Source organism: Azolla caroliniana, unplaced genomic scaffold, assembly GCF_043228905.1.
Source record: "Azolla caroliniana isolate FFs.n. ecotype wild unplaced genomic scaffold, voAzoCaro1.0.p SCAF_12, whole genome shotgun sequence".
NCBI lineage: Eukaryota > Viridiplantae > Streptophyta > Polypodiopsida > Salviniales > Salviniaceae > Azolla > Azolla caroliniana.
Genome location: NW_028230447.1, coordinates 9,843,664 through 9,915,462, shown reverse-complemented (window position 1 = coordinate 9,915,462; position 71,799 = coordinate 9,843,664). Strand labels below are relative to the sequence as shown.

At 48.6% G+C, this 71,799-nt stretch overlaps 13 non-coding genes across 13 annotated transcripts; all 13 read left to right on the top strand.

Annotated features, from left to right (window-relative positions):
* Positions 1-37,926: 37,926 nt before the first annotated feature.
* TRNAH-GUG (transfer RNA histidin (anticodon GUG)) lies at positions 37,927-37,998 on the top strand. The gene has a single exon. It is a non-coding gene; the product is annotated as a tRNA-His (tRNA).
* Positions 37,999-38,653: 655 nt separating this feature from the next.
* TRNAH-GUG (transfer RNA histidin (anticodon GUG)) lies at positions 38,654-38,725 on the top strand. The gene has a single exon. It is a non-coding gene; the product is annotated as a tRNA-His (tRNA).
* A 655-nt stretch (positions 38,726-39,380) lies between these two features.
* TRNAH-GUG (transfer RNA histidin (anticodon GUG)) lies at positions 39,381-39,452 on the top strand. The gene has a single exon. It is a non-coding gene; the product is annotated as a tRNA-His (tRNA).
* Positions 39,453-40,107: 655 nt separating this feature from the next.
* On the top strand, positions 40,108-40,179 carry TRNAH-GUG (transfer RNA histidin (anticodon GUG)). The gene has a single exon. It is a non-coding gene; the product is annotated as a tRNA-His (tRNA).
* Positions 40,180-40,834: 655 nt separating this feature from the next.
* On the top strand, positions 40,835-40,906 carry TRNAH-GUG (transfer RNA histidin (anticodon GUG)). The gene has a single exon. It is a non-coding gene; the product is annotated as a tRNA-His (tRNA).
* Positions 40,907-41,562: 656 nt separating this feature from the next.
* On the top strand, positions 41,563-41,634 carry TRNAH-GUG (transfer RNA histidin (anticodon GUG)). The gene has a single exon. It is a non-coding gene; the product is annotated as a tRNA-His (tRNA).
* Positions 41,635-42,290: 656 nt separating this feature from the next.
* TRNAH-GUG (transfer RNA histidin (anticodon GUG)) lies at positions 42,291-42,362 on the top strand. Its single transcript has one exon. It is a non-coding gene; the product is annotated as a tRNA-His (tRNA).
* Positions 42,363-43,017: 655 nt separating this feature from the next.
* Positions 43,018-43,089, top strand: TRNAH-GUG (transfer RNA histidin (anticodon GUG)). The gene has a single exon. It is a non-coding gene; the product is annotated as a tRNA-His (tRNA).
* A 1,370-nt stretch (positions 43,090-44,459) lies between these two features.
* TRNAH-GUG (transfer RNA histidin (anticodon GUG)) lies at positions 44,460-44,531 on the top strand. The gene has a single exon. It is a non-coding gene; the product is annotated as a tRNA-His (tRNA).
* A 656-nt stretch (positions 44,532-45,187) lies between these two features.
* Positions 45,188-45,259, top strand: TRNAH-GUG (transfer RNA histidin (anticodon GUG)). Its single transcript has one exon. It is a non-coding gene; the product is annotated as a tRNA-His (tRNA).
* A 2,381-nt stretch (positions 45,260-47,640) lies between these two features.
* TRNAH-GUG (transfer RNA histidin (anticodon GUG)) lies at positions 47,641-47,712 on the top strand. Its single transcript has one exon. It is a non-coding gene; the product is annotated as a tRNA-His (tRNA).
* Positions 47,713-48,368: 656 nt separating this feature from the next.
* On the top strand, positions 48,369-48,440 carry TRNAH-GUG (transfer RNA histidin (anticodon GUG)). The gene has a single exon. It is a non-coding gene; the product is annotated as a tRNA-His (tRNA).
* Positions 48,441-67,117: 18,677 nt separating this feature from the next.
* TRNAH-GUG (transfer RNA histidin (anticodon GUG)) lies at positions 67,118-67,189 on the top strand. The gene has a single exon. It is a non-coding gene; the product is annotated as a tRNA-His (tRNA).
* The last annotated feature ends 4,610 nt before the right edge of the window (positions 67,190-71,799 follow it).

Here is a 71,799-nt window from a genome sequence, read left to right as displayed (position 1 = left end):
GCCGCAGCTACCGCAAGCAAAACACGGACGGTCGTCATCTTCGCGATCGGCGCAAACGTCTCATCGTAATTGATGCCGTGTTTCTGCGCCTAGCCTTTCGCTACTAACCGGGCCTTGTATCGGTTGACCGAGCCGTCGGTGTTGTACTTGACCTTGTACACTCATCTACATCCGATCGGCTTCACACCCTTCGGTGCGTCAACCAGGTCCCAAGTCTCGTTTTCCGACAATGGGTGCATCTCTTCCTCCATCGCGGCGCGCCAATTCGCTTCCTTAGCCGGTTCTGCGTAGTTCTCTAGCTCACGCACTTCCGCTACACGAGTCATGTACGCATAATGATGCGCCATGTACTCGTTGTATCCGAACCACACAACTGGGTTCTTCTAGCGGGTAGATTGGCGTAATCGGTCAGTAGCCGATGTCGAGGTCTTCTCGGCCGACGCGTACTTCGCTCTTGAAGACCCATCACCGCTTTCCTCGGTGTCGGACTCGCGTCGGTCTGACTCGTTCCTATCCGTGCCGGAATCTTCCCTTTCTCTTTGCGCGTAAGCCGTCTCCCTGGCTTCCTGCGCGGGGAATGCACGACTGAGTCTCCATTACTCGCCGGCTCTTCATTGGACTGGTCGAACCGACTCAGTCGTCCATTTGGTCCACTTAACCAAAACGAAATCGGACTCTCTTCGTGGGTCCCGATTTCAGGCTCATCCGGAGGCATCTCGGCCTCGCTGACGTCATCGTCAAAACTCGGATTGGAGGTGAGGTCCGGAGTCGGAGGCAAGTACCAAGACGGGGACTCGCCAAACACAACGTCGCGGGTCACGCACGTTTGTTTGGTGCGAGGTTTATAACACTTATAACCTTTCTGCTCGTCCAAGTAACCGACCAAGACACATTTCTCGGCCTTTGCGTCCAGCTTCGTCCGTTTCTCCTTCGGCACATGCACATACGCAATGCTACCAAAAACTCGTAAGTGTCGCAAGTTCGGCTTCGTTCCGAAGTATAGCTCGTGCGCTGACACTTCGTCTCCGATCCAGTTCTGAATGTATACTGCGGTTCGTACCGCCTCGGCCCAATAGAACTTGGGCAAGCTCTTTTCTTCCAACATTGCTCGTGCCGCTTCCACAACCGACCGATTTTTCCTCTCGGCCACGCCGTTTTGCTTCGGTGTGTATCTACAACTGAATTCACGCCGAATTCCCATCTGTTGTAGATAACCATTGAATTGACCGGAAAAGTATTCTTTTCCGCCATCCGACCGTAGGCACTTGATCTTTCTTCCTATTTCCGTTTCCACGAACCCTTTGAGGTCCCGGAAACAGCCGAAAACTTCACTCTTCCTCTCAATGAGGTAGATCCACGTGTGCCGCGTGTAGTTGTCGATGAAGGAGAGGAAATATCGGCTCCCGCCAAGACTAACATTTTGTGTCGGCCCCCACACATCGAAGTGTATCACGTCGAGCTTGTTCCAGCTCCGGTTACACTCATTGGGGAAGGAAAGCCGGTGTTGCTTCCCAACCTGGCAGGCTTCACAAATTTGTGCCTTCCGGCCAATAAATTTGGGCAATCCGAACACCACTTGTTTCGATTGCAGGTCTTGAAGCCGCTGGTAGTTGACGTCGCCTATCCGGTTGTGCCATAAGTCGATGTCCAACTCGACTTTTTGTCCCTTCGCGAACATTGCGGTGCCACCGTGAGTAGAGTCGAGGATGAACATCCTCCCATCTCTGCGCCCTTGCGCAATAATACGGCCTTCTTCCTCAATGAAGCACATGAGGTGTGTAAACCGAACCTGCATCCCCTGGTTGACAATCTGCCCGACCGACAACAGATTCTTCGTGATGGTCGGGACGTGTAACACGTTGTCGCGTTGTTACGCACGTGCGTGGAGAACGAGGCGGGACCACCGGGGCCTCGGACCAAGAAATAACCGAATGAAGGGAGGGGAAGGACTCTTACGATGTAATTCACACGCGCACAGACCCACAAAATCACAGGAATTGCAATTAGCTACAGAACGCCAGATGGAGATAGAACGAATGTTTATGCATATATATATATGAATGAAGGTGTTACAACTGGCATGCCGGCGAGTGATGGGCATCGATGCCTACGCACACAGACACACAGACAAAACGCGAGATGGAGACTCTACCGGTAACACTCGGGCGTCCCGCGAAGCAGAGTCAGCCTCCCAAACCTGCACAGAACAATTAAAGGGGCAACGGAGGAGAGGAGAGGAGAAGGGCTTGGTCCCAGTCCAGCAGCACTTCGTCCTCTGCTAAAACGCGATATCTTTTCCATACCTCTCCCTCTCTTTTATAGCCTAAGGAGAGAGGCCATTACCATCCGTCACATCATGTTTATTCCCTGTCCTTTCGGACAGGGGTACGCCTCGAATCCCTCCCTACTGAATGTGTGCTACTTAGGATTTCGCCTCAGGCGACTTGTACCTACCTACGGACTATACAACAAAACTTATGCCCACGTGTAAGGGCCGGTTTATGCACGTTATACTCGGTTTCTGTCTAGGGACGGTTTTCTCCACGACATCCGCCCCCACCTAACTGCGCATCCACCGGTATGCGCCAAAATGAGAGTCCTGCCGGAGAAGACCGGCCCACGCTTATCCTTCGTCTTCCGGATCGGCATCCTTCCCGAGCCGGTCGTTGTCACCATCCAGGTCGCCCGGGTCCGGTTCAGCCTCGTGCCGCTTTTTGAAGGCTTTGATCCTTTTCCCTGCTACCAGTACCGCCATCCTTGTCCCGTCGAGCTCTGCGAGATGGTAGGTCCCATTGTTGTTGGCACTTGTCACCGCATAAGTCCCGAACCACCTTCTTGCAAACTTCCGCGTTGCCCGGTGCTGGTTGTTGAGGCTGTTGTCATACACTACAACCTAGTCGCCTTCCTCGATCTTTCCCGGCCTCAGTCAGTGAGTCCGGTCGAACCGTCCTTTGTCCTTTACCCTCACCACCCGTAGCTTCTCCGCGGCTCGGTCCACGTCCTCTGGTCTTCGTTCCAGCTGCCGAATCCGTGCCGCTAATAGCTCCTCCCGGCTCATCTCGTTGTTCCAATCCACCGTGGCCCACGAGGAGATTGTCTGCTCCGTTGGCATGATCGGCTTCTACCCTAGCTCTGCGGGCATGAACCCGGTTACCGAACTGTGCGTGGTTCAATCCGCCCACAACGCGTAGGGTAGGAGCCGCAGCCAGTTCCCGACTTGGCCTCCACATGCCCGTACTAACGCTTTGACGATCGGCCCATGTCCATGCTCCACCTTCCCGTTGGCCTCCGGATTGTACGCTGTGGTGAACGAGAGTTTAATTCGTAGCTGTCCAAATAGCTCTTCCGCCTCTTGCGCGTCCAATTCCCCGCGGTCGGCCACGATCTTCCCTACGCACCAGTACCGACATACCACTTCTTCGATCAGAAATCGCCACACGGCCGCGGTCGTTTTGCTCTGCAACACTCGGCCTTCCACCTGGTTCGTCAAGTCCTCCCGAGCCAGCACCAGATACCGCATCTGCCCTACCCCCATCGGCATCGTCACCAGATCCACCATCCATTTGAAGTGGATGGTCGAAGGGTAGGTCGGGTGGAGCTCGTCCCAATGTCGGACTATGGAATGCACTTGACAGCTTTCGCAAGTCGTCACGAACTGATGCACGTCCTGGTATAGTCTCGGCCACCAGTACTTCCCCTTTAGCTTCTCGAATGTGGCCCACATCCCGCGGTGTCCGGCTCAGGGACTCTCGTGGTACGCCGTCAGCAAGTCTTCCTGTTCCTCTTCCTTCGCCACCACTCAGAGTGGGATGCCGTCTCTCTTCTTTGGGTGCTTCCATATGCTCCCGTCGCGTACAAAGAATCGGTACGCTTTCTTCCGAATCCGGTTGGCCTCTTCCTTCGTCCATGTTGCGTCTAATGTCATTGTCTTCAGGAACTTGCCGATCTGGAGCCACTCCCCGTCGTACTTGCTCTCGTCGAATTTGTTAAACTCTGGAGTGCTCCCCTTTCTTGTTGTTATGTTGGCTGACCCGAAGAAATCTTCGCCGACTTCCTCGTTATCCGAAACCATGTCGTCCTCGTCACTGAAACGCGCCCTCGAAAGCATATCGGCCATGGTATTGTGAAATGCTCTCAAGAATAGCCTCCGTTTCATTATGTCTCACGTTACATTTTATAGACTCTCTCTTAGCGTGGAGGGTGTTCTCCCGCTCCAATTAGCTCTACTAATTATGGGGCTTGGTGGGGGCCTAGTTTGGGTGTGGTGCATGAGGCTTGGTAGGGGCCTAATTTGGGTGTGGTCTATGTGTGGTGCATGGGGCTTGGTAGGGGCCTAATCTAGGTGTGGTCCATGTGACCACCACAATTCCCCCTTGTAAAAAAAAGTTACTGTGCAGTCGAAGCGCGACGAGGCGTGGACGACGGTTCCAGACGGGGGGATGACACGGGCGTGGGCGTAGGCATGAGTGTGGGCGGGGGCGGTGGTAGTTGATGGAAGGGCTTCATGCGAGACTGGTGAGCAAAGGTAGAGCGGTTGTTGGAGGCGTGGCGGAGCAGGTATGTAGTGTCGTGTATCTGCTTTTGAACTTCGAAGGGACCGATCCATCGGTGCATGAGCGATTCGCTGAGACCGCGACGACGGATGGGGAAGTAGATGAGGACTTTGTCACCGACGTGGTATTGATGGTCGACATGGCCTATATCGTGTTGTCTTTTTTGGCGTAGTTGTGCCTGGTGCAGGTTGCTCGTGATGGCTTTGCGGAGGAGGGGCTGGAGTTGTTGTAGGTGGGACCACCAAGACACTGCGTCAGCGTGGAGTCGTGTGGTTGGTTGCGGGACTGCCACTTCTGGGGGTAAGCGCGGGTCCCTTCCGTAAAGGGCCCGAAATGGGCTAATGCGGGTAGAGGCTTGCACAGTTGTGTTGTAGGCATGCGTAACGAAGGGCAAGATTCGGTCCCAGGTTGAGTGCAGCGGATCGATGTAGGCTGAGATTTGTTGTTTTAAGGTTCGATTGAGGCGCTCCGTCAACCCATTCGTTTGCGGATGGTAGGGTGACGTGAATAACTGTTGGATTCCTAGTTGTGTTGAAACGAGGCGTAGGAGCTCACCGTTGAACTGGGGTCCTCGATCGGACAAGATTTGGAGTGGGCAACCGTGGGGGAAGATGATTTTCTCCAATAGTTTGGAGGCGATGGTCATAGCCTTTGCATCTGGGATAGCGGCCGTCTCAGCCCAACGCGTCAAGTACTCGGTGATGACGAGGATGAATTTGTTCCCTCCTTGTGACTCGGGAAAGGGGCCCATAATGTCCCATCCGACGATTTCAAATGGAGCTTGAACTTGTATCGGATGTAAGAGGTCTTGAGCCACTTGAGGTGATTTGATGGCCTGACATAAGTTGCATGCTTTGATGTAGGAGGCGACCTCGTGGCGTAGCCCAGGCCAATAGAATTTGCGACGAATTTTGTCGAGCACCTTATGAAAACCCAAGTGGCCGGACAACGGGTGATCGTGGAAGAAACGAAGGTAAGACTGGCGTAGTTGCTCAGGCACGTAGACTCGGGGTTCTTTGCCTACTTGACAAAAAAGTAGGACATTATCCTGGATCATGAATTGCTTGGTGAGGGATGATGTCGGTTCAGCTCGTAGGCGGTGGCAGATATCTTGGATTTGTTGTCGTGTTGTTGCATGTTGGCCATTTGGGACGAGGATATGGGGAAATCGATTGTGTTGGAGGTGATCTGGTTCGCCTGAAAGGATATGCGGGATAATCCATCGGCGACGATGTTTTGTGGACCATGGCGATAGCGCAGAGTGAATGTGTAATCCTGTAGCGCCAAAACCCAACGAAGTAAGCGGCCGGGTGGATGAGCCTTCTTTATGAGGGAGAGCAATGGCTGATGGTCGGTTTCGACTGATGTATTTGATCCGTGAAGGTATGGGTGGAAACGATGGAATGCCCAGACGATGGCAAGGAACTCTTTTTCAGTTGTCGAGTAATTTTGTTCGGCTTTGGTAAGTGACCGACTGATGTAGGCAATCGGGCGGAGTTGGTCGTTGTCGTCGGATTGGAGCAGGACCGCACCAAGGCCGACATTGGAGGCATCCGTCTGCAGATGGAAAGGCTTCATGAAATCAGGGTGGGCCAGGAGGTCAGAGGCTTGGAGTGTTCTCTTGAGCTGCAGGAAGCTGGATTCGCAGGCTTCGGTCCACAGGAAGGGTGCGTCTTTTTGTAGGAGCGCGCGTAGTGGGGCTGACAGGTCGGCTAGCCGTGGGATGAAACGAAGAGAGAACGTGAGGAGGCTGAGGAAGCGTTGAAGCTGCTTGACTGTGGTGGGGCGTGGGAATTTTTGGACTGCTTCTGTCTTCTTCGGGTCCATTTGTATTCCGTCGGAGGAGATGATGTACCCAAGGAAGCGGAGGCACGTACTACCCCATCGGCACTTCTTCCATTGCAGTTGCAATCGATAGCGTTGAACACAAGTTAGGACCTCCCGAAGGACTTGAAGGTGTTCTGCCCAAGTGCTTGTATGTACCAGAATATCGTCTAGATAGACGATGACGACACGGCGGGTGATGAGATCATCGAAGATGGCATTAGCCATTCGCTGGAATGTGCTCCCTGCATCAGATAGGCCAAAGGGCATCTGTGTGAATTGAAAAATGCCTTTCCTAGTGCGGAATGCAGTTTTGTGGGCATCGTGAGGATTCATCGGGATCTGCCAATATCCCGAGGCTAGATCGAGGGAGGTGAAGTACTTTGATTTGCCAAGCTGGTCGAGGAGGTCATCGATACGAGGGAGAGGGTATCGGTCATGGGTGGTGACATGGTTCAGTTGTCGGAAGTCGACACAAAAGCGGTAAGAACAATCCCCTTTCTTTACCATGTGTGGCTCCGAGATCCACTCGCTCTTGGAAGGTGTGATAATCCCTTGTTGGAGCATAGTTTTGACGGCGTTGTCGATGCGCTCGTGGTCGAGAGGCGAGCGACGTCGGGGAGCTGCGTTGATGGGGTGGGCGTTGCCTGTAGGAATCGTGTGGTGAATCGGAAAACGGACCGAGGGAGGTTTTACAGGTGGTGTAGACAACGAGGGAAAGGTGGCGAGGAGCCGTCTGATGTCGTTGATGCGCTCCGCCGGTGATATCAGGTACTGTGTGTTGCTGATGTGGGTGGTATCCCGCGGAGTAGTGAAGAGCGCGATCGGAATGTGATTTGGGAGGATGAGCTGTTGTGCGGAGAAATCGAGACAGGCTCGACTATGGAGGAACCAATCACATCCCAAGGTGATTGGGAACAACTGGCGTGGGAGGACGTAGAAACGATGGTGGATCTGGGCGGAACTAATGGTGAGCATGCACCTGACTTGCGTATGTGAGTGGTACACCCGTTGTTGGTCGCTGAAGAGGATTTTAATGGGCGGTGCGTGGCTCGTGGGAAGTTGTAATTGGGTGACTAAATCTGCGCTGATGGAAGAGATGTTGCTGCCGGAGTCGAGGAGAACTTCTTGGGTCGTGTGCTGGAGGCGGGCGATTGTGGTACAAACGGGCGAAGTTGATGAAGTGGAGGCGTGGACGTGCGGGGGCGGCTCGATCGTGGGAGAAACGGGAGAAGTTGAGGACATGGAGACGTGGACGTGCGGGGGTAGCTCTCCCTGCGGCACCCCGCGCATTAGTTTTCCGGGAGCTAAGAGAGGGAGGCAGCGTCAGCCAATTGGACGTTCTGCTTCTGTTGGTGATTCTGCCACTTTCGGCAGTGACGCCGAATGTGGCCATAGTTGTTGCAGTAGAAACATTTGGGGCGTCCCTGGCTGTCTCGTTCGGGCAATGCACGCTTGGCACGTAATTGCGCGTTCTGGATGTCGATGTCCATGGGAGTGACGGCTGGTATAGTGTTTGTATGATCATGACTGAGATTACCTGGTGTGTGCATGTCGTGCGCGTCTGCAGCTTCGATGCGTTGGGCAGTGAGGATGGCTTCGTGTAGTGTCGTCGGGCCTTGATCGCGTACACGGCGGCGGAAGTCATGTCGTATACGCGGCCAGAAAAAAAACAACTTCATGTCCTCCGACATGTTGGCGTCAGCCCGGCGTAGGATCTGCACAAAACGAACCGCGAACTGGGTGATGGGTTCGCGTGGTTGTTGGGTAATTGACTCAAGTTGTTGTAGGGACGTCTGGCGGGAGTCTTGATGAGCAAAATTCCGAATCATGGCTGCCCGTAACAGATCCCAGTCATTGCGTGTCTCTTCGGGTTGTTGTACAAGCCATGTTGCCGCGATATTCTCGAGGAGTGTCTTCATCTCCATTGCCTTCCGAGGGTGTGGCCACTGGTGGTAACTGGCCACCATTTCGAAATGATCCAGCCAAGAGAGGATGTCTTCCGATGGTAGGCCGGAGAACGGTTTTGGGCGAACTCGAGAGTCCGGGAGATTTTGTTGTGGCTCGGATCGTGCTGAAAGAAAGGACAACATGGCTTGGTTAGTATGGTTAACTTGTAAAATGATGTTGGACAGAGCTTGAACCAGTTGGTCGATTGGCGATGTGGGCTGGTGTCCTTGATTGTGTTGTAGGAATTCCGGATTCATCGAGTTTGCGTTGCCGTCGTTGTTGTTGTGTTGCATCGTGGCGGGCGTTGTTGGGGTCGTGAGTTGGGGTGGCTTGGCCCGTCTTCTCCACCAAGATGTGAAATGCTCTCAAGAATAGCCTCTGTTTCATTATGTCTCACGTTACATTTTATAGACTCTCTCTTAGCGTGGAGGGTGTTCTCCCGCTCCAATTAGCTCTACTAATTATGGGGCTTGGTGGGGGCCTAGTTTGGGTGTGGTGCATGAGGCTTGGTAGGGGCCTAATTTGGGTGTGGTCTATGTGTGGTGCATGGGGCTTGGTAGGGGCCTAATCTAGGTGTGGTCCATGTGACCACCACAGTATCATCTTTCCCGGAGATGTGTCGTATCTCCAGGTTTAGGGACTTGATGTACACGATCCACTTGAGCATCGCCAGGTTCGGAGTCGCGCATCCGGAGACCATACCTAGAATCGGTAGGCAGTCCGTCTCGATGATCACTTCTGTCCCGATCAGATAGTCCTTGTCGGCCTTGACTGCCGAAAGGATACCCCAAAGCTCGCACTTAACTTGGGCGTATCCTCGCTGTCACTCGCTCAGTACCTTCGCCTTGAACCGGATCCGGAACCATACACCGTCCTTGTCCTCCTGACTGATTACCCACCCGATCCCGGTTGGGCTCGTGTCGACCGTCACGCAGATGGGGACTTCTTTGTCGTAAACCGCTTTTCGGAGAGCCAGTGCCGTAGCAAGCACCTCCTTCATCCTCCAGACCGACTCCGTGTGCTCCGTTCTCCACTCGAACCTACACCCTTTCTTCAATAGCCTGTAGAGCGGCTCCGCGACATGCGCGTAGTGCGGAATCCAGATGTGGTAGAACGATGTGGTAGAACGCGCACGCCCCCAAGAATCTGTGGACCTCGGTAACCGACCCGTAGACATCCTCTTCATCGCGGAGATGGCTTCTACCTTCTCTGGGGACGGTTTCCGGCCATAGGGCCCGCACAAGTGTCCGACTACCGGCTGTCCGAAGGCTGATTTTTCTCTGGAGAAGGGGAGTCGCGCGCTCTCGAGTCTTTGTAGCACCTTCTCGCAGTCATGGATGTGATCCGTCACGAACCTCCGGCAACCGTCGGGCCCGATAGGCTCATCCTTGTCCTCCACCGGACATCCTTTGATCGGTATGTTGTCCAGAAACGGCACGGTGATGTCCGGGATGCTGTCATGATATGGCAAGACTCGAACCCATGACCTTATGCTACATGGGTCGAGCTCTTGACCATTAGACTATACATTGTAATACGTAGAATATTATTTTCATTTATGTTTTATTATAGAAAATTGATGTATATTCCAGATTTCTCTGGAACATTCTAGAAACTTTAGGAGTATTCCTTAGAACACTATAAAAGGAGGCACGAGGCATTATTTCGAACCAAATCGGTTCAACACCAGTCTTAAGCCTCCTAGCTACTACTGTACATTCTCTTCACATAATATATATCTTTTCTTATCATCTCTCTCTCTCTCTCTCTCTCCCTCTCACTCACTCTTTCCTTCTCTCGAGAGTTCTTCACCTCTCTTAGTACTAATACTTCTTTTAGTACTAATTCCTTCTCTGTCTTAGTACTATTCCTGACAGTTTGAACCGATTTCGGTCGATCTTCCTTTCCTCCTTTTCCTTTTATCTTCTTATTAATCCTTTTATCCTCCCTAGTAAAATGGAAACTGTTAGCGCTCAGGAATACCAATCTGTTTTCTCGGAGCTCCAGTGCTTAAAAGAGAAATTTGTAGCACTAGAACAAGAAAATCATCGCTTGTTGGGGGATCTTCAACAAATAGCGCTAGAAAAACAACAACAACACGGGGAGTTGACACTACGTGTACAACAAGTCGAAGCGACTATCATATCATTACAACAACAAGGATCAAGCGCTCAAGGGATTCACAAAGAACCCAAGATCGGTCTTCCTTCAAAATTTGATGGGACCCGATCACAGTTTAGAGGGTTTTTGAATCAGGTACGTTTAGTGATACAAATGCATCCTTCTCGATATCCCACCGATGCATCACGAGTGGGACTAGTAGGCACTCTCCTTAGTGGCTCAGCGTTAGCATGGTTTGCTCCATTGTTGGAAAAGGATTCTCCATTATTAAACAGTTTTGAAGAATTTATAAGTGAGTTTAAGGCTTGTTTTGGAGATACTGACAGCATAAGGACTGCAATCAACAAAATCCGGCGATTACGCCAAGGTGATCGTCCAGCTTCCGCATACGCTGCAGATTTCCGCCTACTCGCTGCCGATATCCCTTGGGATGATCACGCATTGATGGAGTAATTCCGTTATGGCTTACGCAACGATGTCAAGGATTTACTCTTGACCTTCCCCGAAGAGCCAAAGTCATTAACAGAAGCAATTAGTCGTGCGGTGAGATGCGACAACCGCCTCTTCGAACGACGTTCGGAACGACAATTCTAGATTCCGAGGGAAAGATCAGAGCCTACCTATGCCTCAGTGGTAGTGAAACCTTTTCCGAGGGAGTCATATAATGCGCCCCCAGCAATTACTCCAACTTCGATGGAAATTGACGCCACACGTCGTCGTGGACCGCTATCGGAAGAAGAAAAGCAATGACGCCGAGCAAACCGACTATGTCTTTATTGCGGTGGACCAGGGCATATCGCGGTAAACTGTCCCCATAGGCCAAGAAGGCAGGTAAACCAAATAGTTGCTAGTTCTGATTGTACTAAACCCGAGTCTATTTCAGTAGGGATATCTGATAGTCCTAATAGTACTAATAGCCCAAATCTAGCGAACAAATTTGATGTCCTTAGTCAGTTAGAAGAAGAGTTAAATGACTAAGTCCAGCCAAAATAGGAGCCGTTTGGTTGGACAGCCCTAGATCTGTGCAGCCCATTAGTGGCTCCATTCCCTCTAAGCAAGTTAGCAATGTGTTCGTAGCCCAAGTAACAGTTAGTACTAAAAGTACTCCTCCAGTACATGTCTTAGCACTTCTAGATTCCGGAGCTAATTCTTGCTTCATGGATAGGAAATTTGCCCAAGCTCATCAGATATCTCTCAGAAAACTCCCCTTGTAGTAGTCGTCAATGGTCGTCCCATTGCCTCAGGAAATATCATATAAGAGTCAGAGCCCGTTAATGTTGTCCTAGATAATCTAGCATGTGTCATATCATTTAATATAATTAGCATCCCAGAACACCCCATTGTCTTAGGATTACCATGGTTCGAATTACATAACCCAGACATAGATTGGCGGACAAGAGAAATCCGGCATCGAAAAGCCCGAGGGTCTACTCATGAGATTGCAACGATTTCACTACATCAGTTGCGTAAGGAAGGATGCAAGGAAGAAATGTTCCTCTTTGCAATATCAGTAAACCCCTCTAGCACCACTAAAGAGGATTCCACCGTTCAACTTCCAGAGAAGTATCATCACTATGCCGATGTGTTTGATAAAGTACAAGCCAGTATGCTTCCTCACCATCGACCATATTATTGCCCCATCGATTTACAACCAGGGAAAGAGCCACCTTGGGGACCGATCTACAATTTGTCACCAACCGAACTGGAAGTCCTTCGAGCCTATATAGAGGAGAATTTGGAGAATGGTTTCATACGACATTCGAAATCTCCAGCCGGCGCACCCATTTTCTTCGTCAAGAAAAAGGATGGCTCACTTCGGCTCGTTGTAGATTACCGTGGCTTGAATAAGGTTACAATCCGAAATAGGTATGCACTCCCCCTTATCTCAAGTCTTTTAGAACGGATCAATGGTGCTAGGTTCTTCACGAAGATCGACTTACGGGGAGCCTATAACCTCGTACGGATCCTACCAGGAGATGAATGGAAGACCGCGTTTCGCACTAGATATGGGCACTTCGAGTATACGGTCATGCCGTTCGGCCTCACTAATGCGCTAGCAGTCTTCCATCACATGGCAAATGATATTTTCCGAGATCTCCTAGATGTGTGTCTAATCATCTATTTGGATGATCTACTGGTTTACTCGAAGACCCAAGAAGAGCATGATTCTCATGTACTGTTAGTACTAAAATGACTTCGAGAACATGGTCTCTATGCAAAGCTGGAAAAATGTAGTTTCGGGTGCAACTAGGTGGAATTTCTCGACTATGTCATTTCCTTAGAAGGCATCTCCATGGACCCAGCTAAGGTCAAAACGGTGGTAGAATGGCAGACTCCGCGTTTGGTGCGGGATGTGCAATGCTTTCTAGGCTTTGCCAATTTTTACCGGAAGTTTATAAAGGATTACTCAAAGCTCGTTTTGCCTCTTACACAACTTACTAGGAAGGGACAATCGTTCGTTTGGTCTGAAGAAGCGGACATGGCTTTTGAGAATCTTAAACAGGCATTTACATCGGCTCCGATTCTAGCTCACGTTGATCCAGAAAAACCATTCATCATCGAAGCGGGCACATCGGATTTTGCATTGGGAAGCATTCTATCACAACGAGGTAATGATGAAAAGCTACATCCTGTGGCTTTTCACTCACGCAAGTTTGACACCGCCGAAATCAACTACGAAATTCATGATAAAGAGCTATTGGCTATAGTGGACTCTTTTATGCAATGGAGGCATTTTCTAGAGGGATCTTCTCATCAAGTCACTGTATTCAGTGACCACAAAAACCTCGCCTATTTTCAAGACGCTCGTGTGTTAAATCGATGTCAAGCTCGGTGGGCCCATTTTCTCACGCGTTTCGACTTCAAGATTACATATCGACCTGGGAAACTTCAAGGGAAAGCAGATGCATTATCACGGCGTTCGTTCCTAGCACCACGTCCCGGCGAGCCAGCTTTTGATAACCAAAAGCAAGTAATCTTGGGACCGGCAGGACTGCAAGCAACACAGGTCTTTGGCATGCCCATGGATTCCCACGTTATCGATATCATACGTGTGGATCTGAAGGCAGATGCTTTCGCCCAAGCTATACTAGCACAAATTGATCCCTCTCGAGCGTCGTGTTCACAGTCGCAACCACCAGGTACGGACTATCGGCAATTCAAATACCATGATCGATTACTCTTCTTTAAAGAACTTTTGTATGTTCCTAATGGTTCTTCCCGCCTTCAAGTAGTACAAAACTGTCATGACACATATACAGCTGGGCATTTTGGTAGTACTAAAACATTAGATTTAGTACAATGATCATTCTGGTGGCCCTGTATGCGACAATTTGTCGAAGATTTTGTTCGGACTTGTGACACATGCTGCAGAGCGAAAATGCCAAGGCATCATCCATATGGTTTATTAGAACCATTACCAATTCCAAGCAAGCCGTGGCAATCCATTGCTCTAGACTTCATCACAGATCTTCCAGTCTCTAAGGGGTTCAATGCAATTCTAACAGTGGTAGATCGATATACGAACATGGCTCATTTTTTGCCTTGTACTAAGGAAATCTCCAGTGAAGACACCGCCGAAATTGTCATGCGTGAAGTATGTCGGCATCATGGACTTCCCGATAGTATTGTCAGCTATCGTGGACCCCAGTTCATATCAGAATTCTGGAAGCACCTTTTTAAATTGCTCAAAGTCACTTGTAACCTCTCCTCCGGCTACCACCCACAAACCGACGGCCAAGCCGAACGAACAAATCAAACGCTAGAGCAGTACCTGCGGTGCTTTCTCAGCTATCATCAGGAAGACTGGGCAGATATTCTCCACTTCGCCGAGTTACGGGATGTCACCCCCGGTGGTGTGTACTTGAAACCCCAGAGGTGTCCACAAATCCTTGCGCGGAGGATCGTTTGGAGCGGTTACGCAAGATACAAGTGGATTTTATCTACTCATCTCCAACAAGCTCAGCAAACACACAAGGTTTATGCGGATCTTCATCGACTCCCATCCAGTTTTAACATTGGAGATCGGGTATGGCTACTCCAACGACACATCAAGACTACTCGCCCATGCGAGAAGTTGGATTATCAACGATTAGGTCCTTTCCGTATCATAGGAAAGATTAATGATGTCGCTTTTCATCTCGATCTACCTCCACAACTTCGGATACATCCGGTGTTTCATAGTTCTCTCCTTGAACTCTATCAAGAGAGCACCATCCCAGGACGTATTACACAGCCTCCACCCCCGATCGAGCTTGAAGATGGACCTGAGTACGAGGTTGCCGCCATCCTTGATTCCAAGATTGTTCGCAACAAGCTTTACTATCTAGTCGATTGGCTAGGATATAGTCCCAGTGAGTGTACTTGGGAACCGATAGAGAATGTCACCAATGCTCATGCACTTCTTGAAGACTTCCATCATCAATATCCAGACAAACCGGGTCCTCAATCCAAAACGACTCGTTACACTCGTCGTTTTAAAGGGGGGATAGTGTCATGATATGGCAAGACTTGAACCCATGACCTTATGCTACATGGGTCGAGCTCTTGACCATTAGACTATACATTATAATACGTAGAATATTATTTTCATTTATGTTTTATTATAGAAAATTGATGTATATTCCAGATTTCTCTGGAACATTCTAGAAACTTTAGGAGTATTCCTTAGAACACTATAAAAGGAGGCACGAGGCATTATTTCGAACCAAATCGGTTCAACACCAGTCTTAAGCCTCCTAGCTACTACTATACATTCTCTTCACATAATATATATCTTTTCTTATCATCTTTCTCTCTCTCTCTCTCTCTCTCTCTCCCTCTCACTCACTCTTTCCTTCTCTCGAGAGTTCTTCACCTCTCTTAGTACTAATACTTCTTTTAGTACTAATTCCTTCTCTGTCTTAGTATTGTTCCTGACATATGCAGTCCCTCAACACCTTGTTCATCACATTCACCATGTGCGCCACCGAGTTCGTTCCTCCTTGCGGCAGGGTACACATCCGAACTAGGCCGAGAGGAGTCCGCATCGTCGTGACATCCCTGCTCTCTACGGATCGTTGGAACTGATCGTACCCTAAGAACAAATCCCCGACCGAGTAGATTGAACTCCGTGCAAAGGCCTCCGCGAACTCATCGATGGTCGGTCTGATACCTTGTTGACCGGCTGCAGGTCCTGTATGAAGCGCAGTGTGTCGTTCTTCTTCGGCACGGTAAACCACCGATTTGAATATGGGGCACTCGACGGTTCGAGGATGCCCATCTCCACCTTCTGTTTCAGCAGCTCCATCATTTTCCGATGTGAGCTATGGGTACCAGAATCGGCTTGAGATTCCACGACACATGCGGTACCGTGAAGATCAACATTGGTTCCACAACCTTCGGGTCTATGCACCCGATCTCCTCCAGTGAGAATGCAAAAGCCTTCCCGTGCCTCCCGAGCATTCTCCGAAACCGCTCCTCTTCCGTCGGCAGCAGGAAACCACCCCCACCGATCTTGAGTTCCCAGAAGGTTATGTCGGTGAACGTGTGTCCTATGCTGGCTGGATCTTGTAGACTTGTGTCCGACACGACCCCCTTTAGCTGTAACTCGCTGCCCTTCGGCAAGGGTGCCGCGATTGGCCTCACCTTCTGGTCCACAATCTTGTACTTCGTATCCACTCGGGCCGTCCGATCCGACTCGACTCCACTACCGAAGTCGGCGATGACTTCGTACATATTTTCCAAACATACCGGAATTGTCCGGTCTGCATTATGGCCTTCTCCAAACACCTCCCATAACTTCCCCAAGGTGTCGTCGAAAGAGACCACCTCCATGGCTCCGCTGATTTCCTCTTCAGGCCCGAGGACTCCTCTGCCCGTTGTCGCGTTGTTACGCGCGTGCGTGGAGAACAAGGCGGGACCACTGGGGTCTTGGACCGAGGAATAGGTGGGGAAAAAGAGAGAGAGAGAGAGAGAGAGAGAGAGAGAGAGAGACTCACTCACGTATAGACAAAGAAGCGCACGGGGATGCGGCACAACAACACAGGAGACGCGAGTTGAGAACACTAGAGTGTGTATGTAAATATAGGCATGTATTTGTATGTATGCAGACGAATCGAACGGTTACAGCCAACTAGGTCGGCGAGGTGGATGCCGACGCCTGATCACCCACGCACACGGGAGAGCAAGATGGAGATTCTGCCGGAAGCACACGGGCGTTCCACGGAGCAGAATCAGCCTCTTGAGAGCCTACGCAAAAGAAAGCTATGGAGAACGACAGAGAAGAAGAGCTCGGTCCCAGTCCGACAACACTTCGTTCCTTCTCGCGCCCCCCCTTTCTCTCCCCCGTCTCCCTCTCTTTTATAGCTCAAGGAGGGAGGCCGTTTCACCCGTTTACATCACATTAATTCTCTGTCCTTTCGGACAGAGATACTCCTCGATTTCCCTTACAGAATATTGCTACCTAGGATTTAACCTTTGTGCCTACCTATCTACTATACGACAAGGGACGTGCCCATGTGTAAGGGCCGGTTCACACACACTATACACGGTTTGCGCCTGGGGACGGTTTTCTTTACGACATCCGCCCCCACCTAACCGCGCATCCACCGGTATGCGCCATAATTGGGTTCCTACGGGAGAAAACCGATCCATGCTTTTATTCCTCGTTTACCGGTTCATCCTCCGCCTCGGGCTGCTCGTCGTTGCTGTCCATGCCCCCTAGCTCCGGCTCCCCGTCGTGCCGTTTCTTGAACGCTTTGATCCTCTTCCCCGCTACCAGTATCGCCATTCTCATACCGTCGAGCTCCGCGAGATGATACGTCCCATTGCCGTGGGCGCCTGTTACTACGTAAGGCCCGAACCACCTCCTCGCAAACTTCCGCGTGGCCCTGTGCTAATTGTCGAGGCTGCTGTCGTAGACTCGCAGGATACGCCCTCGTCCGTTGTCCATGCCGCGTCCGGTGTCATTGTTTTCAGGAACCCGCCGATCTGCAGCCACTCCCCGTCATACTTGCTCTCGTCGAAATCGTTAAGAGTTGGAGAGCATTCCCTACCGGTTGTTACGTGAGCCGCCTCGAAGAAGTCCATGCCGACTTCCTCGTCCTCTGTAACCATGGCGCCGTCGTTTTCGAACCTCGCCCTTGAAAGCATGTCGGCCATGGCGTTGTCTTTCCCGGAAATGTGTCGTATTTCCGGATTCAGGGACTTGATGTACGCTATCCACCTGAGCATTGCCAGGTCCGGCGTCACGCATCCGGAAACCATGCCAAGGATCGGTAGGCAGTCCGTCTCGATAATTACCTCTGTCCCGATCAGGTAGTCTTTATCGGCCTTTACCACCGAAACGATACCCCAGAGCTCGTGTTTAACCTGGGCGTATCCTCGTTGTCGCTTGCTGAGGACCTTCGCGCCGAACCGGATCAGGGAACGCACTCCGTCCTCGTCCTCTTGGTTGATGACCCATCCGATCCCGGTCGGACTCGTGTCTACCGTTACGTAAATTGGAGTGCTCTTTCCGTAGACAGCCTTTCGGAGCGCCGGAGCCGCGGCAAGTGCTTCCTTCATCTTCCGGACAAACTCCGTATGCTCGTCTCTCCACTCGAATTTTCGCCCCTTTTTCAGCAACCCGTATAACGGCTCCACGACGTGAGCGTAATGCGGGATCCATATGTGGTAGAACGCGCACGCTCCCAAGAACCTCCAAACCTCCGTGACCGAGCTACAGTCGTTCTTCATCGCGGAGATGGCTTCTACCTTAGCCGGAGACGGCCATGATCTCTGATTGCCCAAAGGCCGATTTTCCCCCGGAGAAGGTGAGCCTCGCGCCCTCCAACCTCTGCAGCAACTTCTCGCAGTCATCGATGTGCGTTGCCACGAATTTCCTGCATCCGTCCGGTCCAACCGTCTCGTCCCTTTCCTCCACTGGGCATCCCTTGATCGGGACGTCATCCAAAAACGGCATGGTGATGTCCGGGATACAATCCCTCAACACTTTGTTCATTGCGTTCACCATGTGAGCCACCGAGTTCGTCCCTGCTTGCGGCAGGGTACACATTCGTACTATGCCGAGAGGAGTTCGCTTTGTCGTGATGTCTCTGCTCTCTACGGCAAGCTGGAACTGATCGTACCCCGAGTAGAGATCACAGATCGAGTAAATCGACCTTCCGGCGAAGGCCTCCGCGAACTCGTCTATTGTCGGTCCGATTCCTGCGTTTCGAATGGTCACCTTGTTGACCGGCTGCAAGTCTTGAATAAAGCGCAGCGTGCCGTCCTTCTTTGGCATGGTAAACCACCGATTTGAGTATGGGGCACTCGACGGTTCGAGGATTCCCATCTCGACCTTTTGCTTTCGCAGCTCCATCAGCTTCGGGATGTGAGCTCTGTGTACTGGAATCGGTTTGAGACTCCACGGCACATGCGGTACCGTGAATGCGAAAGCCTTCCCGTGCCTTCCGAGCATTCCCCAAAAACGGTCCTCTTCTGCTAGCAGTAGGAAGCCGCCCCCACCGATTTTGAGCTCGCGCAGCGTTATGTCGGTGAACGTGTGTCCTATGCGGGCCGGATTTCGTAAACTCAGGTCCGACGCAACCCCCTTTATTCGCAACTCGCTGCCCTCCGGCAAGGGAGCCGCGACTGGCCTCACCTTCCGGTCCACAGTCTTGTACCTCGTGTCCACCCGGGCCGTCCGATCCGACTCGAGCCCTCTACTGAAGTCCGCGATGACTTCGTACATCTTTTCCGAACATATCGGAATCGTCTTGTCCTCTTTAAGGACTCCTCCGACTACCTCCCGCAGCTCCCCCAAGGTATCGATGAAAGAGACCGCCTCCACGGCTCCGTTGATTTCCTCTCTGAGGTCGAGGATGCCACATGCCCGACGTCGCTCCTCCGCCCTTTTCTTCCGGCAACAACGTCGACTATCGTACACCCTCCGTTGTCGAAGAACCAAAATTCCCTACTTATAGCACAGGTCTTCTTCGCTATCATACACTTGTGGGGTTTTCCCGGAGTGTCCGGACTATCGCGGCCCCACGCCTTGATAGCCCTCTTCAAAAATCCTCCCGGCTTTCGCCCCCGAGGGTCTCGCGGTTCCTCTCATGGTTCGGTCTCACCGTCAGGAACCGGACCGAGTGACGCCCATCCTGGCTCTTGACCCTTGCATAGGCCGAGCCGTTGTCCAGCACCTTGGTCTCCATCCGTGCTGCCGTGATGTACGGTTCTCCTAGTATAACCGGATGTGAGGATGTCTCCTACACGAAGAAGTGCTGGTCAATCTCGACATCGCCGATCTTTACTCGTACGTTCGGGCAGGCTCCATGCAGTTCTTCGGTGGCATGCGTCGCCGCCCGTATTTTCCACCCGTGCTTGGTGTTGATCGGCCATTTTCCCTTCTTATAGAAGTCCATAGACATCAAATTGATTTCTGAACCATGGTCCACCAACGCCACCACCGGTTCATGAACATCTCCGATCTTCACAGGGGTCTCTGTGGTCGCTCTGGCTTAGTGCGGCCTCGAATAGTGGCTCTCCGCCAACTCGTCTTCTAGTGCCATGTCCTCTATGTGCGTCGTCCGCACCTCCACCGGCTTCTCCAGTTCTGTCTCCGTCGACAGCATCTTCCTCTTCAACAAGTCTACGATGGAGTCGTGGAACTCCTTCTTGGCGATCCCGAGCACCGTCTTTTCTTCCACCGGGTCACTCCACCCGATTACCTCCCGGACCCGTTTTTCCGCGCGGTCCACCTCTTCTTTCCTCAGTCGTGCGCCGGCGAGGCCTTCCAGCATCGTCGGCCAGAACCCGGCTCTAAACCCTCGCCACCTCCGACCCGAATACCAACTGACGCCGAGAAGTGAACGGTCTCCGCGTGACGAGCCGCCGCCTCCTCCATCAGCCTTTTCATACCCCCTCGCCCGACGTTCAGGTTCAGGGCCCTTCGGGTCTCGTTGGCGTGCACCCGACCGTTCCACTGGTACACCACATTGCTTCTCATCGCCTCGGCGAAGTCCCCGCAGTCCTTCCGGATGTGCCCAACCGCATCACACCACATGCACCTGTTTTCAGCCAGAGGTCGTCGGTCACGGGCCTGTTCACCACCATCCCTCTGTGCCTGGGCGATCTGGAGATCCTTTACCATCCGCGTTAGCTCCTCCAGAGTTGCTCCCCCGGACGAGCCATTGACCATGCCGGTTGAAGCCGACCCGGTCTCGAGCCAATCTCGGGTCTCTTCCCTTCGCGTTGGTGGTGTTGGCTCGAGCTTCCTTGCTGCGACAGAGCCCGCCCTTGTCGATCCTTTGTCAACCCATTCCCGCCGTTTGTCGAAATGGCCACAGACCCTTTTCACCACAGCCCAGTGGCCGTCAGCCCGTCATCAGTCTCCAATAGGAGGCCTACCTGCTCCCGATCCCGCTCGTCAACCGACTTAACAAACAATAGGACACGGCTTGTGTCCAGAACGGTCCGGTCAAGCACCGAGTGGCGCGCGAAGCATTCCTCTAACTCCGGAAGGAGCACTGACGCGTTCCTTCCTTTGTCGGGGGTCTCCACCCACTCCATGAAGTCTGTATCTTCAAGCCCGTATCTTTCGAGGAGCCGACCTTCAAACTCCTCCCAGGTCCGGCTCTTGGCCCGTACCTCGAGCACCTCCGTATGGATGCCCGGCATCGCCACTCGAGGGAATCCGGCTAGACGCCTCTCTTCCGGAGTGTCCCTCATTACCATCTCAGCCCGGTAGGACGCCAAGTAGCTCATGGCATCCTTCCCACTAAACCGGCCGATCGTACCGACAACCGCCTCGATAGCCCTATCAAGGGCGCCGGTGTCTTCGCGCGCACTCACTATACGGTCCACAGCCAAAGCCATGGCTTCTACGAGGTCTGACCCCCTCATCTTCTACTCCTCTGCCGCCTGTTCATGTCGGGTTCACCAAATATGTCGCGTTGTTACGCGCGTGCGTGGAGAACAAGGCGGGACCACTGGGGTCTTGGACCGAGGAAGAGGTGGGGAAAAAGAGAGAGAGAGAGAGACTCACTCACGTATAGACAAAGAAGCGCACGGGGACGCGGCACAACAACACAGGAGACGCGAGTTGAGAACACTAGAGTGTGTATGTAAATATAGGCATGTATTTGTATGTATGCAGATGAATCGAACGGTTACAGCCGACCAGGTCGGTGAGGTGGATGTCGACGCCTGATCACCCACGCACATAGGAGAGCAAGATGGAGATTCTGCCGGAAGCACACGGGCGTTCGACGAAGCAGAATCAGCCTCCTGAGAGCTTGCGCAAAAGAAAGCTATGGAGAACGACAGAGAAGAAGAGCTCGGTCCCAGTCTGACAGCACTTCGTTCCTTCTCGCGCCCCCCCTTTTTCTCACCCGTCTCCCTCTCTTTTATAGGTCTAGGAGGGAGGCCGTTTCACCCGTTTACATCACATTAAATCTCTGTCCTTTTGGACAGAGATACTCCTCGATTTCCCTTACAGAATATTGCTACCTAGGATTTAACCTTTGTGCCTACCTATCAACTATACGACAAGGGACGTGCCCACGTGTAAGGGCCGGTTCACACACGCTATACACGGTTTGGGCTTGGGGAGGGTTTTCTTCACAACACCATTTCTTTTCTCAGCCAACTACGCCGGCTACCGTACAACCACCGCTATCAGAAAACCAAAACTTCCTACCTATGGTACAAGTCCTTTCGTCTATAGTACATCTGTGGGGTTTCACTCGTACATTCGAGCAGGCTCCGTGTAGCTCTTCTGTGGCGTGGGTTGCTGCCCGTATCTTCCACCCGTGCTTGGTGTTGATTGGCCACTTTCCCTTCTTGTAGAAGTCCATGGACATCAAGTTTATCTCCGAACCATGGTCTACCAACGCTACCACCGGCTCCTGAACGTCCCCGATTCGAACAGGGGTTTCTGTAGTTGCCCTAGCCCAATGTAGCCTCGAGTAGTGGCTTTCCGCCAACTCATCCTCCAGGGCCATGTCTTCTAGGTGCATCATTCGCACCTCCACCGGCTTCTCCGGCTCCGGCTCCGTTGAAAACCTTTTCCGCTTCACCAAGTCTACGATGGAGTCGTGGAACTCCTTCTTGGCGATACCAAGCACTTCCCTTAGCGATAGCTCCACTTTGTTGTCGAGGATTCATTCCTCCAAGACCTTTCGATCTCCGTGCTCAACCGATAACCGTCCTTCCTGCCCTTGTCCGGTGCGCCAGATGCACCCACATCACTCTACTTCGGCCCGAACCGGGTCTCATACTATTGCGAGGGTTGGGCCCCCCTAGTCTTTCCCGCTTGCTTGACTTCCACCAGAACCTTGTAGTTCTGGTACGCGGCTTCCACGAAGCCCCTCTTCTCTTCGACAAGGTCACTCCACCCGGTTACCTCCCGGACCCGTCTTTCCACACGGTCGGCTTCCTCTTTGCTCAGCCGTAGGCCGGCGAGGCCTTCCAGCACCAGCGGCCAGAATCCGGCTTCCTTCATCTTCCGGACCTCATCGCTTCCAACCCGGATTCCAGCCGACGCCGAGTAGTGGACGGTCTCCGCGTGGCGAGCCGCCGCTTCTTCCATTAGCCGTTTCATACCCCCTTGTCCGACATTCAGATCCAAGGCCCTCCAGGTCTCGCTAGTGTGCACCCGACCGTTCCATAGGTACACCACGTTAACTCTTATCGCTTCGGCGAAGTCCCCGCAATCCTTTCGGCCGTGGCTGACCGCGTCGCACCACAAGCACCGGTTCCCAGCCGGAGGCCTTCGGTCATGGACTTGTTCACCGCCGTCCCTCCGTGCTTGCGCGATCTGGAGGTCCCTCACCATCTGAGTCAGCTCCTCCAAAGCCACTCCTCCGGACGAGCCTTTGACCATGCCGGTCGAAGTCGAGCCGATCTCGAGCCTGTCTCGGGTCTCTTCCCTTCGCGCCGGTGGAGGTACCCCGACCTTCCTGGTCGCATTAGAACCTGCCCCCGTCGAGCCTTTATCGACCCACTCACGTCGTTTGTCAAAGCGGCTGCAGACTCTCTTTACCACGGCCCAGTCGGTTGTTAGGTAGTCATCGGTCTCCAGCAGGAAGCCCACTTGCTCCCGGTCCCGTGCGTCCACCGATTTAACAAACAATAGGACACGACTCGTGTCCAGCATGGTCCGGTCCAGCGCCGAAAGTCGTGCGAAGCGTTCTTCAAACTCCCGAAGGAGCACCGACGCGTTTCTCCCTTTTTCGGGGGTCTCCACCCATTCCATGAAGTCCCGCTTCGACAGCCGGAGCGCGTCATCAAGCCCGTATTTTTCAAGGAGCCGACCTTCAAACTCTTCCTAGGTCCAACTCTCAGCTTGTACCTCAAGCACCTCCGCATGGATGCCCAGCATCGCCACCCGAGGGAATCCGGCCAGTTGCCTATCCTCTAGGATGTCCCTCAACACCATTTCGGCTCGATAGGCCTCCAGATAGCTCATGGCGTCCTTCCCACCGAACGGGCCTATTGTGCCCACGACCGCTTCAATAGCCCTATCGAGGGCGCATGTGCCTTCGCAGGCGCACTCACTATCCGATCCACAGCCAAAGCCATGGCTTCTGCAAGTTCCGACCCTCTCATCTTTCTATTCCTCTGCCGCCTGTTCACATCGGGTTCACCAAATATGTCGCGTTGTTACGCGCGTGCGCGGAGAACGAGGCGAGACCACCGGGCCCCGGACCAAGAAATAACCGAATGAAGGGAGGGGAAGGACTCTTACGATGTAATTCACACGCGCATAGACCCACAGAATCACAGGAATTGTAATTAGCTACAAAACGCCAGATGGAGATAGAACGAATGTTTATGCATATATATATATGAATGAAGGTGTTACAACCGGCAAGTCGGCGAGTGATGGGCACTGACGCCTACGCACACACACGCACACAGACAGAACACGAGATGGAGACTCTGCCGGTAGCACTCGGGCGTCCTGCGGAGCAGAGTCAGCCTCCCAAACCTACACAGAACAATTAAAGGGGCGACGGAGGAAAGGAGAGGAGAAGGGTTTGGTCCCAGTCCAGCAGCACTTCGTCCTCTGCTAAAACGCGATATCTTTTCCATACCTCTCCCTCTCTTTTATAACCTAAGGAGAGAGGTTGTTACCATCCGTCACATCATGTTTATTCCCTGTCCCATACGCCTCGATTCCCTCCCTACTGAATGCATGCTCCTTAGGATTTCGCCTCAGGCGACTTGTACCTACCTACGGACTATACAACAAAACTTGTGCCCACGTATAAGGGCCGGTTTATGAACGTTATACTCGGTTTCCGCCTAGGGACGGTTTTCTCCACGACAACGTTCATAAGTTTCCCTTTCTGCCCGACATGGCTCAAGGGAACTTCACCGACATTCACGATCGGATGTGAAGTGTCGTCTCCGGTTGTGACTACTCCTGGTTGCATCGGTTTCTGAAGGTATGAGAACCACTCCTCATGGCACGTCATGTGGTTTGATGCGCTGGAGTTGACGTACCACACCTCCTCTGACTTTGGGGTGATCTTCTTCACTGAGTTTGCTTCGTGTCTCGTCACGAAGACTAACCCTTTTTCGTCTTTTCCAGATCCTTCGGCGTAGTGCGATCACTGCCGGTTTCCTTTGTCGGTATGTCTGGAACCAGATCCAGAACCGGTCCTCTCCGACTCGGTGCATTTTTTCCAGCACTCGCTCTCCCTGTGGCATTTCTTGCCATAGTACCAGCATTCTGCAGCGTATTTCCCTTGCCGGTTCTCGTCGCCTCGACTCCCCCTGTTTCCAGAGGGTCTGGAGTTGCTGTCGGCATCACTTCGGTGCCTTCTTCCTTCATCCAGTCGGCCGCCTCCATTGCGTACCGACTCGCCTCGTCCGCCACGATCACGGGGCCTCTTTCCCTCCGTGTACAACATCTTGCTGTCGGCATGAGTGCTTGTCGACGCACCCGCGTGGTTCTCCTCTATAAGGAGTATCGACTGTAAGTCGAAAAACGACGGCGTATTCCCCCGGGTACACACAGTAGTTTAGAACGCTCCGAACTTTGACACCAGACCCCCGAGACAGACCTAGACCATCTCGCTTTCCTCAATGTTCACATCGATGGAAGCTAAGGAGTCGCATATGTCCTTGATCTTCGAGCTATAGTCAGCCACCAACAAATCGCATTGTCATACGTTGCTCAACTCCTGTCGAAGCTTAAGCTTCCTGGCTGTGGTGCTCGCGGCAAAGATCTTCTTCAAATTTTCCCACGCACCCTTCGGCGTTTTTGCATCCTAAACGTAGCTTAACAGTTGTTTGCCCACACAAGACGCGAAACAGTACAACAGTCTGCTTGTCGATTGTTCCCATGCCGGGAAGTCTTTGTGTGTCGAATCGGGTGCTGTGTCATTTGCTCCATCGACATAGCTCCAATAACAGTGTCCGACCAGGTATTGGTGTATCTTGTAGGACCAAGATGCGTAGTCAATTCTGTCGAGCTTCTCCGTTCGAAGCGAGCTAGCCATTCCTCAGTCCATCGGTTTTCTTGTTCTTCTTCGTTGGTTTTTCCTTCAAGCAAAGTCGGGTACAGAGGTTCTCAACCCTCATGCTCTGATACCACGAAAAGAATGTCGTGCGGAAGCAATATAGGAAACCTCACAACAGAAAACGCAGGTTTAATGGAAAGGTTAGGTTTGCACAGTACGCACGGGAGAGACAGAGAGAGAGAGTAAAAACAAGAACTTAATTCAAAAATAATACTCGTTCTGTACATAGGATGTGCTCAGTGAGCACTTTTATACAAGCCCTGACAACCGGGCTGACACAAGTACTGACAGTACATGAGTGCTCATAAGTAAGCATCGACACTTACTCCCAAAATTCTTCCTTTACGAGGAATATCTCTCTAAAGGCCTTTCGGTTTACGCACCGATATGGCCTCTAGTTACGCACCGGTTTGCATACCGGTTTACGTATCCGTTTTACGCACCAGTCCGGCCTAACCGATCGATCCCAACCAATCTGGTCCTCGGCTTGCTCAACCGATTTGGCCGATGTTGAGCTTGTCTCTCAACACTCTCATATGCCTCCTTTATGAAGGCTTCTATGTCGAGTACCGACCTATCTCCCCACTTCGAGCTCTCTTCCTTTAGTGGTGGCGCATTGTTGCATGTAGTTCCTTTTCGATCTTCCCTCATGGGTCGTGACAACGTCGACAAGATTCCCATCTTCCTCTTGTCATGTCGCTGGCATACTCTTTCACCTTCGGCCCAATTCTCAATGAGGCCATTTGCTCCATCATCGTCTTCAAGTTGGATTCCAAGTGCCTTCCTTTCCTTTCGATCAACTGGCTTTACGAACATAAGGACTTTACTCGCCCCCACCAATCCTTGATCCCTCTCCATGTGCATGGAGCCACACTTTTTTACTTTTTCTCCCATTAGACGTGTCACATCACGACAACGCAACCAGTGCGTGATCTTCGCATTCCAAGCTAGGGGGGCTTGTTTCAGACCGTAAAACGACTTCTTAAGCCGGCACACCGCCGACTTGTTCATGTCCGACTGAAATCCGGGAGGTTGGATCATATAGACCCGTTCTTCAAGGTCACCTTGAAGAAACACATTCTTCACGTCCATCTGGTGAAGATGCCACCCCCTTGCCGCAACATCGCCAGTACCACACGAATCGTAGTCATCTTCGCTACCGGAGCGAAGGTCTTGTCGTAGTCGATTCTGTGGGTCTATGTGTATCCCTTCGCCACTAACCGGGCCTTGTACTAGTTAACTGAACCGTTAGCATTGTACTTTACCTTCTACACCCATTTGCAACCGATCGTTTTACAGTGTCGGGGAGGATCAACGAGATCCCATGTGTCGTTGGCATCGAGTGCCCGCATTTCTTCCTCTGTAGTGGCATGCCAATTTGCATCCTTTGTCGTTTTTGCGTAGCTCTCCAGCTCACACACTTCCGCCACTTTGGTTATGTATGCATAGGGATGCGCCATTGTTGAGAATCAAGCTCAACTTGGTCTAGTGTGTGAACTCACCTTGAGAGTGAATAGACACTCCAACAGTCAAGAGTCGCCATTAAGTCACCTCTTTGTATTCTAGCATTTAGTATGAGTCATAGAATCATATTCTATGACACATAACTTATGAGCTTTCACATTCCCCATGCTCCATGAGCCTTGTAGTTAATGAAGAGAGAGGGTGACTACATAAAGCACCCTCCTCCCACCTTGTAGAGTGTTGAGTCTTTCTCCTTTGTTAATATACTTAACCTTGCGTATTCTCTGTGTTTTACTCCTTGTCTCTCTCACTCTCTCTCTCTCACACATATACACACATAACTCATATCTCTTCCGCGTCACAAGAATCCATCTCTTGATTCTTCACATGGTATCAGAGCGCTTTGGTAGCTCGATCTAGCCCATTCGCCTCATCGTGATCGTGTGCTGTGCTCTACGCCGACGACCAAGAACCGGCTCATAGCTATTGTAGCATCGCTATATAGCTCGCATTTGAAGAGAGAAGAAGAAGAAGAAGAATCGACATAATGAATACTCAAATGGGGAGCGCTCTCCCTACCGAGTAGTTGGATCGAAACAACTTCGCATCTTGGAAGTACAAGATGCACCAATACCTTGTCGGACAAGGCTATTGGAGCTACACTAGAGGAGCGCATGAAGACCGACCCGCCGAAGCGGCTCCCGGATATGCGACATGGGAGCAAGCCGCAGGCCGCATGATGTACTGCTTGGCGACATGTGTTCACGACCACATGCTCGGTTACATTCGAGAAGCCAAGACGCCGAAGGAAACGTGGGAAAATCTACGAAAGATTTTCGCCACCAACACGACCGCGAGGAAGCTTCAACTCTGCCAAGAGTTGAACAACATTCAACAAAAGGACATGTCCATCACGACATACACCTTGAAGATCAAGGAGCTTTGCGATTCGCTCCGCTCAATAAGCGTAAGTATAGATGATGATGAGATGGTGCAAATATGCCTCGGCGGCCTCGCACCACGGTTTGGCGCGATGCGAACCGCCGTTCTAGCACAGGAGAAATCTCCCTCCTTCTTCGAGCTCCAATCAATGCTATTGGTCGAAGAAAACCATGTGCGTACAAGGAGCAATGAGTCGGAAGGCCACATGCTTTACACGCACTCTAATGGAGGAAGAGGACGCGGACGAGCGAGAGGCCGATTCGGCCAAGGACAAGGCAGACGAGGTCTGACCTACGACAAGAACTCCCAATTTCGGCCGCAAAACGGAGGCCAACGAGGAACCTTCGCAAGAAGGGGGGGCTTCCACTCCGGCCCGAGCCATCAAAACGCAACCGAATGCGGATATTGCGGAAAGCTCAGCCACCACGAAGAAGAGTGCCGAAAGAAGATGCGTGAATCGGCTTCCACAAGCTGAAAACTCACGAATTACGCACACAACTCCAACTACGAAGATCGTGGCGGAATGTATGCACATAACTCCAACCGTGGCGAAATGTACGGGCACAAATCCGACTACGAAGATCGTGGCGGCAAGGAGTACTTCTCGGATGCCTTCACGGCGTAACTCCGAAAGGAAGGAATTTGGTGAGAATTCACTTGCCGACACACTCCGCAACAAAACAGGGTAGCCGAGCGCAAAAATCGGCACATCCTCGAAGTAGCGCGAGCCATGATGAACGAGAAGCATATGCCCAAGTCATATTGGACTGAAGCTGCAAATATGGCCGTCTACCTAATGAACCGATGCACAACATCCGACGTGCACGAGATCACTCCGCACAAAAAATACTTTGGAAAGAAGCCGGACTTATCGCACACCCGGATATTCGGCGCGATAGCATACGTGCACATCCCCGACGAGAAGCGTCAAAAGCTTGACCCGAAGTCAGAGAAATGTATCCTCGTAGGATACTCAGTGGAGAAAAAGGGGTACAACTGCTACAACCCCTCAACTCGAAAATCTCGAGTAAGTCGAGACGTCGTATTTGACGAGTCCGCATCCTGGTACGCACCAGAGACGACTCTGACTCCGACTCCGCTCGACCCGGAATCCGTCAAACCAACGATAGAGGATGAAGATCGCCTTACACACATGTTCGAAGAAAGTCCGATCACGACCCGACTGAGCGGACCACAAGAGCCTTTGAGCGATCAAAGCACATCACGGCCTAGCCCGAAGATGGGCAAAGGCAAGGCAAAAATGGTGGAATACGAAGACGATCACTTCGATGACGATGAGTCGACTCACTCACTTGACAGTGAGTTCGGCGGCTTCGATGTTCCAATCGGAACTAAGAAAGCCCTCATCTCTGCAAATGAAAAGCTCCGTCGCTCCACCCGTGGAAAGAATATGGTCAGCCAATTCGGCTACAACGACTACATGGCATATCACTATGCCTTTATGATGAAGGTGGCGACAGTACGCGAGCCGGAAACATTCTCTGAAGCAGCCAAGGATCCGCGATGGATCGAAGCCATGAACGAGGAGATATAGGCATTACACAAGAACGAGACGTGGGATCTCATTCCCACCTCACCACACAAAAAGGCGATCGGATGCAGATGGATTTGCAAAGTGAAGTACAACGCCGACGGTTCCGTCACCCGCTACAAAGCGCGACTCATAGCGAAAGGCTATGCCCAAACGCACAGAGTTGACTACGAGGAGACCTTTGCCCCGGTGGCAAAGATGACGACGGTACGAACCGTAATTGCGCTTGCCGTGGCGAAAGGGTGGCACCTCCATCAAATGGACGTTAAGAACACCTTTCTACAAGGCGAATTAGAAGAGGAGGTGTACATGATACAACCACCCAGCTTCAACTCGAGCACCCATCCAAAAGCGGTTTGCCGACTCAAGAAGCCACTCTACGGCCTCAAGCAAGCACCGCGTGCGTGGCATTCGAAGATAACGCAATATCTTCATCAAATTGGCTTCCGTATATCAAAATCGGGCAACTCCCTCTACATACGAAGCGATTCCGCAAGTCCGATCGTCATCATTTTATATGTGGATGACCTAGTCATTGAAGGTGAGCATCTCGTTGAAATCAATAAAGTCAAATCCCTCCTTTCCGACAAGTTCGAGATGACGGGCATGAAGGAGCTCCACTACTTCCTCGGCATCGAGGTAATTCGGACTCCGACCGGAATCCTGATCTCTCTACGGTACTACATCCTCAACTTGTTTTACAAGTTCGGGATGGCTGAGTGCAAATCCGCGGCAACCCCGCTCGATCGCAATCTCAAACTAGATGCGAACTCCGACAGCAAAGCGTGTGAGCCGACTCAGTATCGGCAACTCATCGGGAGTCTCATCTACCTCACGATCACACGACCCGATCTTAGTTATCCGGTCGGTCTCCTTAGCCAGTTCATGCAAACACCACGTGATACTCACTTGGATTGCACTAAGCGAGTTCTACGCTACATGAGCGGCACAATGGGTACACAGACGCCGATTGGGCCGGCTACAAAGCTGATAGAAGATCAACCTCCGGATTTGTTTTCTCCCTCGGAAGCGGAGCAATATCCTGGAGTAGCAAGAAGCAGCCTATCGTCGCTCTTTCGAGTACGGAGGCGGAATACAGGGGCACAACCGTAGCTACGTGTGAAGCCGTATGGCTCAAGAGGATTTTGAAGAATCTGGGCCTACCCATCAAGGATCCGACTTCCCTTTACTGCGACAGCATGAGCAGTATCTATTTGGCTCGGAACCCGGTGTTCCACGCGCGGACAAAGCACATCGAAGTGCACTATCACTTCATCCGAGAGCGCGTTCTGGCTGGTGATGTCGACCTACAACACATTAGCACCAATCTTCAAACGGCCAACATCTTCACTAAAGCCTTAGGAGCCGACAAGCTATGGCAATTCATGACCGATCTCAGGTTGACGATCCCTGACCTGCCAAGCTTGAGGGGGAGTACTGAAGACATTACGCAATAACCCGTGGATTCCGCAAACCGCGCACATTATGCAATAACATGTGGATTACGCAACCATGCAATGAAGCCGCGAAGAAAGACGCAAGCCGAAGCACAGACTTCGCAACTACGCACAACGCAAGCTGGAGCATGGATTCCGCAACTCGGCATAAAGCGAGTCGACACGAGTCGACGCAGACTCCGGAACGCGAGTCAAAGAGGATTTCGGATACTGTCTGAAACGGACCCGACTTGAGCTTGAGGGTGCGTGTTGAGAATCAAGCTCAGCTTGGTCTAGTGTGTGAACTCACCTTGAGAGTGAATAGACACTCCAACGGTCAAGAGTCACCATTAAGTCACCTCTTTGTATTCTAGCATTTAGTATGAGTCATAAAATCATATTCTATGACACATAACTTATGAGCTTTCATATTCCCCATGCTCCATGAGCCTTGTAGTTAATGAGGAGAGAGGGTGACTACATAAAGCACCCTCCTCCCACCTTGTATTATGTGGTGTCTTTCTTCTTTGTTAATATACTTAACCTTGTGTATTCTCTGTGTTTTACTCCTTGTCTCTCTCACTCTCTCTCTCTCACACATATACACACATAACTCATATCTCTTCCGCTTCACAAGAATCCATCTCTTGATTCTTTATAGCCATGTACTCATTCTACCCATACCGCGTAATGGGGTTCTCCTCTAGCATTGCCCTTGTCGCGTCGACAATGGACCGGTTCTTCCTTTTGGCCACACCGTTTTGCTCCGGTGTGTATCTACAGTTGAATTCTCTCCAAATTCCATTCTGTTGTAGATACTTGTTGAATTGGTTAGAAAAGTATTCTTTTCTACCATCTAACTACAGGCACTTGGTCTTCCTCTCCGTTTCCCGTTCAACTAAACTTTGACGGTTTCAGAAAAATTTGAAGACTTCCTCCTTCCTCTTAATGAGGTAGATCCATGTGTGCTGGCTGTAGTCGTCGATGAAGGAGACGAAGTATCGACTCCCTCCAAGACTAACGTTTTGTGTCGGTTCTGATAAATCCGAATGTATTAGATCAAGCTTGTTATGGCTCCGGTTTCGTTCGGTGGGGAATGGAAGCCGGTGTTGCTTCCCGAGTTGGCAGGCTTCACAAATTTTGGCCTTCCGGCCGCTAAATTTTGGCAAACCGAAAACAACTTGTTTCGATTGAAAGTCTTGAAGCCTTTGATAATTGACGTGGCCAATCTACTTGTGCCACAAGTCGATGTCCGATTCAACCTTCTGCCCTTTCACAAACATAGCGGTGCCAACGTCATTGGTGTTGAGGATTAACATCCTCCCGTCTCTACGCCCTTGCGCGATTATCCGGCCTTCTTCCTCGATGAAGCACCCACGGTGCGTAAACCGCACCTGCATCTCCTGGTCGACTATTTGTTCAACCGACACCAGGTTCTTTGCGATTGTCGGAACGTGTAGTACGTTCATCAACTTCCCTTTTTGTCCGACATGGCTTAAAGGGACTTCTCCGACATGCACAATAGGGTGAGGGGTGTCATCTCCGGTTTCAACAATCCCCAGTTGTTCAGGTTTTTCCAAGAAGGAGAACCACTGTTCATGGCTCGTCATGTGGTTGGACGCTCCAGAATCAACGTACCATACTTCCTCCGATTTGGAAGTAGTCTTCTTCATCGAGTTAGCCTTGTGCTTCATCACGAAGGTTGGCCCTTTACCATTCTTCCCGGTTCTGGATCGTTCCGATCCTTCTGCATACTACGAGCGTTGCTGGTGTTCCCGACCGGTCTTGCCGGATCCGGATTTGTCTGAATCGGCGCGCTTCTTCCAACACTCGCTTTCCCTTTGGCCTTTTTTGCCACAATACCAGCATTCGGTGTTAGCTTTTCCTTGTCGGCTTCCGACGCTGTTTTGACTCCCCCTACTTGTGGAGGGTCTGGAACTACTTTCGACACCATATGTGCCTTCAGTTCGGCTCTTGCCGGCCGCCTCCATTGCATGTTGACCCACCTCATCCACCACATCCATAGGGCCGATCTATCTCCGTGTACAACATCCGATTGTCCGATTGAGTGGTCCTTGACCCACTCGTGTGGTTTTCTTCGACCATCAACATCGATTGCAAGTCGAAGAAAGACGGTGGTTTCTCCTGGGTGCAGATCGGGGCAGATCGCTATCCGGATTGGCCTGTACCTTTGCTCTAGACCACCGAGGTAGATTTGTACCATCTCTCCTTCGTCCACCGTCATGTTGATGGACTCGAGTGCATCGCAAATCTCCTTTATCTTGGTGGTGTAATCCGTAACCGACATGTCTCTTTGTTGGATGTTGTTCAGCTCTTGCCGGAGCTGCAACTTACAGGTTGTGGTACTCACTGCGAAAATCTTCCTCAGATTTCCCCAGGCCTCCTTCGGCGTCTTTGCATCCTTGATGTAGCCCAGCATCTGATCGTGCAGTACAATACTCGGCTCGCTCCTTGCTCCATTACCGGGAAGAGCTTGTGTGACGGCTCCGGTGCTACTTCATGTCTTCCTTCCAGGAAGCTCCAATATCCATGCCCCAACAGGTACTGGTGACTTTTATATGACAAGGACACATAGTTGCTCCAATCGAGCTTCTCTGTTAGAAGTCAACTCGCAATTCCTCTGTCCATGTATTCTCTCTATCTGTTATCAGAGGGTTCTAGAGTTTGTCTACGGAAGCAAGTGTCGGTTGTAGAGGTTCTCAACCCTCGAGCTCTGATACCATGTAAATGTAAACGTGTGGAAGCGTTACATAGAACTGGATCAGCCGGATAGCAACAGAGAATAAGAGGTTTAATGGAGAAGCTTAATACATAGAGAGACTATACACAGGATAGACAGAGAGAGCAGAACGTAAACGTTTTTCAAAATAACTCTACAACTCTATACATACAACGTGCTAAACAACACTATTTATACAAGTCCATAAAGGACTGACAGAAGTACTTACGGGTACTTCAATATTCCTACGTGCGACTAACACTAACTACAAGACAATGATTACCTAGTAGTCTAGGCTATTACTAGGCTTCCGGTTCCCGCTCGAATATAGCTCTCCGATCTGTCTCCCCGATCTGGCTGGTTGTTTCCGGTACCATCCGGATACCGATTTGGCTCATTCTTCTGGATGCCAATCCGGCTCAGGCTTCTACAGCCAATCAGGATCTGGTTGAGCTTTCTCGCTCAACATTTCCTTTCAAATGTTCATCCCCGCCAAGATTGTTTTCAATTGAAAAGCATTTGATCGTTTACTTTAGTGGTTAGAAGTTCAGGTGATGCTCATGGAGACCTAGGCTCAACAAACAATGAGCTTGGCATTATACATTGTCGTCGGAGAGCCTTGACCCATATTAATGTAAACAACCATAATAATTGATTTGAGCAAAAAAATTGACTCAATGGTTAAAATTCGAGGTCGTCGCAGTTGAGACTTGTCCATGAATCGCATTCAGGACCCTGAAATTCAGTGTACATTCACGTGCAAAAACTGTTAAATTTTGAATTCGGCAGGGTATGAAATTGGCATATCAGTGGTTTTCCTTTTCCACATTACACAATGTTGTCACAAGTGCAATCATGTCTCCTATTTCATATAGAATGTGCACATGAATTTGTTCATGGCTTTATGGAGACTTGCCATATATACCATATAGATTGGATGCCTTAGTGATTAGAATTCCATATTTATGGATGCCTTTATGGAGACTTGCCTAATATGTTATATAGAATGTAGCTATGAATTTATGCATGCAACATTTGAAGGCAGTACTTAGTGGTTACAAGTCCATGTTGCGGTTGTGAAGACTTAGTTCCAATTTGGCAATACAAACTCGGTGGTTCTAGTTTAGTGGTTAGAATTCCACGTTGTAGCCGTGGAGACCTGGGCTCGAATCCCACCACCCACTCCTAAAGTGAGTCTATATCAACTTCTAAAGATGATTCAAATCCCAATGGATTTGAGATAGAAAGTTAGTTGCAAATACCAAGAACCATAACTATTTAATTTGAGCAAAAAACTATGATCAACCAACCCCAACAAAGGTTCCTATCAAATGTTCATCCTAACCAATATTATTTTTAATTGAAGAGCATTTGATGGTTATACTTTAGTGGTTAGAAGTCTACGTTATGGTCATGGAGACCTAAGCTCAACAAACAATCAACTTGGCATTTAAATACATTACTGTCGGAGGGCCTTAACCCATATTACGTATGAAGTTGGCATATCATTAGTTTTCATTTTCCATATTGCAAAATAATTTCACGAGTGTAATATTGGGTCATATTACATATAGAATGTGCACATGTATTTGTCCATGGCTTTATCTAGACTTGCCTCATATGTCATATAGATTGTGTACATGAACTTATTCACGCCACATAGGAAGTCAAGTCTTAGTGATTAGAATTCCATATTTATGGGTGCCTTTATGGAGACTTCCCTAATATGTTATATAGAGTGTAGAGGTAGTACGCTCTGCTAACTCCGATGTCCGACTCCAAACCAATTCCAGAGTATGAGGCCAATGAGCCTGAAACGATCCGAGCAGACGAAGAAGAAGAGTCTGCAACTCTCGATGAGAGTTTGAATTCATTCCTACTAATTGGGACGAATGAGTGATTGGGTAGGATTGACCAGTGAGATGAAGAGCCGGCGAGTAATGGAGAGTTGGCTGTATTTTCCCGATGTAAGGAATTGAGGTGACGGTTCATGCGCAAAGAAAAAGGGAAGAAGAAAATGACAAATTGTAGAGACGAGTCAAATCAGAAGGAAAGAAGACGAACCTTCGGTTACGAAGTCTGAGTCAGCAAAGAGAGCCTTAAAATCAGGAAACGAGTAGTTACGTTGATCAACCCGCCAGAAGAACCCCGTCAAATGGTATGGGTATAATGACTACATGGAGCATCATTATGCGTACATGAGCAAGGTGGCGGAGTGCGTTAGCCGGAGAGCTATGCAGAGGCGGAAAAAGCCGCGAATTTGTATGTCGCAATGGAGGAAGAGATGCGGGCACTTGATTCCAACGACACATGGGACATGGGTGATCCTCCCCGACATTGCTAACCGATTGGTTTCAAATGGGTGTAAAAGGTGTACCAAGAACAATAATAATTTAATTTAAGCAAAAGCCTACGACCAACCACCCCCAAGAAAGGTTCCTTTCAAATATTCGCCTCAATCACAATTGTTTTCGATTGAAAAGCATTTGATGGTTGTGCTTTAGTTGTTAGATGTCCACGTTATGGTCATGGAGACCTAAGCGCGGAAAACAATGATCTTGGCATTATACATTGTTATTAGAGGGCCTTGACCCATATTACGTATCGAATGTGTACATGCAAAATTCAAACAACGATAATAGTTAATTTGACCAAAAAACTCGACTCAATGGTTAAAATTCGAGGTCGTCACAGTCGAGACTTGCGCATGAATCTCCATCTAAACCCCGAAATTCAGTAGACATTCACGTGCGAAAACTATTAGTTTTTGAATTCGGCAAGGTATGAAGTTGGAATGTCATTAGTTTTCATTTTCCACATTGCACAATAATTTCAAGAGTGCAATCTTGGCTCGTATTTCATATAGAATGTGCACATGTATTTGTCCATTGCTTAATCGAGACTTGAGTCATATGTCATATAGATTGTGTACATGAATTTATTCCCACCACATACGAAGTCAAGTCCTAGCGATTAGAAGTCCATATTTATGGATGCCTTTATTGAGACATCTTTAATATGTTATACAGAGTGTAGGTATGAATTTATGCATGCAACATGGGAAGGCAATATTTAGTGGTTACAACTCCATGTTGTAGTTGTGAAGACTTTGTTCCAATTTGGCAACACAAACTTTGTGGTTGTAGTTTAGTGGTTAGAATTCCACGTAGTGGCCGTGGAGACCTAACCTCAAATGCCAGCAACCACACCAAAAGTTAGTCTATATCAACTTGTTAAATGCTTCGAATCCAAATGGATTTGAGATAGGAAGTTGGTTGCCAAAACCAAGAACCATATAAATTTAATTTAAGCAAAAAACTACGAGCCACCATCCCAAACAAAGGTTCCTTTGAAATATTCGTCCCAGCCAACATTGTTTTCAATTCAAAAGCATTTTATGGTTGTCCTTTACTGGTTAGAATTTCATGTTATGGTCATGGAGGCCTAAGCTCAACAAATAGTCTGCTTGGCATTATACATAATTGTCTGAGCGCATTAACCCATATTACATATGAAGTTAGCATATCATTAGTATTCATTTTCCACATTGCACAATAATTTCACGAGTGCAATCTTGGCTCGTATTTCATATAGAATGTGCACATGTATTTGTCCATGGCTTAATCGAGCCTTGAGTCATATGTTATATAGATTGTGTACATGAATTTATTCACTCCACATACGAAGTGAATTCTTAGTGATTACAAGTCCGTATTTATGGATGCCTTTATGGAGACCTCCCTAATATGTTATATAGATTGTAGCTATGAATTTATGCATGCAACATGGGAAGGCAATATTTAGTGGTTACAACTCCATGTTGTAGTTGTGAAGACTTTGTTCCAACTCCGTGGTTGTAGTTTAGTGGTTAGAATTCCACGTTGTGGCCGTGGAGACCTGGGCTCGAATCCCAGCAACAACACTAAAAGTGAGTCTATATCGACTTGTTAAATGCTTTGAATCCCAATGTATTTAGGATAGGAAGTTGGTTGCCAAAACCAAGAACCATACAAATTGAATTTAAGCAAAAAACTACAAGCCACCATCCCAAACAAAGGTTCCTTTCAAATATTCGTCCCAGCCAACATTGTTTTCAATTCAAAAGCATTTGATGGTTATACTTTAGTGGTTCGAAGTTCATGTTATGGTCATGGAGACCTAAGCTCAACAAACAGTCAACTTTGCATTATACATTATTGTCGGAGGGCCGTAAACCGTATTACCTATGATGTTGCATATCATTAGTTTTCATTTTCCACATTGCAAAATAATTTCACGAGTGCAATATTGGCTTCTATTTCATATAGAATGCGCACATGTATTTGTCCATGGCTTAATCCACACTTGAGTCATATGTCATATAGATTGTATACATGAATTTATTCACACCACATACGAAATCAAGTCTTAGTGATTAGAAGTCTGTATTTATGGATGCCTTTATGGAGACTTCCCTAATATATTATATAGAGTGTAACTATAAATTTATGCATGCAACATGGGAAGGCAATATTTAGTGGTTACAACTCCATGTTGTAGTTGTGAAGACTTTATTCCATTTTGGCAACACAAACTCCGTGGTTGTAGTTTAGTGGTTAGAATTCCACGTTGTGGCCGTGGAGACCTGGGCTCGAATCCCAGCAACAACACTAAAAGTGAGTCTATATCGACTTGTTAAATGCTTTGAATCCCAATGTATTTAGGATAGGAAGTTGGTTGCCAAAACCAAGAACCATACAAATTGAATTTAAGCAAAAAACTACAAGCCACCATCCCAAACAAAGGTTCCTTTCAAATATTCGTCCCAGCCAACATTGTTTTCAATTCAAAAGCATTTGATGGTTATACTTTAGTGGTTCGAAGTTCATGTTATGGTCATGGAGACCTAAGCTCAACAAACAGTCAACTTTGCATTATACATTATTGTCGGAGGGCCGTAAACCGTATTACCTATGATGTTGCATATCATTAGTTTTCATTTTCCACATTGCAAAATAATTTCACGAGTGCAATATTGGCTTCTATTTCATATAGAATGCGCACATGTATTTGTCCATGGCTTAATCCACACTTGAGTCATATGTCATATAGATTGTATACATGAATTTATTCACACCACATACGAAATCAAGTCTTAGTGATTAGAAGTCTGTATTTATGGATGCCTTTATGGAGACTTCCCTAATATATTATATAGAGTGTAACTATAAATTTATGCATGCAACATGGGAAGGCAATATTTAGTGGTTACAACTCCATGTTGTAGTTGTGAAGACTTTATTCCATTTTGGCAACACAAACTCCGTGGTTGTAGTTTAGTGGTTAGAATTCCACGTTGTGGCCGTGGAGACCTGGGCTCGAATCCCAGCAACCACACCAAAACTGAGTCTATATCAACTTGTTAAATGCATTGCATCCAAATGGATTTGAGATAAGAAGTTGGTTGCCAAAACCAAGAACCATACAAATTTTATTTTAGCAGAAAACTACGAGTAACCATCCCCAACAAAGGTTCCTTTCAAATATTCGTCCTAGCCAACATTGTTTTCAATTCAAAAGCATTTGATGGTTATACTTTAGTGGTTCAAAGTTCATGTTATGGTCATGGAGACCTAAGCTCAACAAACAGTCAACTTTGCATTATACATTATTGTAGGAGGGCCGTAAACCGTATTACCTATGATGTTGCATATCATTAGTTTTCATTTTCCACATTGCAAAATAATTTCACGAGTGCAATATTGGCTTCTATTTCATATAGAATGCGCACATGTATTTGTCCATGGCTTAATGCACACTTGAGTCATATGTCATATAGATTGTATACATGAATTTATTCACACCACATACGAAATCAAGTCTTAGTGATTAGAAGTCTGTATTTATGGATGCCTTTATGGAGACTTCCCTAATATATTATATAGAGTGTAACTATAAATTTATGCATGCAACATGGGAAGGCAATATTTAGTGGTTACAACTCCATGTTGTAGTTGTGAAGACTTTATTCCATTTTGGCAACATAAACTCCGTGGTTGTAGTTTAGTGGTTAGAATTCCACGTTGTGGCCGTGGAGACCTGGGCTCGAATCCCAGCAACCACACCAAAACTGAGTCTATATCAACTTGTTAAATGCATCGCATCCAAATGGATTTGAGATAAGAAGTTGGTTGCCAAAACCAAGAACCATACAAATTTTATTTAAGCAAAAAACTACGAGTAACCATCCCCAACAAAGGTTCCTTTCAAATATTCCTCCTAGCCAAGATTATTTTAATTTCAAAAGCATTTGATGGTTGTACTTTAGTGGTTAGATGTTTACGTAATGGTCATGGAGACCTAAGTTTAACAAATAGTCCGCTTGGCATTATACATTATTGTCGAGGGCCTTAACCCATATTACGTATGAAGTTGGCATATCATTAGTTTTCATTTTCCACATTTCATAATAATTTCAAGAGTGCAATCTTGGCTCGTATTTCATATAGAATGTGCACATGTATTTGTCCATGGCCTAATCAAGACTTGAGTCATATGTGATATAGATTGTGTACATGAATCTATTCACGCCACATACGAAATCAAGTCTTAGTGATTAGAAGTCCGTATTTCTGGATGCCTTTATGGAGACATCTTTAATATGTTATATAGAGTCTAGGTATGAATTTATGCATGCAACATGGGAAGGCAATATTTAGTGGTTACAACTCCATGTTGTAGTTGTGAAGACTTTGTTCCAATTTGGCAACACAAACTCCGTGGTTGTAGTTTAGTGGTTAGAATTCCACGTTGTGGCCGTGGAGACCTGGGCTCGAATCCCAGCAACCACACCAAAACTGAGTCTATATCAACTTGTTAAATGCTTCAAATCCCAATGGATTTAAGATAGGAAGTTGGTTGCCAAAACCAAGAACCATATAAATTTAATTTAAGCAAAAAACTATGACCAACCATCCCAAACAAAGGATCCTTTGAGATATTCGTCCCAGCCAACATTGTTTTCAATTCAAAAGCATTTTCTGGTTGTGCATTACTGGTTAGAATTTCATGTTATGGTCATGGAAACCTAAGCTTAACAGATAGTCCGCTTGGCAGTATACCTTATTGTCTGAGCGCCTTAACCCATATTACATATGAAGTTGGCATATCATTAGTATTCATTTTCCACATTGCACAAAAATTTCACGAGTGCAATCTTGGCTCGTCTTCCATATAGAATGTTCACATGTATTTGTCCATGACTTAATCCACACTTGAGTCATATGTCCTATAGATTGTGTACATGAATCTATTCACGCCACATACGAAATCAAGTCTTAGTGATTAGAAGTCCATATTTCCGGATTCCTTTATAGGGACATCTTTAATATGTAATATAGAGTCTAGGTATGAATTTATGCATGCAACATGGGAAGGCAATATTTAGTGGTTACAACTCCATGTTGTAGTTGTGAAGACTTTGTTCCAATTTGGCAACACAAACTCCGTGGTTGTAGTTTAGTGGTTAGAATTCCACGTTGTGGCCGTGGAGACCTGGGCTCGAATCCCAGCAACCACACCAAAACTGAGTCTATATCAACTTGTTAAATGCTTCATATCCCAATGGATTTAAGATAGGAAGTTGGTTGCCAAAACCAAGAACCATATAAATTTAATTTAAGCAAAAAACTACGACCAACCATCCCAAACAAAGGAACCTTTGCGATATTCGTCCCAGCCAACATTGTTTTCAATTCAAAAGCTTTTTCTGGTTGTCCTTTACTGGTTAGAATTTCATGTTATGGTCATGGAGACCTAAGCTCAACAAATAGTCCGGTTGGCAGTATACATTATTGTCTGAGCGCCTTAACCCATATTACATATGAAGTTGGCATATCATTAGTATTCATTTTCCACATTGCACAATAATTTCACGAGTGCAATCTTGGCTCGTCTTCTATATAGAATGTTCACATGTATTTGTCCATGACTTAATCCACACTTGAGTCATATGTCCTATAGATTGTGTACATGAATCTATTCACGCCACATACGAATTCAAGTCTTAGTGATTAGAAGTCCATATTTCCGGATTCCTTTATAGGGACATCTTTAATATGTAATATAGAGTCTAGGTATGAAATTATGCATGCAACATGGGAAGGCAATATTTAGTGGTTACAACTCCATGTTGTAGTTGTGAAGACTTTGTTCCAATTTGGCAACACAAACACCGTGGTTGTAGTTTAGTGGTTAGAATTCCACGTTGTGGCCGTGGAGACCTGGGCTCGAATCCCAGCAACCACACCAAAAGTGAGTCTATATCAACTTGTTAAATGCTTCATATCCCAATGGATTTAAGATAGGAAGTTGGTTGCCAAAACCAAGAACCATATAATTTAATTTAAGCAAAAAACTACGACCAACCATCCCAAACAAAGGAACCTTTGAGATATTCGTCCCAGCCAACATTGTTTTCAATTCAAAAGCTTTTTCTGGTTGTCCTTTACTGGTTAGAATTTCATGTTATGGTCATGGAGACCTAAGCTCAACAAATAGTCCGGTTGGCAGTATACATTATTGTCTGAGCGCCTTAACCCATATTACATATGAAGTTGGCATATCATTAGTATTCATTTTCCACATTGCACAAAAATTTCACGAGTGCAATCTTGGCTCGTCTTCAATATAGAATGTTCACATGTATTTGTCCATGGCTTAATCCACACTTGAGTCATATGTCCTATAGATTGTGTACATGAATCTATTCACGCCACATACGAAATCAAGTCTTAGTGATTAGAAGTCCATATTTCTGGATTCCTTTATGGGGACATCTTGAATATGTAATATAGAGCCTAGGTATGAATTTATGCATGCAACATGGGAAGGCAATATTTAGTGGTTACAACACCATGTTGTAGTTGTGAAGACTTTGTTCCAATTTGGCAACACAAACTCCGTGGTTGTAGTTTAGTGGTTAGAATTCCACGTTGTGGCTGTGGAGACCTGGGCTCGAATCCCAGCAACCACACCAAAACTGAGTCTATATCAACTTGTTAAATGCTTCATATCCCAATGGATTTAAGATAGGAAGTTGGTTGCCAAAACAAAGAACCATATAAATTTAATTTAAGCAAAAAACTACGACCAACCATCCCAAACAAAGGATCCTTTGAGATATTCGTCCCAGCCAACATTGTTTTCAATTTAAAAGCATTTTCTCGTTTTCTTTTACTGGTTAGAATTTCATATTATGGTCATGGAGACCTAAGCTCAACAAATAGTCCGCTTGGCAGTATACATTATTGTCTGAGCGCCTTAACCCATATTACATATGAAGTTGGCATATCATTAGTATTCATTTTCCACATTGCACAAAAATTTCACGAGTGCAATCTTGGCTCGTCTTCCATATAGAATATTCACATGTATTTGTCCATGGCTTAATCCACACTTGAGTCATATGTCCTATAGATTGTGTACATGAATCTATTCACGCCACATACGAAATCAAGTCTTAGTGATTAGAAGTCCATATTTCCGGATTCCTTTATAGGGACATCTTTAATATGTAATATAGAGTCTAGGTATGAATTTATGCATGCAACATGGGAAGGCAATATTTAGTGGTTACAACTGCATGTTGTAGTTGTGAAGACTTTGTTCCAATTTGGCAACACAAACTCCGTGGTTGTAGTTTAGTGGTTAGAATTCCACGTTGTGGCCGTGCAGACCTGGGCTCGAATCACAGCAACCACACCAAAAGTGAGTCCTTATCAACTTGTTAAATGCTTCACATCCCAATGGATTTAAGATAGGAAGTTGGTTGCCAAAACCAAGAACCATATAAATTTAATTTAAGCAAAAAACTACGACCAACCATCCCAAACAAAGGATCCTTTGAGATATTCGTCCCAGCCAATATTGTTTTCAATTCAAAAGCATTTTCTGGTTGTCCTTTACTGGTTAGAATTTCATGTTATGGTCATGGAGACCTAAGCTCAACAAATAGTCCGCTTGGCAGTATACATTATTGTCTGAGCGCCTTAACCCATATTACATATGAAGTTGGCATATCATTAGTATTCATTTTCCACATTGCACAAAAATTTCACGAGTGCAATCTTGGCTCGTCTTCCATATAGAATGTTCACATGTATTTGTCCATGACTTAATCCACACTTGAGTCATATGTCCTATAGATTGTGTACATGAATCTATTCACGCCACATACGAAATCAAGTCTTAGTGATTAGAAGTCCATATTTCTGGATTCCTTTATGGGGACATCTTTAATATGTTATATAGAGTCTAGGTATGAATTTATGCATGCAACATGGGAAGGCAATATTTAGTGGTTACAACGCCATGTTGTAGTTGTGAAGACTTTGTTCCAACTCCGTGGTTGTAGTTTAGTGGTTAGAATTCCACGTTGTGGCCGTGGAGACCTGGGCTCGAATCCCAGCAACCACACCAAATGTGAGTCTATATCAACTTGTTAAATGCTTCGAATCCAAATGGATTTGAGATAGGAAGTTGGTTGCCAAAAACATGAACCATACATATTTAATTTAAGCAATAAACTACGAGCAACCATCCCGAAGAAAGGTTCCTTTCAAATATTCGTCCTAGCCAAGATTGTTTACAAGTAAAAAGCATTTGATGGTTGTACTTTCGTGGCTAGATGTTTACGTAATGGTCATGGAAACCTAAGCTCAACAAATAGTCAACTTGGCATTATACATTATTGTCTGAGGGCCTTCACCTATATTTTGTATGAAGTTGGCATATCATTAGTTTTTATTTTCCACATTGCACAATAATTTCAAGAGTGCAATCTTGGCTCGTATTTCATATAGAATGTGCACATGTATTTGTCCATGGCTTAGTCGAGACTTGAGTCATATGTGATATAGATTGTGTACATGACTTTATTCACGCCACATACGAAATCAAGTCTTCGTGATTAGAAGTCCGTATTTCTGGATGCCTTTATGGAACCATCTTTAATATGTTATATAGAGTGTAGGTATGAATTTATACATGCAACATCGGAAGGCAATATTTAGTGGTTACAACTCCATGTTGCAGTTGTGAAGACTTTGTTCCAATTTGGCAACATAAACTCCGTGGTTGTAGTTTAGTGGTTAGAATTCCACGTTGTGGCCGTGGAGACCTGGGCTCGAATCCCAGCAACCACACCAAAAGTGAATGTATATCCACTTGTTAAATGTTTCGAATTCCAATGTATTTGAGATAGGAAATTTTTTGCCAAAACCAAGAGCCATACAAATTTAATTGAAGTAAAAAACTACGAGCAACCGTCCCCAACAAAGGTTCCTTTCAAATATTCGTCCCAGCCAACATTGTTTTCAATTCCAAAGCATTTGATGGTTACCTGAGGGCCTTAACCCGTATTACTTATGATGTTGCATATCATTAGTTTTCGTTTTCCACATTGCGGAATAATTTTACGAGTGCAATATTGGAAGTTGTTAAATGCTTCGAATCCCAATGGATTTAAGATAGGATGTTGGTTGCCAAAACCAAGAACCATATAAATTTAATTTAAGCAAAAAGCTACGACAAACCATCCCAAACAAAGGTTCCTTTGAAATATTCGTCCCAGCCAAAATTGTTTTCAATTCAAAAGCATTTTATGGTTGTCCTTTAGTGGTTAGAATTTCATGTTATGGTCATGGAGACCTAAGCTCAACAAATAGTCGGCTTGGCAGTATACATTATTGTCTAAGGGCCTTAACCCATATTTTGTATGACGTTGGCATATCATTAGTTTTCATTTTCCACATTGCACAATAATTTCAAGAGTGCAATCTTGGCTCGTATTTCATATAGAATGTGCACATGTATTTGTCCATGGTTTAATCGAGACTTGAGTCATATGTGATATAGATTGTGTACATGAATCTATTCACGCCACATAGGAAATCAAGTCTTAGTAATTAGAAGTCCATATTTTTGGATGCCTTTATGGAGACATCTTTAATATGTTATATAGAGTGTATGTATGAATTTATGCATGCAACAGGGGAAGCCAACATTTAGTGGTTACAACTCCATGTTGTAGTTGTGAAGACTTTGTTCCAATTTGGCAACACAAACTCCGTGGTTGTAGTTTAGTGGTTTTAATTCCACGTTGTGGCCGTGGAGACCTAGGCTCGAATCCCAGCAACCACACCAAAAGTGAATCTATGTCAACTTGTTAAATGCTTCATATCCAAATGGATTTGAGATAGGAAGTTGGTTGCGAAAACCAAGAACCATACAAATTTAATTTTAGCAAAAAACTACGAGCCACAATCCCCAACAAAGGTTCCTATCAACTATTCTTCCCAGCCAACATTGTTTTCAATTCCACAGCATTTGATGGTTGTACGTTATTAGTTAGAAGTTCATGATATGGTCATGGAGACCTAAGTTCAACAAATAGTCAGCTTGGCATTATACATTATTGCCTGAAGGCCTTAACCCATATCACGTATGAAGTTGGCATATCATTAGTTTTCATTTCCCACATTGCACAATAATTTCAAGAGTGCAATCTTGGCTCGTATTTCATATAGAATGTGCACATGTATTTGTCCATGGCTTAATCTACACTTGAGTCATATGTGATATAGATTGTGTACATGAATCAATTCACGCCACATAGGAAATCAAGTCTTAGTGATTAGAAGTCCGTATTTCTGAATGCCTTTATGGAGACATCTTTAATATGTTATACAACATGTAGGTATGAATTTAAGCATGCAACATGGGACGGCAATATTTAGTGCTTACAACTCCATGTTGTAGTTGTGAAAACTTTGTTCCAATTTGGCAACACAAACTCCGTGGTTGTTGTTTAGTGGTTAGAATTCCATGTTGTCGCCGTGGAGACCTGGGCTCGAATCCCAGCAACCACACCAAAAGTGAGTGTACATCCACTTGTTAAATGCTTCGAATCCCAATGGATTTAAGATAGGAAGTTGGTTGCCAAAACCAAGAACCATATAAATTTAATTTAAGCATAAAACAACGACCAACCATCCCAAACAAAGGTTCATTTGAAATATTCGTCCCAGCCAACATTGTTTTCAATTCAAAAGCATTTTATGGTTGTCCTTTAGTGGTTAGAATTTCATGTTATGGTCATGGAGACCTAAGCTCAACAAATAGTCCGCTTGGGATTATACATTATTGTCTGAGCGCCTTAACCCATATTACATATGATGTTGGCATATCATTAGTATTCATTTTCCACATTGCACAATAATTTCACGAGTGCAATCTTGGCTCGTCTTTCCTATAGAATGTGCACATGTATTTGTCCATGGCTTAATCCACACTTGAGTCATATGTCATATAGATTGTGTACATGAATCTATTCACGCCACATACGAAGTCAAGTCTTAGCGATTAGAAGTCCATATTTCTGGATGCCTTTATGGAGACATCTTTAATATGTTATATAGAGTGTAGGTAGGAATTTATGCATGCAACATGGGAAGGCAATATTTAGTGGTTACAACTCCATGTTGTAGTTGTGAAAACTTTGTTCCAATTTGGCAACACAAACTCCGTGGTTGTTGTTTAGTGGTTAGAATTCCACGTTGTGGCCGTGGAGACCTGGGCTCGAATCCCAGCAACCACACCAAAAGTGAGTCTATATCAACTTGTTAAATGCTTCGAATCCAAATGGATTTGAGATAGGAAGTTGGTTGCCAAAACCAGGAACCATATAAATTTAATTTAAGCAAAAAACTACGAGCCACCATCCCAAACAAAGGTTCCTTTGAAATATTTGTCCTAGCCAACATTGTTTTCAATTCAAAAGCATTTTATGGTTGTCCTTTAGTGGTTAGAATTTCATGTTATGGTCATGGAGACCTAAACTCAACAAATAGTCCGCTTGGCATTATACATTATTGTCTGAGCGCAATAACCCATATTACCTATGAAATTGCAATATCATTAGTATTCATTTTCCACATTGCACAATAATTTCACAAGTGCAATCTTGGCTCGTAATTCATATAGAATGTGCACAAGTATTTGTCCATAGGTTAATCGACACTTTAGTCATATGTCATATAGATTGTGTACTTGAATCTATTCATGCCACATACGAAATCAAGTCTTAGTGATTAGAAGTCCGTATTTTTCGATGCCTTTATGGAGCCATCTTTAATATGTTATATAGAGTCTAGGTATGAATTTATGCATGCAACATGGGAAGACAATATTTATTGGTTACAACTCCATGTTGTGGTTGTGAAGATTTGGTTCCAATTTGGCAACACAAATTTTGTGGTTGTAGTTTAGTGGTTAGAATTCCACGTTGTGGCCGTGGAGACTTGGGCTCGAATCCCAGCAACCACACCAAAAGTGAGTGTATATCCACTTGTTAAATGTTTCGAATTCCAATGGATTTGAGATAGGAAATTTGTTGCCAAAACCAAGAGCCATACAAATTTAATTGAAGTAAAAAACTACGAGCAACCGTCCCCAACAAAGGTTCCTTTCAAATATTCGTCCCAGCCAACATTGTTTTCAATTCCAAAGCATTTGATGGTTGTACTTTAGTGGTTAGAGGTTCATGTTATGGTCATGGAGACCTAAGCTCAACAAGCAGTCAGCCTTGCATTATACATTATTGCCGAGCGCCTTAACCCATATTACGTATGAAGTTAGCATAGCATTGGTTTTCGTTTTCCACATTGCACAATAATTTCACGAGTGCAATCTTTGCTTGTATTTCATATAGAATGCGCACATGTATTTGTCCATGACTTAATCGATACTTCAGTCATATGTCATATAGATTGTGTAGATGAATTTATTCACGCGACATACGAAGTCAAGTCTTAGTGATGAGAAGTCTATATTTATGGATGCCTTTATGGAGACTTCCCTAATATGTTATATAGAGTGGAGCTATGAATTTATGCATGCAACATGGGAAGGCAATATTTAGTGGTTACAACTCCATGATGTAGTTGTGAAGACTTTGTTCCAATTTGGCAACACAAACTCCGTCGTTGTAGTTTAGGGTTTAGGGTTTTAGTCGTTCCGTATGCTCAACGCTCGGCCACAACCGACCTTAGAATCATACACAGAAAACGGGAAGTAAATTCACGACACAAAGGAGAGATAAGGTACACAGGATGTTTACGTGGAAAACCTAAACTAAGGGAGAAAACCACGACAGCCCACAGGCTGCAAACTATCACTATGTTGGAATGTACAAACAGTGAGTTCACGGAGGCAACGACCTCGTGTTCACGATCTTCGCCACAGGCGGCGGTTACAACAGAGGGAGCGACCTCTTTCTCTCTCTCTCTCTCTGTACAATGTTACGCGCTCTAATCTCGTGCAAAACAGGAATGACAACAACAACAACAACTAAAAGTTTGCCCTAAGTCATATTTATACTAATATGACTTTTCTGCTATTTACAAATATAGCCTCGATGGACTCTCAGAAACATATTTACGAATATGTCTCTTCATTTGGTTTTCACCGGGTCTGCACCATCCGCCTCTCCGTAGCCGGGTACTCCTCATCCAGATCTCACCGGGTCTGCACCATCCGGCTCTCCGTTGCCGGGTACTCCTCATCCGGTTCTCACCGGTCTCGGCCTATCGGCCTTGGCCGAGTTTGTTCATCGGCACTGTTCTTCTCTCTTCCCATCCGGAGGGACCTGTCTCCAAACAAACTCCCCCTTCACTCCGGCATGGGGTGTCTTATCAGTCCGATCCGCTTCCGGCATGCATCCAGCTTGTCGGGTATCAGAACTTTGGTCAGTATATCTGACTCGTTCTCAACCGTGTGGATCTTCGACAGTGCGAACTCCTGGTCATCTACTCTTTCCTGGATCCAGGGATACCTTCGCTGGATATGCTTCATCCGGGAATGGTAGGCCGCATTCTTAGCAAGGTGGATGGCACTTTGACTATCGCAGTAGAGCCGGTATTCATCTTGTCGAATACTGAGCTCTCCGATGAGGTCCTTCATCCATAATATTTCCGCCATGTACTCCGCCTCCGTGGTTGACAATGCAACCGTCTTCTGCAACCTCGACTGCCACGAAACAGCTCCCCCTGCATATGTCATTACATACCCGGATGTAGACCGGCTGGTATCCACATCAGCCGACATGTCCGAGTCGGTGAATCCGTCAAGTTGAGGTCTTCCGGAGCCGAATCGGAGACACATATTTGAAGTGCCCTTCAAATACCGGAGTATCCATTTGACAACGTTCCAGTGCTCCTTGCCGGGATTGCTCATAAACCGGCTCACCACTCCGACTGCGTTTCCTATATCCGGTTGGGTACACACCATTGCGTACATCAAGCTCCCAACGGCAGAGGCATATGGAATCTTCATCATATCCGCCTTCTCTGCTTTCGTCTTTGGGCTTTGCTTACTGGATAGCTTGCAGTTTGTCGGAAGTGTCGATCCGACCGGTTTCGCATCTGACATGTTGAACCGGTGAAGCACCTTTGTCATGTACTTCCCTTTGTGACAGCCATAATTGCTTCGCTGACCGGTCCCAAATGATGTGCATCCCCAGCATCTGTCTTGCCCGACCCAAGTCTTTCATTGAGAAGGTCCGGTTGAGAGCCTTCTTCAGCATCCGTATTTTGACTTGGTCCCGTCCGACGATCAACATGTCGTCCACGTACAGAAGGAGTATCAGGAAGTCGCCTCCTACAAACTTCTTCACAAACACGCAGTGATCGGCCCGCGTCTTGTGGTACCCTTGATCGCTCATGAAGGAGTCGAACTTCCAGTACCATTGCCGGGGGGCCTACTTTAACCTGTAGAGGCTCTTCTTCAACCGGCAAACCAGGTGCTCCTTCCCTTTCTCCACGAATCCTTCCGGTTGCTGCATGTAGATTTCTTCTTCGAGGTCACCGTGAAGGAATGCCGTCTTCATGTCTAGCTGCTCTACCTCGAGGTCCATGCTTGCCGCTATACTCAGCACCGTCCGGATGGAGGTCATCTTTACTACCGGGGCAAATATCTCGTCGAAGTCCACGCCCTTCTTCTGTTGGAACCCCTTCACCACGATCCTGGCTTTGTATCTCGGGGGGTTGCCGGCATCTCCCGGTTTCAACTTGTACACCCACTTGTTTCAGAGTGCCTGCTTTCCTTTCGGCAACTCCACCAATTTGTACGTATGGTTCTCATGCAGGGAATCCATCTCATCCTGCATGGCACTTAACCATTTTCGGTTGTGGGTGTCTTCCTTCGCTTCTTCGAAGCTTTCCGGCTCCCCCTCATCGGTCAGCAGAACATTCTCTGCATCCGGAAATCTCCGGGGGGGCCTTCTCTCTCTGAGAGGATATCTCCGTCTCTGGGCTTCGGTAACCGACTCCTCCATTTGCTCTTCATCCGAATCCAATTCGGGGTCTAGGCCGGCTCCGGTCTCAGCTTCCTCTACTTCTTCTTCTGCCGGTTCGGTATCCTCACCATAACCGGCTGGTTCCTCGAGTGCTAACCGATCTCTTGCCGGTTGGGTCGGCTCATCGTAGAATCTATCCTTACCAGTCGACTCGGAGTTCATTATCTTCTTCTCCGACTCCCAGTCGGCGAGCGTCTTGTCCTCCATGAAGATAATATCTCGACTCCGGAATACCTTCTTGTCGACCAGGTCCCACACTCGGTAGCTGAACTCATCGTCACTGTAACCGAGGAATATGCATGGCTGGGTCTTTGGATCTAACTTTCCTCTCTGGTCCTTAGCTACATGCACGTACGCGAGACACCTGAACACCTTCAGATGCCGGTAGGACACTTCCTTACCGGTCCATACTCTCTGTGGCGTGTCTCCGTCCAAGAATACTGAGGGTGATCTGTTTATCACATATGTCGCCGTCGACAGTGCCTCAGCCCAAAACTTCTTGGGTAGTTTTGCATGTGCTAGCATACTCCGGACCCTCTCCATTATGGTCCGGTTCATCCTCTCGGCCAGTCCGTTTAGTTCCGGTGTCTTCGGCACGGTAAATTCGAGCTGGATTCCCTTCGAGCGGCAGTACTCCTCGAACTACCCCCGGTATTCTCCTCCGTTATCTGCTCGAACCGCCTTCAGCTTCCGGCCAGTTTCTCTTTCTACTCTCGCGTGGAGCTCTTTGAAAACGGATAGCACCTGATCCTTCGTCTTCAGCGGTGTGGCCCACAGCTTCCGGCTATGGTCATCTATGAACGTCACGAAGTACTGCGCTCCGGCATGTCACTTCGTGTCTACTTGACACACATCCGTATGCACCAACTCCAGTGGTGCATTACATCTCATCGGTGGCCTTGGTCGGAAGGAGGTCCGGTTTTGCTTACCAGCCAGACAATCAGTGCACTTCTCCAAGTGCACGTTCTTCACTGGAATGAGATTGTCGTCTGCAAGCCTCTTCATCCCCTTCTCGCTCATATGACATAGTCTCTTGTGCCACAGCTCATCGGCAGTGTCGGATGCCAAGTTCACTTCTTCCGGACATAACCGAGCATTCATCAGGTACAACGTGTTGACCTTCCGGGCCCTAGCCACAATCAGGCTCCCTTTGCTGAACTTCATGACACCGTTCCGGATGCTGCCCGTGTAGCCTTCATCATCTAGCCGACCGGCTGATATCAGGTTCAGACGAACCTCCGGAACGTGTCAGACATCCTTCAGCAGCAACTTGCATCCCGTTGGTGTTGACAGCCACACGTCTCCTATGCCGACAATTCGGCATGTACCTTCATTCCCCATCCGGACACAGCCGTGATCACCGGCTGAATAGGATGAGAAGCATTTCCGGTCTAGGGTAAGGTGGAACGATGCTCCGGAGTCTACCACCCAGGTAATCTCGTCGCCACTTGCCGCGATTGTCGTCGTTCCCTTCCAGTCCGGCCCCCTCCGGTCTTTACCGTTCCGGTCCGGGGTCCGCTTCGAATCGGTACCGTCGGTCTCCTTATCTTTTCGGAAATGCCGACAGTTCTTTTGGAAGTGTCCCGGCTTGCCGCAATAGAATGTGGGCCTCCCCCTTGACTTTGACCGTGTCCCCGACTTCTCCCGGTTCTGGGGACTACGATTTCTATGTCTTCTGCGTTCCGATTCGGTAAGGAGCGCTTTGGAGTCGGAGCTCGTATCTTTATCTTTCCGACGCGCCTCCTCATCTAGCAAGCTCGACTTTACTCTTGCTAGGGATAACCGTTTTCCTTCTGGCCCGGCGTTGCCCAAACTGACAACCAACGTCTCCCAGCTATCCGGGAGGGAACCGAGCAGGAGTAGCGCTAGTACCTCATCGGCGAGAGGTACTTCCATTGAAGTTGCCTGGTGGATCAGCCCCTAGAAGGCATTCATGTGCTCCGCCATGCTGGAGCCATCTTGGTACCGGAGTCTTACTAGCTTCCGGAATACTGAAACCTGATTAACAACATTTTTGTTTTGAAACATTATGCCAATCTTCTCCTAGAGCTCATGAGCCTTGCTCTCTTCATTGAAGTTGTTGTACAGGCTCATGTCGATGAAGCACCGTATGTACGCCGTTGTCTTCATGTGCATCACCTCCCATATCGCGGCGTCGATTTTGTCCGGTCTCTTGTCCCCGAACTGAACCGGCAGCCAGAGGTCTTTAAACACGAGCATGTCCCTCATCTTCGACTTCCACACTGAATAGTTGGAGCCGGTGAGCTTGAACATGCTGCCAAACGATTCGTCCATTTTTCTGTGTCGTTTCGCTCTAATACCACTTGACGGGAACTAGTCGTTCCTTATGCTCAACGCTCGGCCACAACGGACCTTAGAATCATACACAAAAAACGGGAAGTAAATTCACAACACAAAGGAGAGAAAAGGTACACAGGATATTTATGTGGAAAACCCAAACTAAGGGAAAAAACCACGGCAGCCCACAAGCTGCAAACTATCACTATGTTGGAATGTACAAACAGTGAGTTCACGGAGGCAAGGACCTTGTGCTCACGATCTTCACCACAGGTGGCGGTTACAACAGAGGGAGCGACCTCTTTCTCTCTCTCTCTCTCTCTCTGTACACTGTTACGCGTTCTAATCTCGTGCAAAACAGGAATGACAACAACAACAACAACTAAAAGTTTGCCCTAAGTCATATTTATACTAATATGACTTTTCGGCTATTTACAAATATAGCCTCGATGGACTCTCAGAAACATATTTACGAATATGTCTCTTCATCCGGTTCTCACCGGGTCTGCACCATTCGGCTCTCCGTAGCCGTGTGCTCCTCATCCGGATATCACCAGGTCTGCACCATCCAACTCTCCGTAGCCGGGTACTCCTCATCCCGTTCTCACCAGGTCTGCACCATCTGGCTCTCCGTAGCCGGGTACTCCTCATCCGGTTCTCACTGGGTTTGCACCATCCGGCTCTCCGTAGCCGGGTACTCCTCATCCTGTTCTCACCGGTTTCGGCCTATCGGCCTTGGCCGAGTTTGTTCATCAGCAGTGTTCTTCTCTCTTCCCATCCGGAGGGACCTGTCTCCCAACAATTTAGTGGTTAGAATTCCACGTTGTGGCCGTGGAGACCTGGGCTCGAATCCCAGCAACCACACCAAAAGTGAGTGTATATCAACTTGTTAAATGCTTCGAATCCAAATGGATTTGAGATAGGACGTTGGTTGCCAAAACCAAGAACCATACAAATTTAATTTAAGCAAAAAACTACAAGCAACCATCCCCAACAAAGGTTCCTTTCAAATATTCGTCCCACCATCCCCAACAAAGGTTCCTTTCAAATATTCGTCCCAGCCAACATTGTTTTCAATTCAAAAGCATTTGATGGTTGTCCTTTAGTGGTTAGAATTTCATGTTATGGTCATGGAGACCCAAGCTCAACAAACAGTCCGCTTGGCATTATACATTATTGTCTGAGGGACTTAACCCATATTACGTATGAAGTTGGCATATCATTAGTTTTCATTTTCCACATTGCACAATAATTTCACGAGTGCAATCTTGGCTCATATTTCATATAGAATGGTCACATGTATTTGTCCATGGCTTAATCGAGACTTGAGTCATATGTCATATAGATTGTGTACATGAATTTATTCAAGCCACATACGAAGTGAAGTCTTAGTGATTAGAAGTCCGTATTTATGGATGCCTTTATGGAGACTTCCCTAATATGCTATATAGAGTGTACGTATGAATTTATGCATGCAACAGGGGAAGGCAATATTTAGTGGTTACAACTCCATGTTGTAGTTGTGAAGACTTTGTTCCAATTTGGCAACACAAACTCGGTGGTTGTAGTTTAGTGGTTAGAACTCCACTTTGTCATGTTGTTACGCGCGTGCGTGGAGAACGAGGCGGGACCACCGGGGTCCTGGACCGAGAAATAACTGAGAAGGTGGAGAACGGAACGGCAACGAACGCACTTGCACACGCAGGGACACAGGAGCACACAGGAATCACAGTCCAACAACACAGTAAACGAGACGACTAGAAGCCGGTGTATAAGAACACATATGTATATAAATTTATATGTATATCAAGACGTTTACAACTAACAAGCCGGCAAGGAGAACACTGACGCCTGTTCACTCGCACGCACAAGAGCGAGATGGAGACTCTGTCGGAAGCACACGGGCGTTCCACGGAGCAGAGTCAGCCTCCCGAGAACCTGCGCCAAAATGGATCTGGAGAGTGGCAGAGGAGAAGGGCTCGGTCCTAGTCCGGCAGCACTGCGTCCTCTCTAACGCGCGATATCTTTTCCATTCTTCTCCCTCTCTTTTATAGCCCAAGGAGGGAGGTCGTTATCACTCGTTACATCACATTAACTTCTCCCTATTGAATTTGTGCTACGTAGGATTTCACCTCAGCCGACTTGTACCTACCTACTTACTATAAAATGGAAGGTGTGCTCGCATGTAAGGGCTGGTTTCCACACGCTAAACTCGGTTTCCGCCTAGGGGTAGTTTCCTTCACGACATCCGCCCCCACCTAACCGCGCATCCACCAGTATGCGCCAAAATTGGGCCTTTGCTGGAGAAAACCGGTCCTTGCTTTACTCCCCGTCTTCCAGTTCGTCATCCGCCTTGGACCGCCCGTCGTCGCCGTCCATGCTTTCCGGATCCGGCTTGCACTCATGTCGTTTCTTAAATGCTTTGACCCTCTTCCCCGCTACTGGTATTGCTATCCTCGTACCGTCGAGCTCCGCAAGATGGTAGGTCTCGTTGTCGTTGGTGCCTGTCACCACGTAAGGCCCGAACCACCTCCTTGTAAACTTCCGCGTTGCCCTGTGCTGGTTGTCGAGGCTACTGTCATACACTAGGACCCAGTCGCCTTCCTCAATTTTCTTCGGTTGCAGTCGGTGAGTCCGGTCAAACCACCCTTTGTTCTTCAACCTTGCCAACCGAAGCTTCTTCGTGGCCCGTTCCACGTCCTCCGGCCTTCGCTTGAGCTGTCGAATCCGTTGTCGCGTTGTTACGCGCATGCGTGGAGAAAGGCGGGACCACGGGGGTCTTGGACTAGGGAGTGACGGAGCATAGGAAGTCGTACTTCACCGTTTCCGGGCCATTCCAGAAGCACACCGGAAGCAACCGAAGGGAGAGAGAGAAAGAGAGGGAGTGCGCGCTTAACGCCGACTCACGCACACACACGCATGCACACACACATACACACACACACACACCGGCCGACCCGGCTCACGCCCTTATGTATAGGAAACGCCGGAAAGGGGAAGCACCCGACACCAACAAAGACGCGAATATACACAGACAGACGCAAATGTATATATATAAGAGGAAGAATACATTCCCGGCTCCAAGCTGGACCAAGGTAGGTTACAGTAGTCGTCAGCTGCCAAGCACTCGGTCGGGGAGCTCACGGGCTTGTCGCGCCAAGCGGGGTCTTGCGCAGGAGACGAGCTGAAGCAAACCCTAAGCGAACACGAAGGGGGAGAAGAAGAAGAAGAAGAAGAAGAAGAAGAAGAAATGTAACTAACCCTAAATCTAACGGTATACCCTCTAACACAAAATGGGCAACCCCTTTCACAAAGGGTGCTCCCTTCCTTTTATAGAACAAGGAGAGGGATGTGTTATAATGTGGGATAAATCCCGACTTACATGGGATCGTCTGTCCCGACTTGACTACTCTTCGGCGCCATAAAGGTGCCCTCGTTATTCACACTAAATGTACACGGGTGAGCACACATGCTGCACCCCGCTGATGTAGCCAATGTTTCCTGGTTTCTGCCTCTGGCCGAAATTCTTCACGATATCTGCCCCCACCTAATCGCACGTCCACCGGTACGTGCCAAATCCGGTGAAGGGTGAGAGATTTCGGCCGGTGAGAAACCGGTCTTCCGTAATCCGCATCCTGGCTCACTGCCGGTTTGATCCGTCGGCTTCGGTTCTTCCTTCACGCTTACCTCCCCGTAGGCTCGTTCGACCCGTAGATGGGTCCTCTGCCGCGATCTCCGTAGTACGCGTACTTCCGCTGGCCCTTGTTCGGTCGTATGAACGCCCCGCTCCCCGTCGTATGCCCGATGTCCTCCGCTTGGGGAACGCCCGTAGCAGCCCGCTTGGCCTCAGTTGATCATTCACGTCGTGCTGATTGTCGTCCCATGTTGTTTCGCGTTGCCCTCGTCCTCTCGCCACCACCTTCCTTCTCCATGGTCTTACATTCCCGCGTCAGCTCGAACCGCCATGGTCTCCGGAACGGTGTGGAGGATCCCTTTCTGGCCTTCTCCGCGCTACCTCCAAACCGCACAACCTATCTCCGTGCTCGCCTTTCGCTCCGGCACCTCCGTGTGCCACATACCCTCGTCCGTTGTTTGGCACTGCCGGTGCCATACTCCGGTTCATTGCACACCTTGTCGGCCCCCCTTTTCCGGCCAGATCGTGCATCGCCGCTCACCCGCATACTGGTGTCCTTCGCATCCGAGGAACACCCCGTAGTAGCCCTCTTGGCCCTTCCCGTCTTCGTGCTGCTGCAACAGGTCCTGAGTCTTCCTCTTGCCGTTGTCCCCTGGCCCCCACCAGCTTGTCACCCCGGGCTTGCCGTGTCAGTCTTCGCTACTTCGACGGAGCTCCCGAGATCTACGAAGCGAGTGTGGAGGATCCTCCTCCGGCGTCTCTTGTCATCCCCTGACTCCGACCCTGTGCAATCCACTACGCACTCGTCACCTCGTTCCCGACACCTCCCTTTGCCGTCTTCCGCCTGCGCCGAACATCGTCCCACAGTCACGCTTCGATCTGGCCCGCGATGGCCACTTGCGAGACTCTTGTTCCGTCCCAGGTGTGCCTTTCCGGCCTGACACACCTCCCCGTGTTTGCCCCTACCGGCTCCTTCCGAAACCGTAACCGGCCGGTGAGGGTTTCACACTTCGTCCGCCCGTCTTACCGGCTCCCTATCCGCTACCTCGTGTCGTCGGGTCCCGTTCCCTGCCACGTTGCCACGTTGGCCGAACTGCTGGAGTCTCCGGATCGGTGTGAGGGTCCCATAGGACCCGACTCCGTTTCTATGCTTGCCGAAATTCGGGTGTCTTTTGTTTGAGTCCCTCCCGGACTCTCCTCGTGTCTTCCGCGTAGTCGGGTCCCGTTTCCCGCCGCCACCAACCTTCTCTCTTGGTCTCATGTTGCCACGTTGGCCGAACTGCCAGAGTCTCTGGTTAAGTGTGGGGATCTCGTAGGACCGGCTTCCTTACACCCACTGACCTTGCCGGAAGGTCCGATTTGGTTCGTGGCCGCCTCGCCGGCCTGATACCTCCTTTCCACTCGTCGCCTCCTGTTGTTCGATCACGTTCTCCTGCAGCCACCGATCTTCCCTATAGGACTCACGCCGGCTCTTGGGCCGACCGCCGGATCGGTGTGAGGATCTCCGTAGACCGCCCATCCGTAGCCCTTTGCCTTCATCACCTCGCCGCCACCGTCAGTATCTTGATCTTAGATCGACCGCGTTGCTGACTGCCGAAGTCTCTAGAACCGGTGTCAAGGATCCTCCTTGGGCCTCCGATTTGTCTTCCTGACCCTGTCCCGGGTCGTCCTTTTCCGCATGCCGAGAGGGCGGTTTACTCTGCACCCTCTCCCGTGGTACTGACGTACCCTCTCCCATATTGGCACCCCGGTGGGTCTTTGCCGATGCTACCCACTGGTCGAAGTCATGTCGTCCCCGGTGACGGGAACTCAATGCTCCTTATGCGCAACGCTCGGCCACAACCGAGCTTAGAATGATACACAGAAAAACGGGAAATAAAACACGACACAAAGAAGAGGAAGATACACAGGAGGTTTACGTGGAAAACCCCAAACTTAGGGGAAAAACCACGGCAGCCCATAGGCTGCAAACTGTCACTATGTAAGAATGTACAATAGTGAGTTCACTGAGGCAATGACCTCGTGCTCACAGATCTTCGCCACAGGCGGCGGTTACAACAGAGGCAACGACCTCTTTCTCTCTCTCTCTTTCTCTGTACACTGTTACGTGTTCTCTCTTCTTCTTGCACCAACAAGAAAATGACAACAACTCATAAAAGGTTTGCCCTAAGTCATATTTATACTAATATGACTTTTCGGCTATTTACAAATATAGCCACGATGGGCTCTCAGAAACATATTTACGAATATGTCTCTTCCTCCGGTTCTCACCAGGTCTGCGTCATCCGGCTCTTCGTAGCCGGGTGCTCCTCATCCGGTTCACACCGGGTCTGCACCATCCGGCTCTCCGTAGCCGGGTGCTCCTCATCCGGTTCACACCGGGTCTGCACCATCCGGCTCTCCGTAGCCGGGGACTCCTCATCCAGTCTTCACCGGGTCTGTATCATCCGGCTCTCCGTAGCCGGGTCCACCTCATACGGTTTCGGCCGAGTTTGTTCATCGGCACTGTTTTTCTCCCTTCCCATCCGGAGGGACCTGTCTCCCAACACCCGGCTCTTCCGCCATCCTCCGTATGCCTTCAAGAGCGCCTCTTCAAAGGCCTCCCACGAACTATGAGCCTCACAGAGCTCCTTTACTTCCGCATGCATCCGAACAGCTACGACCCGACAGAAGAACTCCAGCCTCAACGCCTCATCTACGCCACGCTCCTCCATCTCCGCGTTGTAGGCTCCCAAGTAAGATGGGACTTTGTCCCCGTTGAAATAGCCGACTCTTTCGACCACTCGCTCAACCGCTTGTTGCGCTGCTTCTCGCCTCATCACCACTCGTGCTAACTCCAACACCGCTTCGGCCACCCATCACCGCGAGGTCGTCGTCTTCCGTCTTCATCCTCCCTTGCCGCCTTTCACGTCGGGTTCACCAAAGATGTCGCGTTGTTACGTGAGGAGTGGAGAAAGGCGGGACCACGGGGGTCTTGGACTAGGGAGTGACGGAGCGTAGGAAGTCGTACTTCACCGTTTCCGGGGCATCCTAGAAGCACACTGAAAGCAACCGAAGGGAGAGAGAGAAAGAGAGGGAGTGCGCGCTTAACGCCGACTCACGCACACACACACACACATACACACACACACACATACACACACACACACACACCGGCCGACCTGACTCACGCCCTTATGTACAGGAAACGCAGGAAAGGGGAAGCACCCGACACCAACAAAGACGCGAATATACACAGACAGACGCAAATGTATGTATATAAGAGGAAGAATACATTCCCGGCTCCGAGTTGGACCAAGGTAGGTTACAGTAGTCGTCAGCTGCCAAGCCGCCGGTCGGGGAGCTCACGGGCTTGTCGCACCGAGCGGGGTCTTGCACAGGAGACGAGCTGAAGCAAACCCTAAGTGAACACGAAGGGGGAGAAGAAGAAGAAGAAGAAGAAGAAGAAGAAGAAGAAGAAGAAGAAGAAGAAATGTAACTAACCCTAAATCTAACGGTATACCCTCTAACGCAAAATGGGCAACCCCTTTCACAAAGGGTGCTCCCTTCCTTTTATAGAACAAGGAGAGGGATGTGTTACAATGTGGGATAAATCCCGACTTACATGGGATCATCTGTCCCGACTTGACTACTCTTCGGCGCCATAAAGGCGCCCTCGTTATTCACACTAAATGTACACGGGTGAGCACACATGCTACACCCCGCCGATGTAGCCAATGTTTCCCGGTTTCCGCCTCTGGCCGAAATTCTTCACGACACCGTGCCGCTAGCAGCTCCTCCCGGCTCATCTCATCTGTCTAGTCCACCGTGGCCCATGAGGAGATGGTTCGCTCTGTTGGCATGATCGGCCTCTGACCGTACATAAGCTCTGCCGGCATGAATCCGGTTACCGAACTGTGCGTAGTTCGGTCCGCCCACAAGGCATAAGGTGGCAGTCGTGGCCAGTTCTCGACTTGGCCTTCACACACCCGTACTAGCGCTTTGACGATCGGCGCCTGTCCGCACTCCACCTTTTCGTTAGCCTCCGGATTGTACGCTGTGGTGAGCGAGATTTTGACCCCTAGTCGGTCAAACAGCTCTTTAGCCTCTTGCGCGTCTAACTCTCAACGGTCAGCCATGATCCTCCTGACGCACCCGTACCGACACACTACCTCTTCGATCAGGAACCGGCATACCGCCGCGGTTGTCTTGTTTTGCAGTGCACGAACTTCCACCTGGTTCGTTAAGTCTTCCCGCGCAAGCACCAGGTATCGCATCTGTCCTACTCCAATCGGCATCGTCACCAAGTCCACCATCCACTTAAAATGGATGGTCGGAGGGTAGGTCGGACGAAGCTCATTCCGGTGTCGGACTGTGGAGTGCATCTGACAGCTTTTGCAAGTCGTCACGAACCGATGCACGTCCCGGTACAGTCCCGGCGACTAGTATTTCCCCTTTAGTTTTTCGAACGTGGCCCACGTTCCACGGGGTCCGGCCCAGGGACTCTCGTGGTAAGCCTCCAACAACTCCTCCTGTTCCTCTTTCTTTGCCAACAATCGGAGCAGGATGTTGTCCCTCTTCTTCGGGTGCTTCCATATGTACCCGTCCCGAAGGAAGAATCGGTACGCTTTCTTCCGGATACGGTTGGTCTCTTCCCTTGTCCACGCCGCGTCTGGTGTCATTGTCTTCAGGAGCCCGCCGATCTGGAGCCACTCCCCATCATACTTGCTCTCGTCGAATTTGTTAAGCACCGGAGTGTCACGTATGCCGCCTTGAAGAAATCTACGCCGACATCCTCGTCGTCTGAAACCATGCCGTCCTCATTTTCGAACCTCGCCCTTGAGAGCATGTCGGTCATGCCATTGTCTTTTCCGGAAATGTGTCGTATCTCCGGATTCAGGGACTTGATGTATGCTATCCACCTGAGCATTGCCAGGTCCAGCGTCGCGCATCCGGAAACCATGCCGAGAATCGGCAGGCAGTCCGTTTCGATTATTACCTCTGTCCCGATCAGGTAGTCTTTATCGGCCTTCACCGCCGAAACGATACCCGTAGTTTGCGTTTAACCAGGGCGTATCCTCGCTGTCGCTCACTGAGGACCTTCGCGCCGAACCGGATGGGGAACCTCGTGCCAACGTCATCCTCTTGGTTGATCACCCATCCGATCCCGGTCGGACTCGTGTCTACGGTTACGTAAATCGGAGTGTCTTTGCCGTAAACAGACTTTCGGAGCGCCGGTGCCGTGACAAGTGCTTCCTTCATCTTTCGGACTGACCCCGTTTGCTCGTCTCCCCACATGAATTTACGCCCTTTCTTCAGCAACCCATACAGCGGCTCTACGACGTGGGCGTAATGCGGGATCCAGATATGGTAGAACGCGCATGCTCCCAAGAATCTCCAAACCTCCGTAACCGATTTGCAGTTATGCTTTATCGGAGAGATGGCTCCCACCTTGGCCGGCGACGGTTTCCGACCGTATGGTCCGCATAGGTGCCCGACGACCATGAGCTTTGATTGCCCGAAGGAAGATTTTTCCCCGGAGAAGGTGAGCCTCGCGCCTTCTAGTCTCTCTAGCACCTTCTCGCAGTCATCGATGTGAGTCGCCACGAAATTCCGACATCCGTCCGGTCCGATTGTCACGTCCTTTTCGTCCATCGGGCATCCCCTCATCGGGATGTTGTCTAAGAATGGCATGGTGATGTCCGAGATACAATCCCTAAGCACTTTGTTCATCGCATTCACCATGTGAGCCACCGAGTTCGTTCCTCCTTGTGGTAGGGTACACATCCGGACTAGGCCGAGGGGAATCCGCATCGTCGTAATGTCTCTGCTCTCCACGGCTAGTTGGAACTGATCCTACCCCGAGTACAGATCGCCGACAGAGTAAATCGACCTTCCGGCGAAGGCCTCCGCGAACTCATCTATGGTCGGTCCGATTCCTACGTTCCGAATGGTCCCCTTGTTGACCGGTTGTAGGTCCTGTATGAAGCACAACGTGCCGTTCTTCTTCGGCACCCTAAACCACCGATTCGAATACGGGGCTCTCGACGGTTCGAGGATGCCCATCTCCACCTTTTGCTTCAGAAGCTCCATCAACTTCGGGATGTGAGCTCTCGGCACCGGAATCGGTTTGAGATTCCACGGTACATGCAGTACCGTGAAGATCACCATCGGTTCGACGATCGTCGGGTCGACACACCCGATCTCCGCCGGCGAGAACGCGAAGGCTTTCCCATGCTTTCCGAGCATTCTCCGAAACCTATTCTCCTCCGCCGGCAGTAGAAAGCCACCCCCACCGACCTTGAGCTCCCGTTGCATTATGTTGGTGAACCGGTGCCCTATGCTAGCCGGATTCCGTAAACATGGGTCCGATGCGACCCCTTTTATCCGCTCCTCGCTGCCCTCCGGCAAGGGTGCCGCTACTAGCCTCACCTTCCGGTCCACAGTCTTGTACTTCGTGTCCACCCCTACGTTCGAGCAAGCTCCATGTAGTTCTTCCGTGGTGCGCGTCGCTACTCGTATTTTCCAGCCGTGTTTGGTGTTGATCGGCCATTTCCCCCTTTTGTAGAAGTCCATGGACATCAAGTTGATTTTAGAACCGTGGTCCACCAACGCTACCACCGGCTCTTGGACATCCCCAATCTTAATAGGGGTCTCCGTGGTCGCTCTGGCCCAGTGCGGCCTCAAATAGTGTCTCTCTGCAGCTCGTCTTCTAGCGCCATGTCCTCTATGTGCGTCGTTCGCACTTCCACTGGCTTCTCCGGCTCTAGCTCTGTCGACAGCCTCTTCGTCTTCACCAAGTCTACGATGGAGTCGTGGAACTCCTTCGTGGCGATCCCGAGCGCTTCTCTCAATGACAGCTCCACTTTGTTGTCGAGGATACGTTCCTTCAGGACATTTCGCAGGTCCATGGTCCTTTCGATTTCCATGCTCAACTGGTACCCGGCCTTCCTGCCTTTATCCGGTGCGCCGGTCGCACCGGCCTCATTCTGCCTTTGACCGAATCGGGTCTCGTACCGTTGTGAGGGCCCAACCCCTCGGGTTTTACCTACTCGCTTGTCTTCCACCAGAGCCTCGTAGTTCTGGCATGCGGCTTCAACGAAGCCCGTCTTCTCTTCGACCGGGTCACTCCACCCGGTTACCTCTTGGACCCGTTTTTCTGCGCGGTCAGCTTCTTCTTTCCTTAGCCGTGCGCCGGCGAGGCCTTCCAGCATCAGCGGCCAGAATCCGGCTTCGTTCGTCTTCCGGGCCTCACCACCTCCGACCCAGATCCTAGCCGACGCCGAGTAGTGGACGGTCTCTGCGTGGCGAGCCGCCGCTTCTTCCATCAGCCGTTTCATACCCCCTCGTCCGACATTTAGGTCTAGGGCCCTTCGGGTCTCACTAGCGTGCACCCGACTGTTCCATAGGTACACCACATTGGCCTTCATTGCATCGGCGAAGTCCCCGCAATCCTTCTAGACGTGGCCGACCGCGTCACACCACAAACACCGGTTTCCAGCTAGAGGCCTTCGGTCACGGGCTTGTTCGCCGCCGTCCCTCCGTGCTTCTACGATCTGGAGGTCCTTTGCAATCCTAATCAGCTCCTCTAGAGCTGCTCCTCCGGAAGAGCCTTTGACCATGCCGGTCAAAGTCAATCCGGTCTCGAGCCAGTCTCGGGTCTCTTACCTTCGCGCCGGCGGGGTTGGCTCGAGTTTCCTTGCTGCTATAGAGCCCACCCCTGTCGATCCTTTATCGACCCAGTCTCGTCGTTTGTCGAAACGGCCACAGACTCTCTTCACCACAGCCCAGTCGACTATCAACCCGTCATCAATCTCCAGCAGGAGACCCACTTGCTCCCGGTCCCTCGCATCCACCGACTTAACGAACAGCAGGACGCGACTCGTGTCTAGTATGGTTCGGTCGAGCGCGCGAAGCACTCTTCAAACTCCCGCAGGAGCACCGACGCGTTTCTCCCTTTTTCGAGGGTCCCTACCCGTTCCATGAAGTCTCGTTTCGAGAGCCGAAGCGCGTCATGAAGCCCGTATTTTTCGAGGAGCCCTACTTCAAACTCTTCCCGGGTGTGGCTCTCAGCCCGTACCTCGAGCACCTCCGCATGGATGCCCAGCAATTCCACCCGAGCGAATCCAGTCAGTCACCTTTCTTCTGGAATGTCTCTCATTACCATCTCGACCCGGTAGGCCTCCAAAGAGCTCGTAGCGTCCTTCCCACCGAACCGGCCTATCGTGCCGACGACCGCTTCAATAGCCCTATCGAGGGAGCCTGCACCTTCGCGCGCACTCACTATTTGATCCACAACCGAAGCCATGGCTTCCGCGAGATCTGACCCCCTCATCTTTTTATTCCTCTGGCGCTTGTTCACGTTGGGTTCACCAAATATGTCACGTTGTTACGCACGTGCGTGGAAAACGAGGCGGGACCACCGGGGTCTTGGACCGAGAAATAGCTGAGAAGGAGGAGAACACAACAACAACGAACGCACTTGCAAACGCTCGAACACTGGAGCACATAGGAATCACAGTCCAACAACACAGCAAACGAGATGACTAGAAGCCCGAGTATAAGAACACGTATGTATATAAATTTATATGTATATCAAGATGGTTACAACTAACAGGTCGGGAAGGCGAACACCGACGCCTGTTCACTCACACGGACAAGAGCGAGATGGAGACCTTGCCGGAGGCACACGGGCGTTCCACGGAGCAGAGTTAGCCTCCCGAAAACCTACACCAAAATGGCTATGGAGAGTGGCTGAGGAGAAGGGCTCGGTCCTAGTCCGGCAGTACTTCATCCTCTCTAACACGTGATACCTTTTCCATTCTTCTCCCTCTCTTTTATAGCCCAAGGAGGGAGGCCGTTATCACTCACTACATCACATTAACTCTCTCCCTATTGAATGCGTGCTACCTAGGATTTCCCCTCAGCCGACTTGTACCTACGTACTTACTATACAACGAAAGGTGTGCTCGTGTGTAAGGGCCGGTTTGCACACGCTAAACTCGGTTTCTGCCTAGGGGCGGTTTTCTTCACGACAACGTTGTGGCCGTGGAGACCTGGGCTCGAATCCCAGCAAACCACGCCAAAAGTGATTCAATATCAAATTGTTAAATGCTTCGAATCCCAATGGATTTGAGATAGGAAGTTGGTTGCCAAAACCAAGAACCATACAAATTTAATTTAAGCAAAAAACTACGAGCAACCATCCCCAACAAAGGTTTCTTTCAAATATTCGTCCCAACCAACATTGTTTTCAATTCAAAAGCATTTGATGCTTGTACTTTAGTGGTTAGAAGTTCATGTTATGGTCATGGAGACCTAAGCTCAACAAACAGTCAGCTTGGCATTATACATTATTGTCTGAGGGCCTTAACCCATATTACGTATGAAGTTGGCATATCATTAGTTTTCATTTTCCACATTGCACAATAATTTCACGAGTGCGAACTTGGCTCGTATTTCATATAGAATGTGCACATGTATTTGACCATGGCTTAATCGAGACTTGAGTCATATGTCATATAGATTGTGTACATGAATCTATTCACGCCACATACGAAGTCAAGTCTTAGTGATTAGAAGTCCATATTTATGGATGCCTTTATGGAGACTTCCCTAATATGTTATATAGAGTGTAGCTATGAATTTATGCATGCAACATGGGAAGGCAATATTTAGTGGTTATAACTCCATGCTGTAGTTATGAAGACTTTGTTCCAATTTGGCAACACAAACTCCGTGGTTGTAGTTTAGTGGTTAGAATTCCATGTTGTGGACGTGGAGACCTGGGCTCGAATCCCAACAACCACACCAAAAGTGAGTCTATATCAATTTGTTAAATGCTTCGAATCCCAATGAATTTGAGATAGGAAGCTGGTTGCAAAAACCAAGAACCATACAAATATTACGTATGAAGTTGCATATCATTAGTTTTCCTTTTCCACATTGTACAATAATTTCACGAGTGCAATCTTGGCTCGTATTTCATATAGAATGCGCACATGTATTTGTCCATGGCTTAGTCGAGACTTGAGTCATATGTCATATAGATTGTGTACATGAATTTATTCATGCCACATACGAAGTCAAGTCTTAGTGATTAGATGTCCATATTTATGGATGCCTTTATGGAGACTTCCCTAATATGTTATATAGAGTGTAGAGGTAGTACTTTCTGCCGATTCCGATGTCCGACTCCGAACTGATTCCAGAGGAAGAAGAAGAGTCTGCGTCTCTTGATGAGAGTTTGATTTCATTCCGGCTAAGTGGGACGAATGAGTGACTGGGTAGGATCGACCAGGGAGATGAAGAGCCGGTGAGTAATGGAGAGTTGGTCGTGCTTTCCCCATGTAAGGAATCGAGGAGACGGTTCATGCGGAAAGAAAAAGGGAAAAGGAAGATGACAGATTGGTAGAGACGAGTCAAATCAGAGAGAATCTGACTCGAGAAGGAAAGAAGACGGACCTTCCGTTACCAAGTCTGAATCGACCAAGAGAGCCTTAAAATCGGGAAACGACCAATTACGTTGATGCCACTCGATGCCAACGACACACGGGACCTGGTTGACCCTCCCCGACATTTCAAACCGATCGGTTTCAAGTGGGTGTAGAAGGTGAAGTATAATGTTGACGGTTCGTTCAACCGGTACAAGGCCCGGTTTGTGGCCAAGCCATTCTTGTACACCCACGGAATCGACTATGACGAGATCTTTGCTGCCGTAGTGAAGATGACTACAGTTCGTGTGGTGTTGGCAGTTGTTGTGCCAAGCGGGTGGCATCTTTACTAGATGGATGTGAAGAATGCATTTCTTCAAGGTGACCTCGAAGAGCGGGTTTACATGATCTAGCCCCCCGGGTTTCAGTCAGAGATGAACAAGTCGACACTCTGCCGACTAAAGCAAGCGCCCTTCACTTGGAATTCGAAAATTACGCACCGGTTGCAAAAGATGGGGTTTGCAGCCTTGATGTCAAACTCTTCACTGTTCATCTGGAAAGGTTCAAATGGTCTGGTATTGTCACGGACACACGAAGTGCGGACTAGGACGAAGCACATATGACGGGGCTATGAGCTACGGATGAACTTCGAGCTAGATGTGACAACGCTAGGAACTCTAGATGTTGTGAGCGACATGAGGCCATGAAGACAGAGACAAAGATCAAGGAGTCAAAGCTGAGGCGAAATGTGAATATTAGATAGATGTGTCGATGACTGGTGTTGAATCCTTTGAAAGGGATCAAGGAGGTTACACATATTTATAGATGTTTTGAGATTGAATATCTCTAGAATATACTCGAGAAATATCTCTAGAATATGTCGTACAATATTTCTAGAATATACTACTGACTAGAATATTTTGATTCTGAAATGTATTATATGCTAGACTATAGAATACTAAACCATTATATATAAATGCATCCTCATATCAAAATGGTGGAACATGACATCTTGTAGTTGTGAGGTTGAATCTTCACTAACTACGTATTTAACAGATTCGTTGTGTCGTGACATTATTTTTGAAAGCGTGGTGAGGGGTAGATGGGAATTGGAACATGAACAACAGTAGGCATGAGTGACCATGTTGGTCCTCGCCAGGATCCATAACACAAACTATAGCTAGAGTGAGCGACCATGTGTTGTCCTCGCCGGAGACTGGAACACGAATACCAACGGGCATGAGTGATGATGTGTGATCCTCACAGGGAACACGAACACCAATGGCCATGAGAAACCATGTCAGTCCTCGCCTATAGTTGGAACACGAACTCGAATGGGCGTGAGAGACCATGCGGCCCTCACCAAGAATTGGAACGTGAAGCCACCATGCAGCCCTCACCGAGAACTGAACACGAACGGGCATGAGTGACCATGTGTGGCCCTCATCGGGAACTGGAATGTGAACGACCATCTGTGATCCTCATCAAAAACACAAAAGGGCATGAGCGACCATGCGGCCCTCACCGAGAATAGAACACGAATGGACGTGAGCGACCATGCGGCCATCACTGAGAACTGAACACGAATGAGCGTGAGGAACCATGCGGCCCTCACTGAGAACTAGAACAGGAACGAACGTCAGTGTTATCCCTCAGGCTGGAGAAGCCCTAACAGAGTATGGAACACTTTACCAAAGGGTGGTACGGGGAGATATGGATAGACTGTAGTATCGGATGGGTCTTAACCAGTTACAAATCGGCACTCTTAATTAGTCGTAACACACGCGTAAGATTAATTATATTAAGCACATGACGGTAACCAGATAGACACTAAACATACGTAAAGAACAACACTTCTATTAATTATCCGTCATTCATTACATTCTTGCCGGGGTCCTTTTATAGGTCTCCGACTGAGTTACAAACCGGTGCCAACCAGCAACGCTCCGGTCCGGATCCGAATCGGCATGTACCGATTCTGGGTTCGTCCGTTTGCTGATCATAATACTTATTAATTCTCAAAATAACATAGTACTTATTAATTTTGTTGGGAAACAGGTCCCTCCAGATGGGAAGGAAGAAGAATAGTGCTGATGAACAAACTCGGCCGAGGCCGATAGGCCAAGGTCGAAACCGTATGAGGAGGACTCGGCTACGGAGAGCCGGATGATGCAGACCTGGTATGAACCGGATGAGGAGTACCCGGCTACGGAGAGCCGGATGGTGCAGGCCCGGTAAGAACTGGATGAGGAGTACCCGGCTACGGAGAGCCGGATGGTGCAGGCCCGGTACGAACCGGAGGAAGAGACATATTCGTAAATATGTTTCTGAGAGCCCATCGTGGCTATATTTGTAAATAGTCGAAAAGTCATATTAGTATAAATATGACTTAGGGCAAACTAATAGGAAGTTGGTTGTCATTTTTTCTTGTTGGTGCAAGAAGTAGAGAGAGCACGTAACAGTGTACAGAGAGAGAGAAAGAGGTCGCTGCCTCTGTAGTAACCGCCGCCTGTGGCGAAGATCGTGAGTCCGAGGTCGTTGCCTCCGTGTACTCACTGTTTTGTACATTCATACATAGTGACAGTTTGCAGCCTGTGGGCTGCCGTGGGTTTTTCCCCTAGTTTGGGGTTTTCCACGTTAACCTCCTATGTACCATTTCTCTTCTTTGTGTCGTGTTCTATTTCCCGTTTTCTGTGTATGAAAAGAAGCTCGGTTGTGGCCGAGCGTTGAGCATAAGGAACGTCCAGTTCTCGTCAAATTTCAACTCGCTATTCCTAATTAAATTGCCCTTTTACATTCTGGACTCTAACTGGCCCTTTTAACTTCCCGGCCAACACATGGCATGCCCGTGGGACAGTACACTATACGTCGAACCCACGGTCAAGCCCTTATCACTCGTCTGTCAAAATGTCTAGAATGCTTTGGTCCAAGGGTTATAGAGGTTCTTTGGGTAGTTGCTCCGCTAGTTGTTGTGGTTGTTGTTGTTGTTGCACCGCCTCTCCGACTTTCATCCCTTCAGGCTCCCGTCCCTTCCGGGCTTCTGTCTCGGGCTTATCTGTTCTAGGCTCCTCCTACTCCTGTTGTACGACTTGCACTGGCTCTTTGGGTTCGGCTACATTCGACTCCTCCTCTTGTGATACTTTTGTTTGGCTTTCTCTAGTCTTGGTTGCATTCGGCGTCTGCTCCGGAGATTTCTCTTCGTCACTACTGTTAATTGCCGCCGTTCTTCTGGGCTCCATTTGCTGTCTCCCCTCCCGTTCGTTACGCTCCAACTGTTGGTCATCATCCAGATGTTCCAGCAGTCGGCCCACCATCACTAGTTGCTATCCAGCCAAGGATAGGAAGTCATCTGATAACTCCTCCCGTATGGTCACACCACTTTCCACGTCAAGTTTGTAGAGTTATCGTCGTTCTTTTGCCAGCTCTCCGCATCCGCTCGCAAGACCTGCAACTTGGCTGCCTGTTTTTCCCATTTGGACCACCACTGTACTGAACTTTCTTCAACTAACTTCTTTGTCCGATCCCTCCATGTTAGTACAATATCTCGAATACGGTCAAGTCCCATCTTTGACTTCTCCTCTGCAGCCTGCTTTTCATCCTTTAATTGCTTTATGATGATCGAGGTTGCCTCAACTTGGCCCTTATATTGCATCAGTTGCGTCTGACAAGTCATCTGAACTCTGTTCAGAGCCATCATTACTCGTTCCATCTCCTCATGATGCTTCCAGATAAGCTCCAGTTTGTCCTTCGCCGCTTCTGCCAGCATCTTTGCCGCTTCGATTCCCTTGGTCCTTTCATCCGCCAATGCCATTGCCGGCCTATGGACTTCATCCCGGAGTTCCCGCATCTTTTCTTGTTGCCGGTCCCATTCTGTCATCAATTTCTTGTGTTCCGCCTCTAGGTGCTTGCGATCCCAATGCAACCTGTCAAAATCCTCCATTTTCTGTTTCAGCCTCTGATTGATTTGGCATCGGGCCCGGTCCTCAC